The sequence below is a fragment of the Salmo salar genome, unplaced genomic scaffold (assembly GCF_965601325.2).
Source record: "Salmo salar unplaced genomic scaffold, fSalSal1 ptg000335l, whole genome shotgun sequence".
Classification (NCBI taxonomy): domain Eukaryota; kingdom Metazoa; phylum Chordata; class Actinopteri; order Salmoniformes; family Salmonidae; genus Salmo; species Salmo salar.
This window is the reverse complement of record NW_027675353.1, coordinates 597919-670007: the sequence shown is the minus strand read 5'-3', so window position 1 is coordinate 670007 and position 72089 is coordinate 597919. Positions and strand designations below refer to the sequence as shown.

Here is a 72089-nt window from a genome sequence, read left to right as displayed (position 1 = left end):
CAAAGAATAGCAGTGTGATTTTAATATGATTTGACTCTTTGCAGGCTGTCAGGCTGTCTAGTCACAGAGGAAGGCTGTGCTTCTCTGGCCTCAGCTCTGAGGTCAAACCCCTCACACCTGAGAGAGCTGGATCTGAGTAACAATGACCTGAAGGATTCAGGAGTGAAGCTGCTCTCTGCTGGACTGGGGAATCCCCACTGTAAACTGGAGACTCTGAGGTCAGTATTATCAGATATGAAAGTACTTTATGCATGTAGTTCTCCCATTTGAAAAAGTCGTAATTATTCGGACATATTACTTAAAGTGAATTAAAGTAGTCATAAGTTTAGCATGTTGTCCCATATTCCATGCCTGCTGTCACGTTTCTCTAAGACAGAACGCAGAAGCAGACCAGGACAAGGTGAGTAAAATGAAGGTGAGTATTTATTGGTAGTCTTGATGTGTAATTTGAGTGATCCAGGAGACAGAGCGGCAGCGGAGGTGAGTTGATGAGAGTAGATGGGTGGATTCAATGACGTCACTGTATCCACCGACGGCCAGGCAAGGGAGTTGAATGTTCCGGGAGGATGACTGTAGACAGAGTAAACGGGGGGTGAGTAACCAGTAACAAGGACAAAACAACAAGACTAGCTCAGGAAACATGAGGCTGTTCGTTGCGAACGATCCAGCAGGGAATGGATGTCAGCTCAGGGCTTATGAAGAGGTGATGATCAGGACCAGGTGTGCAGAAGGTTGATGAGATGCAGGTGTAGGGTAATCACTAGATCTCCCGCCTAACTTCGTCGCCTGGCAACCAGATAGGTTTCTGAACGCACCCTTAGACTCCAAACAGAAAACAGTCAGCTCAGGCAGAAACAGACTCAGGAAGCGGGATTCCTGACACCTGCAGTGAGGCTTGTGATTCTACTAACAAAGATCAAACCCACTCTGTTATTGGTAATGGTGAGAGGTTAGCATGTTTTGTTGTAGTCTCTGTTATTGGTAATGGTGAGAGGTTAGCATGTTTTGTTGTAGTCTCTGTTATTGGTAATGGTGAGAGGTTAGCATGTGTTGTTGTATCCTCTGTTGTTGGTAATGGTGAGAGGTTAGCATGTTTTGTTGTATCCTCTGTTATTGGTAATGGTGAGAGGTTAGCATGTTTTGTTGTAACCTCTGTTATTGGTAATGGTGAGAGGTTAGCATGTTTTGTTGTATCCTCTGTTATTGGTAATGGTGAGAGGTTAGCATGTTTTGTTGTAACCTCTGTTATTGGTAATGGTGAGAGGTTAGCATGTTTTGTTGTAACCTCTGTTATTGGTAATGGTGAGAGGTTAGCATGTTTTGTTGTAGCCTCTGTTATTGGTAATGGTGAGAGGTTAGCATGTGTTGTTGTAGCCTCTGTTATTGGTAATGGTGAGAGGTTAGCATGTTTTGTTGTAGCCTCTGTTATTGGTAATGGTGGGAGGTTAGCATGTTTTGTTGTAGCCTCTGTAATTGGTAATGGTGAGAGGTTAGCATGTTTTGTTGTATCCTCTGTTATTGGTAATGGTGAGAGGTTAGCATGTTTTGTTGTAGCCTCTGTTATTGGTAATGGTGAGGTTAGCATGTTTTGTTGTAGTCTCTGTTATTGGTAATGGTGAGAGGTTAGCATGTTTTGTTGTAGCCTCTGTAACTCTCTCACTCATTATTATTCATGATCTTTCTCAATCATGGTAGTCACAGGCTTGATGTAGTCATTGCAGTCAAAGAATATGGGACCAAATAATAAACTTTTGACTAATTTAATACACTATGAGTGAATTGGTCAGAAAACATATGACTTTTTTAAATAGGGGGACTAGATACATGAAGTGCTTTCATTTTTCTAAATGGTGAAACAGATATGTATGAAAATATCCTCAAATAAAAGGTGACATTATATACTGTCACCTCATATGAAACATTTGATCTGAAATCCAAAATGTTGGAGTTTAGAGCCACATTTAAAATGTTATCTTCACTGTCGAAATAGATATGGTGTGGACTGTATACTCAATACAATCTAAATCTGATACCTCACTGTCTGTCTTTTGACTGATACTGCTTTTAAACTGGTCTGGTCAGTCTACTCAAATATTTGTACTATACATGTTTCTATCTGCAGGCAAAGCGTTGATAATTAGTCATTTATAATATGATACATTAATTTCTGAATAGATATGGCAGGTTTCATGACACTGATATATCTAAATATGTTGAAGAAATATACTGCCACTATTTTCACCACCAAAGAATAGCAGTGTGATTTTAATATGATTTGACTCTTTGCAGGCTGTCAGGCTGTCTAGTCACAGAGGAAGGCTGTGCTTCTCTGGTCTCAGCTCTGAGGTCAAACCCCTCACACCTGAGAGAGCTGGACCTGAGCTACAATCACCCAGGAGACTCAGGAGTCAGACTGCTCTCTGCTGGACTGGAGGATCCACACTGCAGACTGGAGAAACTCAAGTATGTAGAGGGTTTATGTCAATGTTCATATCAGACATGTTTGACTTCTCAGGCTGGTTAAGACAAACATTCTGACCAGCACTTGGACAAAGTTATATGCTGACTGTGTGTCATGTGTGTGTGTCGTGTGTGTGTGTATGTGTGTCGTGTGTGTGTGTGTGTGTGTGTGTGTGTGTGTGAGTTCAGGTGTATCACTCATTGACTGTCTGTTTTTCTGCTTACCGCTACAGTGTGGAACATGGTGGAGAGTTCAGAATGAAACCTGGAATTAGAAAATGTGAGTGTTGACTGCTGTGAAGAATATGACTAAGAATAAGTCTTAATTCAAGTTAAGTCAAAGACCACCATCATTACTGACTTGGTCATATTAAATATCATCTGACCTAAACACAGTAAACAGACTCCTCTCTCTGTCTGAGGAGAACAGAAAGGTGACTTGTAGGAGAGAGGAGCAGCCGTATCCTGATCACCCAGAGAGATTTAAGGACTGGAGACAGGTGCTGTGTAGAGAGGGTCTGACTGGGCGCTGTTACTGGGAGGTAGAGTGGAGTGGGGGGGCTGGTATAGGAGTGACATATAAAGGAATCAACAGGAGAGGAAGGGTTAAGGACTGTTGTCTTGGATACAATGACAAGTCCTGGAGTCTGTTCTGCTCTGACAACAATTACTCTGCCTGGTATAATAATAACTCCACTACCATAGACGTCCCCTCCTCCAGCTGGTATAATAATAACTCCACTACCATAGACGTCCCCTCCTCCAGCTCCCACAGAGTAGGAGTGTATCTGGACTGGTCAGCCGGCACTCTGTCCTTCTATAGAGCCTCCTCTGACACACTGACCCACCTGATCACATTCACCTCCACATTCACTGAGCCCCTCTATCCAGGATTTATGGTTCATTATGTTGACTCCTCAGTGTCCCTGAAATAATAACTGGACACACACACACACACACACACACACACACACACACACTGAACACACACACACACACTGAACACACACACACACACTGAACACACACTGAACACACACACACACACTGAACACACACACACACACACTGGACACACACACACACACACACACACTGAACACACACTGAACACACACACACACACTGAACACACACACACTGGACACACACACACACACTGAACACACACTGAACACACACTGAACACACACACACACACACACACACACTGAACACACACACACACACTGGACACACACACACACACACACACACACTGAACACACACTGAACACACACACACACTCAACACACACACACACTGAACACACACACACTGGGCACACACACACACACACTGGACACACACACACACACTGGACACACACACACACACACACACACACACTGGACTCACACACACACACACACACTGGACTCACACACACACACACTGGACTCACACACACACACTGGACTCACACACACACACTGGACTCACACACACACACTGGACTCACACACACACACACACTGGACTCACACACACACACACACTGGACACACACACACACACCTGACACACACACACACACACACTGGACACACACACACACTGGACACACACACACACACACACTGGACACACACACACACACACACTGGACACACACACACACACACACTGGACACACACACACACACACACTGGACACACACACACACACACACACACACACACACACTGGACAAACACACACACTGGACACACACAAACACACACACACACACACACACACACACACACACACACACTGGACACACACAAACACACACACACACACACACACACACACTGGACACACACAAACACACACACACACACACACACACACACACTGGACAAACACACACACACACACACACACACACTAGACAAACACACACACACACACACACACACACTGGACTCACACACACTGGACACACACACACACACTGGACACACACACTGGACACACACACACACACACACACACACATACACACACAGGACACACTCTCACACACACACACACATGCGCATCTTCCTATAATTGTGAGGACCTTGACCCACGACCTCTTACAATAACACCGTTAGTCTTTCCACAAGACTCCCATGACGTTATAGTGTGACGTTATGAGTCGACGTTAAAGTAACATTCTCACAACGTACTGCACTTGTTTTATCCTGTTTTAGATGTATCCTCTGTTTAAACATTTAAACTCTTACAATAACACTGTTAAAATACCAATGTGATCATTTCTTGTCTTTTATGTTGGAAAAACAAATTGTACAATTATATGTGGACATACGCTCCATAGTTGTACAAGTATACATGGATATATTGTACTTTTCATAATAAAACATACTTGAAACAAGAAAAAGCATGTTAATTGTGAAAACAATTTCGTTATTGATTTTTACATTGCTTCTCCCTGTCTCATGTTGACGTTTGTCATGAATCTTGACCTGGAGGCAGAACTGTGCGATTTCCTCTAGATATGTCAGCTGCAAAGTCAGAATTGGCTGTGGAAAATAATGTTGTTTTATGGTCTTAATTTAAGGGAAGGATTAGCAGTGTGGTTAGGGTTGAGGTAAGGATTAAAATCTGATTGTATTACTTTGTGCCTGTGCCAGCTAGTGAATACTTTGCTGAACTGCCTAGAGGGCAAGATTCATACCAATAAATGCCAACCTGCCTCCAGAACAAGATTCATGACAATAAATGCCAACCTGCCTCCAGAACAAGATTCATGACAATAAATGCCAACCTGCCTCCAGAACAAGATTCATAACAATAAATGCCAACCTGCCTCCAGGGCAAGATTCATGACAATAAATACCAACCTGCCTCCAGGGCAAGATTCATGACAATAAATGCCAACCTGCCTCCCAGTCATCCCCTCCTTATCTTTACAAGGCTGCAGAACCTGCAAGCTAGTGATGTGGGGGTTCTCTCATAACCCTCAGTCCCCAGGTGGGTAGATGGCAGGTTGAATAAAGAGAAGCTAGTGATGTGGGGGTTCTCTCATAACCCTCAGTCCCCAGGTGGGTAGATGGCAGGTTGAATAAAGAGAAGCTAGTGATGTGGGGGTTCTCTCATAACCCTCAGTCCCCAGGTGGGTAGATGGCAGGTTGAATAAATAGAAAACAATAGGCTACATAAAACAATCCATAAATGTATAATTATTATGTAATTTACACAAAACATTAAGGACACTTTTCTTTCCATGACAAACTGACCAGGCGTAACTCAATATTAGGAAGGTATCCTTAATATTTTGTCCACTCAGTGGCTCTGACCCTTTACATAACAGTCAATCCTAATTACCAGGAAACCTTCTTTAAATTTCCCCAAATGCTTCCACACTGCTGCTCTCTCACAGCTGCTCCAGGGCCTCTTGGGTTGAGGAGTCATTCTCTTCTAACCTGATCACAGCTGCTCCAGGGCCTCTTGGGTTGAGGAGTCATTCTCTTCTAACCTGATCACAGCTGCTACAGGGCCTCTTGGGTTGAGGAGTCATTCTCTTCTAACCTGATCACAGCTGCTCCGGGGCCTCTTGGGTTGAGGAGTCATTCTCTTCTAACCTGATCACAGCTGCTCCAGGGCCTCTTGGGTTGAGGAGTCATTCTCTTCTAACCTGATCACAGCTACTCCAGGGCCTCTTGGGTTGAGGAGTCATTCTCTTCTAACCTGATCACAGCTGCTCCAGGACCTCTTGGGTTGAGGAGTCATTCTCTTCTAACCTGATCACAAACAAAGACAAGATTCAAAAAAATAAACATGATGGTCCAACATAATGGGGGGGGGGGGGGGGTATAGGGAAGGTAGGGGACAGGAGGGGGGTATAGGGAAGGTAGGGGAGAGGAGGGGGTATAGGGAAGGTAGGGGAGAGGAGGGGTTATAGGGAAGGTAGGGGAGAGGAGGGGTTATAGGGAAGGTAGGGGAGAGGAGGGGGTATAGGGAAGGTAGGGGAGAGGAGGGGGTATAGGGAAGGTAGGGGAGAGGAGGGGGCATAGGGAAGGTGGGGGAGAGGAGGGGGTATAGGGAAGGTAGAGGAGAGGAGGGGGTATAGGGAAGGTAGGGGACAGGAGGGGGTATAGGGAAGGTAGGGGAGAGGAGGGGGGTATAGGGAAGGTAGGGGAGAGGAGGGGGGGTATAGGGAAGGTAGGGGAGAGGAGGGGGGGTATAGGGAAGGTAGGGGAGAGGAGGGGGTATAGGGAAGGTAGGGGAGAGGAGGGGGTATAGGGAAGGTAGGGGAGAGGAGGGGGTATAGGGAAGGTAGGGGAGAGGAGGGGAGGTATAGGGAAGGTAGGGGAGAGGAGGAGGGTATAGGGAAGGTAGGGGAGAGGAGGGGGTATAGGGAAGGTAAGGGAGAGGAGGGGGGGGTATAGGGAAGGTAGGGGAGAGGAGGGGGTATAGGGAAGGTAGGGGGGAGGAGGATTAGGGTATAGGGAAGGTAGGGGAGAGGAGGGGTATAGGGAAGGTAGGGGAGAGGAGGGGTTATAGGGAAGGTAGGGGAGAGGAGGGGTTATAGGGAAGGTAGGGGAGAGGAGGGGGTATAGGGAAGATAGGGGAGAGGAGGGGGTATAGGGAAGGTAGGGGAGAGGAGGGGTTATAGGGAAGGTAGGGGAGAGGAGGGGGGTATAGGGAAGGTAGGGGAGAGGAGGGGTTATAGGGAAGGTAGGGGAGAGGAGGGGGGTATAGGGAAGGTAGGGGAGAGGAGGGGTTATAGGGGAGAGGAGGGGGTATAAGGGAGAGGAGGGTGTATAGGGAAGGTAGGGGAGAGGAGGGGGTATAGGGAAGGTAGGGGAGAGGAGGGGGTATAAGGGAGAGGAGGGGGTATAGGGAAGGTAGGGGAGAGGAGGGGGTATAGGGAAGGTAGGGGAGAGGAGGGGGTATAGGGAAGGTAGGGGAGAGGAGGGGGGGTATAGGGAAGGTAGGGGAGAGGAGGGGGTATAGGGAAGGTAGAGGAGAGGAGGGGGTATAGGGAAGGTAGGGGAGAGGAGGGGGTATAGGGAAGGTAGGGGAGAGGAGGGGGTATAGGGAAGGTAGAGGAGAGGAGGGGGTATAGGGAATGTAGGGGAGAGGAGGGGGTATAGGGAATGTAGGGGAGAGGAGGGGGTATAGGGAAGGTAGGGGAGAGGAGGGGGGTGTAGGGAAGGTAGGGGAGAGGAGGGGGTTATAGGGAAGGTAGGGGAGAGGATATAGGGAAAGTAGGGGAGAGGAGGGGGGTATAGGGAAGGTAGGGGAGAGGAGGGGGGTATAGGGAAGGTAGGGGAGAGGAGGGGGGTATAGGGAAGGTAGGGGAGGGGGTATAGGGAAGGTAGGGGAGAGGAGGGGGTATAGGGAAGGTAGGGGAGAGGAGGGGGTATAGGGAAGGTAGGGGAGAGGGGGGGGTATAGGGAAGGTAGGGGAGAGGAGGGGGGTATAGGGAAGGTAGGGGAGAGGAGGGGGGTATAGGGAAGGTAGGGGAGAGGAGGGGGGTATAGGGAAGGTAGGGGAGAGGAGGGGGTATAGGGAAGGTAGGGGAGAGGAGGGGGTATAGGAAGGTAGAGGAGAGGGGGGGGGTATAGGGAAGGTAGGGGAGAGGAGGGGGTATAGGGAAGGTAGGGGAGAGGAGGGGGGTATAGGGAAGGTAGGGGAGAGGAGGGGGTATAGGGAAGGTAGGGGAGAGGAGGGGGGTATAGGGAAGGTAGGGGACAGGGGGGTATAGGGAAGGTAGGGGAGAGGAGGGGGGTATAGGGAAGGTAGGGGAGAGGAGGGGGGACTTCCTCCATGTCCTCCAGACTTCGTGTCAGGTAAGCAGCCTCCAAGTCTACCCTCACCAACTGACCAGACTGAGTGAGTTCTGAACATCCCTCTCTGTCCTCTGATGCTGCGTCCAAGTCTTCTTGGGTCTTTCTGGTGTCTCTGTCTTGACTCTTTAGTGAGTTTTTTCAGTTCTTTCCCAGGCTGCCTGAAAAACACAAAAAGATGGCAACTACATAAGAGTTATAAACTATCAAAATAAAGAGAATCCCACACTCCATATATAAACTCCCAGTAATTTATTGGATATTTACCAACGTTTCAGCATCACTGTGCCTTCTTCAGGGTGATGTCATCAATACTTGAACCAGGTTATGTTGACAAACAGTGCAATTAGTGCAACCAATGACAATAGAGAGGGGTGTGTCATAATGATTAAGTTAATTACAATGAATTAATGAAACTGTTAAAAAAACAATAGTTTATGGCATATTAAATATTTAAAAAATAGTAGCCTATATTATATATATCCGTCTCTCCATGTAATCTGATTCATTATGATCTAGGATCAGGTCCCCCCTCTCCATGTAATCTGATTCATTATGATCTAGGATCAGGTCCCCCTCTCTCCATGTAATCTGATTCATTATGATCTAGGATCAGGTCCCTCCTCTCCATGTAATCTGATTCATTATGATCTAGGATCAGGTCCCCCCCTCTCCATGTAATCTGACTCATTATAATCTAGGATCAGGTCCCCCCCTTTCCATGTAATCTGATTCATTATGATCTAGGATCAGGTCCCCCCTCTCCATGTAATCTGACTCATTATAATCTAGGATCAGGTCCCCCCCTCTCCATGTAATCTGATTATTTATGATCTAGGATCAGGTCCCCCCTCTCCATGTAATCTGACTCATTATGATCTAGGATCAGGTCCCTCCTCTCCATGTAATCTGACTCATTATAATCTAGGATCAGGTCCCCCCTCTCCATGTAATCTGATTCATTATGATCTAGGATCAGGTCCCCCCTCTCCATGTAATCTGATTCATTATGATCTAGGATCAGGTCCCCCCCTCTCCATGTAATCTGATTCATTATGATATAGGATCAGGTCCCCCCTCTCCATGTAATCTGATTCATTATGATCTAGGATCAGGTCCCCCCTCTCCATGTAATCTGACTCATTATGATATAGGATATTTTTATTTTTATTATTTCAACTTTATTTAACAAGGTTGCTAGTTGAGAAGTTCTCATTTACAACTGCGACCTGGCCAAGAATAAAGCAAAGCAGTGTGACAGAAACAACAACACAGAGTTACATAGAATAAACAAGTGTACAGTCAACACAAAATTTAAAAAAAGTCTATATACAGGTTGTGCAAATGGCGTGAGGACTTATGGCAATAAATAGGCCATAGTAGCAAAGTAATCACAATTTAGCAGATTAACACTGGAGTGATAGATGAGCAGATGATGATGTGCAAGTAGTGATACTGGTGTGCAAAAGAGCAGCAAAGTAAATAAAAACAATGATGAGGTAGGTAGATTGGTTGGGCTATTTACAGATGGACTATGTACAGCTGCAGCGATCGGTTAGCTGCTCAGATAGCTGATGTTTAAAGTTAGTGAGGGAGCAATAAGTCTCCGGCTTCAGCGATTTTTGCAATTCATTCCAGTCATTGGCAGCAGAGAACTGGAAGGAGAGGCGGCCAAAGGAGGTGTTGGCTTTGGGGATGACCAGTGAGATGTACCTGCTGGAGCGCTTGCTACGAGTGTGTGTTGTTATCGTGACCAGTGAGCTGAGATAAGGCAGAGCTTTACCTAGCATAGACTTGTAGATGACCTGGAGCCAGTGGGTCTGGCGACGAATATGTAGCGAGGTCCAGCCGACTAAAATGACCTGGGTTGCAATCATGAAAAAAAACTACCCGGCCTTCATTGTTTGACATTGAGAACATTGGGAGAGATGAGAGCTGACGTTTTAGTAAATGTGCAGATTACGTATCTCAGTCACAGACAAGAAGCTCAATTAAGACATTATCTTCACCACTGGGACTGGGGACAACAGGACCACAGGCCAAATAATACAGCTCAACACTTCCACACTACCACAGTGAGTAGAATCAGGCTTCTGAACACAGAAAACTTGCAGAATTATTAATGATGAATTGTATTACACGTTATTAGACATGTCTGTTGTTGAGGAGGATGGGAGACCCACAGTATAGGAGCAGAACGCACAGAGATGTCAAAAATGTGTTTCAAAAATCGTCAAAGAGTAATTATTTTAACCTAAAGCATTTAATAAAAACACTTATAGTACAATATTATGGGGAATAGGAATGAGAGGGCTACTTACACCATTTTGGGAAGGGATCACAGCAGTGATTGAATGAGGGTATGAGGCATGAGTTGAGGTGTTCAGAGGCTTGACCAGTGCAGGGCAGGGTTTGACTGGGAAGACAACACAAAAACACTACACAGTGAGACAAAAGAGCTAAGAATGAGTTAGTCCAAGCAAGGAGTCAAATCATAGATGTGTAATAATGTGATTGTGTTTGTGATTGACTCTACATAAAGTAATGAGAGAAAATTAACAGGGGTTCCCTCACCGTGCTTGGAGAGGAAACATTCAATGTGCCAGTGGTTGAGTGGGCCACATGAGACGTGGCTTCCAGTTCATGTGAGGAGTTAGTTGACAATGGAAGTAGAGTGGTCATCGCTTGTTAAACCATGGAACAGGAGGGGACTTAGCTGGAAATACAAATAGCAGATACGTTCCCTTGAAGGTGAGCCATCGTAGGTTTGAACAACAAGTTTGTCCATGAAATTAAACACGGAATTCACATCTCGCCCACTTGGCAAATCAAAGTAGCCCAAGAAACTTTTTCTGAATAAAGCCCTGATCATCCACATACAGTACCACATACAGTTTTAACAATTTTGGAAACGTCAGAGTGTTTTCTTTCCAAATCTACCAATTATATGCATAGCTTCTGGGCCTGAGTAACAGGCATTTTACTTTGGGCTCGCCAGACTCTCCGAACTTCCGAAAACTGCCCCCTAGCCCTAAGACGTTTTAACGGTCCTCACACTGTTCATGCTCTCATTACATAGACGCGTACTGCTCACCTGTTCATCTCGTAATGAATAATGTGGAAATTGAGCAAGTTGAGGTGACTAAACTGCTTGGAGTAACCCTGGATTGTAAACTGCCATGGTCAAAACATATTGATACGACAGTAGCTAAGAATGGGAGAAGTCTGTCCATAATAAAGCCCTGCTCTACCTTCTTAACCTCTTGGGGCTAGGTGGGACGCTAGCGTGCCACCCGTGGTGCACTCCATCAACAGCAGGTGCATTTCAAGAGCGGCAAATTTGAATCCAAATAAATGTCAAAATTCAAATTTTTCAAAAATACAACTATGTTACACCATTTGAAAGATAAACATCTCCTTAATCTAACCACGTTTTACGATTTCAAAAAGGTTTTACGGCGAAAGCATAAATTTAGAGTATGTTAGGACAGTACATTTACAAGAGTTGTGTGTAATGTTTTGTCAAGTCAAAGACAGGGTCACCAAAACCATAAAACCAGCTAAAATGATGCACTAACCTTTTACAATCTCCATCAGATGACACTCCGAGGACATTATGTTAGACAATGCATGCATTTTTAGTTCTATCAAGTTCATATTTATATCCAAAAACAGCGTTTTACTATGGCATTGATGTTGAGGAAATCGTTTCCCTCCAATAACCGGCAGTCAAGTCAGCGTCAGAAATTAAATAATTAAAATTAGAAAACATTGGTAAAATATTATATTGTCATTTAAAGAATTATAGATTTACATCTCTTGAACGCAATCAACTTGCCAGATTTAAAAATAACCTTACTGGGAAATCACACTTTGCAATAATCTGAGCACTGCGCCCAGAAAAATACGCGTTGCGATACAGACTAGACGTCATGTTGGGGAGATCTAAAATCGAAAATACTATGTAAATAATCCATTACCTTTGATTCTCTTCATCAGATGTCACTTCCAGGTATCACAGGTCCATAACGAATGTAGTTTTGTTCAAAAAAGCTCATCATTTATGTCCAAAAATCTCCGTCTCGTTAGCACATGATGTAAGCCAGCCGGACTTCTCGTCATGAACGAGGGGAAAAAATATATTTCCGTTCGTTCAAACATGTCAAACGTTGTATAGCATAAATCATTAGGGCCTTTTTTAACCAGAACATGAATAATATTCAAGGTGGACGAATGCATACTCTTTTATAACGTATTGGAACGAGGGTACCCAACATGAACTAGCGCGCCAGGTGTCTAATGGGACATCACCGTTCCATGGCTCTTGTTCGGTCAGATCTCCCTCCAGAAGACTCAAAACACTTTGTAAAGGCTGGTGACATCTAGTGGAAGCAATAGGAAGTGCCAAAATATTCCTAAACCCCTGTGTTTTTCAATGGGATAGGTTTAAAGTCAATACAACACATCAGGTATCCACTTCCTGTCAGAAAATGTCTCAGGGTTTTGCCTGCCAAATGAGTTCTGTTATACTCACAGACACCATTCAAACAGTTTTGGAAACTTTAGAGTGTTTTCTATCCATATATAATAAGTATATGCATATTCTAGTTACTGGGTAGGATTAGTAACCAGATTAAATCGGGTACATTTTTTTTATCCAGACGTGCAAATGCTGCCCCCTAGACCCAACAGGTTAAGATCTTTCGTCTGAACTATCCTCACCGGTCCTTGGCTCTGGATGACTACACGGGTAATGTCAGTTTTATCAGGGGTACTACTGGTATTCTGGCTGGCGGTAGAACTATCTCCTGTCCTAACCTCTACTACTTGGAATGGTACCGCAGTGTCAACAATAGTCTGGTCAAGGCCAACATACCATAACCCTAAATCCTCTTTCTTTATGCTTTTAATGGTCATTCCTATCTTCAAGCAATACTTCCCTTGCTCTGGATTGCAGTCAAAAACCCTGGCCTTCACTATATTCCATCTGTTTCTATATTGGGTGTGTGGATTGACATAGCCTTCTCTCTCTGTGTGAGCTATGATTCCATGAGTTACACCGGGATCTACACAGATATCTTCCCCATGAAGTCCGAGTCCTAGACTGCCAGGAGGTTAGGGACCCCATTTGGTCTGCATAGAACTCTATTGAGACATCCTTCCCTAACTCTAATCTCACTTCCTTTTTATCCAGATCGAGTGACCTTTTGTACCTAGGCCATATAAACTCCTCATCTTCTACACTATGGGTCAAGTTACAACTTTCTGACTTCTCGAGTGGTTCATGGTGTATTAGGAATATGGCTCCCACAATCAGACAGCTCAGACTGACCAGTACCCCTGTAAAGCCCCACCCCCTCCCGGAGAATATATCACCGGCTAGAGGCCAACCCACACTTTCACTTCTATGAACGCACACAGTGAGGATCGGGCGGGTTTGGGAATCTTCATTAGAGAGGTAACCCCCGAACCTTATTGGTATTCGGTTCTTCTCCTAACTCTGTGATTGTTCGACAGTGTCAGTGTGTCTTACCCTCCCGCAATGTGTGATATGAACCCAGGTAGCTCTTTCAGCTATTCTCACCACGAAGGCTATTACCAGGAACACTTGGTATGGGCCCTCCCACCGTGGCTGCTTCCAGTTCTTTTCTCCTCAGGGACTGGATCCACACCCAGTCTCCTGGTTGGATTGAGTGAATCATCTTCTCCTGTAATTCACCTGTTGGACACAAAGTCTCGGACATACGGGTTTGGTTAACCATGTGTTCTGTTAGTGTATCTTCAACTTCTATGTCTACCTGTTCTGGCCTCCCTAACTCTGGCATTCTATATGGTTTACCTGATCAGCTAAAATGTAATCCATTATTTAAGAGAGAGATCCTACATTTTACATTTACATTTTTAGTCATTTAGCAGACGCTCTTATCCAGAGCGACTTACAGTAGTGAATGCATACATTTCATACAATTTCATACATTTTTTTCTGTGCTGGCCCCCCGTAGTAAACAGACTACCCTAATCGTGTCCACCCAGTAAGTTGTGACCACTTCTTCCCATTTAATATGCTTATCTATTATAAAAAATGTTTTTTTTAAGTAGTTCGTTATCCAATAGGCCACAAAGTGTTTCCGAACCTGCTCTACTATCCCCCTGTTGACACATGGCTCTGCCCATGTGTCAATCTTGCCGCATCTCTAAACAATGACTTAGGTAGTATTGGTAACTTATCATGATACCAAATACCGTCCTTATATAAATTGCTCCTAACTTCTCCCATTTCGAAATCCCTTTCACTGGTGCTCTACACTGACAATTTTAATACAGCGTTGTCTATGTTTACATCCAATTTTAAGAACTGCTGTGTCGACGGCTGCGGTTTATCCTCTCTAGGGTAGGTGGGACGAAATCGTCCCACCTACGTAACAGCCAGTGGAATCCTGTGGCGCGTTATTCAAATACCTTAGAAATGCTATTACTTCAATTTCTCAAACATATGACTATTTTACACCATTCTAAAGACAAGACTCTCGTTAATCTAACCACACTGTCCGATTTCAAAAAGGCTTTACAACGAAAGCAAAACATTAGATTATGTCAGCAGAGTACCCAGCCAGAAATAATCAGACACCCATTTTTCAAGCTAGCATATAATGTCACATATACCCAGAAGACAGCTAAATGCAGCACTAAGCTTTGATGATCTTCATCAGATGACAACCCTAGGACATTATGTTATTCAATACATGCATGTTTTCTTCAATCAAGTTCATATTTATATCAAAAACCAGCTTTTTACATTAGCATGTGACGTTCAGAACTAGCATATGCATATTCTAGTTACTGGGTAGGAGTGGTAACCAGATTAAATCGGGTATGTTTTTTATCCAGCCGTGTCAATACTGCCCCCTAGCCCTAACAGGTTAAGAAGACGGAGATTGATGCATCGGCGTGATGATTGTCCTCTTTGTACAGATGAAGAGTGTACTTCTGTAGAACTGTTTTCATTGTTTAATGATTCCCTGTTTTGCACCATGTGAAGGTAAAACACTCAGTGGCTCAACAGAAGCCATTTACACAGATAATGTACTAGTGTAAGAAAAATCCCCCCCAATGCTTTAACCTGTTGGGGCTAGGGGGCAGTATTTTCACTGCTGGATAAAAAAATGTACCCGATTTAATCTGGTTACTAATCCTACCCAGTAACTAGAATATGCATATACTTATTATATATGGATAGAAAACACCCTAAAGTTTCTAAAACTGTTTGAATGGTGTCTGTGAGTATAACAGAACTCATTTGGCAGGCAAAACCCTGAGACATTTTCTGACAGGAAGTGGATACCTGATGTGTTGAAATACCTTTAACCTGTTAAGGCTAGGGGGCAGTATTTGCACGGCTGGATAAAAAAAAATGTACCCGATTTAATCTGGTTACTAATCCTACCCAGTAACTAGAATATGCATATACTTATTATATATGGATAGAAAACACTCTAAAGTTTCCAAAACTGTTTGAATGGTGTCTGTGAGTATAACAGAACTCATTTGGCAGGCAAAACCCTGAGACATTTTCTGACAGGAAGTGGATACCTGATGTGTTGTATTACCTTTAAACCTATCCCATTGAAAAACACAGGGGCTGAGGAATATTTTGGCACTTCCTATTGCTTCCACTAGATGTCACCAGCCTTTACAAAGTGTTTTGAGTCTTCTGGAGGGAGATCTGACCGAACAAGAGCCATGGAACGATGATGGCCCATTAGACACCTGGCGCGCGAGTTCATGTTGGGTACCCTCGTTCCAATACGTTATAAAAGAGTATGCATTCGTCCACCTTGAATATTATTCATGTTCTGGTTAAAAAAGGCCCTAATTATTTATGCTATACAACGTTTGACATGTTTGAACGAACGGAAATATATTTTTTCCCCTCGTTCATGACGAGAAGTCCGGCTGGCTTACATCATGTGCTAACGAGACGGAGATTTTTGGACATAAATGATGAGCTTTTTTGAACAAAACTACATTCGTTATGGACCTGTGATACCTGGAAGTGACATCTGATGAAGAGAATCAAAGGTAATGGATTATTTACATAGTATTTTCGATTTTAGATCTCCCCAACATGACGTCTAGTCTGTATCGCAACGCGTATTTTTCTGGGCGCAGTGCTCAGATTATTGCAAAGTGTGATTTCCCAGTAAGGTTATTTTTAAATCTGGCAAGTTGATTGCGTTCAAGAGATGTAAATCTATAATTCTTTAAATGACAATATAATATTTTACCAATGTTTTCTAATTTTAATTATTTAATTTGTGGTGCTGACTTGACTGCCGGTTATTGGAAGGAAACGATTTCCTGAACATCAATGCCATAGTAAACCGCTGTTTTTGCATATAAATATGAACTTGATAGAACTAAAAATGCATGTATTGTCTAACATAATGTCCTAGGAGTGTCATCTGATGGAGATTGTCAAAGGTTAGTGCATCATTTTAGCTGGTTTTATGGTTTTGGTGACGCCTGTCTTTGAATTGACAAAACATTACACACAGCTATTGTCAATGTACTCTCCTAACATAATCTAACTTTATGCTTTCGCCGTAAAACCTTTTTGAAATCGGACAACGTGGTTAGATTAAGGAGATGTTTATCTTTCAAAGGGTGTAAGATAGTTGTATGTTTGAAAAATTTGAATTTTGACATTTATTTGGTTTCAAATTTGCCGCTCTTGAAATGCACCTGCTGTTGATAGGGTGCACCACGGGTGGCACGCTAGCGTCCCACATAGCCCCAAGAGGTTATTAAACAATGAAACAGTTCTACAGAAGTACACTCTTCATATGTACAAAGAGGACAATCATCAAGCCGCTGCATCCATCTCTGTCTTCTTAACCTGTTAGGGCTAGGGGGCAGTATTTGCACGGCTGGATAAAAAAAATGTACCCGATTTAATCTGGTTACTAATCCTACCCAGTAACTAGAATATGCATATACTTATTATATATGGATAGAAAACACTCTAAAGTTTCTAAAACTGTTTGAATGGTGTCTGTGAGTATAACAGAACTCATTTGGCAGGCAAAACCCTGAGACATTTTCTGACAGGAAATGGATACCTGATGTGTTGTATTACCTTTAAACCTATCCCATTGAAAAACACAGGGGCTGAGGAATATTTTGGCACTTCCTATTGCTTCCACTAGATGTCACCAGCGTTTACAAAGTGTTTTGAGTCTTCTGGAGGGAGATCTGACCGAACAAGAGCCATGGAACGATGATGGCCCATTAGACACCTGGCGCGCGAGTTCATGTTGGGTACCCTCGTTCCAATACGTTATAAAAGAGTATGCATTCGTCCACCTTGAATATTATTCATGTTCTGGTTAAAAAAGGCCCTAATGATTTATGCTATACAACGTTTGACATGTTTGAACGAACGTAAATATATTTTTTCCCCTCGTTCATGACGAGAAGTCCGGCTGGCTTAGATCATGTGCTAACAAGACGGAGATTTTTGGACATAAATGATGAGCTTTTTTGAACAAAACTACATTCGTTATGGACCTGTGATACCTGGAAGTGACATCTGATGAAGAGAATCAAAGGTAATGGATTATTTACATAGTATTTTCGATTTTAGATCTTCCCAACATGACGTCTAGTCTGTATCGCAACGCGTATTTTTCTGGGCGCAGTGCTCAGATTATTGCAAAGTGTGATTTCCCAGTAAGGTTATTTTTAAATCTGGCAAGTTGATTGCGTTCAAGAGATGTAAATCTATAATTCTTTAAATGACAATATAATATTTTACCAATGTTTTCTAATTTTAATTATTTAATTTGTGGTGCTGACTTGACTGCCGGTTATTGGAAGGAAACGATTTCCTGAACATCAATGCCATAGTAAACCGCTGTTTTTGCATATAAATATGAACTTGATAGAACTAAAAATGCATGTATTGTCTAACATAATGTCCTAGGAGTGTCATCTGATGGAGATTGTCAAAGGTTAGTGCATCATTTTAGCTGGTTTTATGGTTTTGGTGACGCCTGTCTTTGAATTGACAAAACATTACACACAGCTATTGTCAATGTACTCTCCTAACATAATCTAACTTTATGCTTTCGCCGTAAAACCTTTTTGAAATCGGACAACGTGGTTAGATTAAGGAGATGTTTATCTTTCAAAGGGTGTAAGATAGTTGTATGTTTGAAAAATTTGAATTTTGACATTTATTTGGTTTCAAATTTGCCGCTCTTGAAATGCACCTGCTGTTGATAGGGTGCACCACGGGTGGCACGCTAGCGTCCCACATAGCCCCAAGAGGTTATTAAACAATGAAACAGTTCTACAGAAGTACACTCTTCATATGTACAAAGAGGACAATCATCAAGCCGCTGCATCCATCTCTGTCTTCTTAACCTGTTAGGGCTAGGGGGCAGTATTTGCACGGCTGGATAAAAAAAATGTACCCGATTTAATCTGGTTACTAATCCTACCCAGTAACTAGAATATGCATATACTTATTATATATGGATAGAAAACACTCTAAAGTTTCTAAAACTGTTTGAATGGTGTCTGTGAGTATAACAGAACTCATTTGGCAGGCAAAACCCTGAGACATTTTCTGACAGGAAATGGATACCTGATGTGTTGTATTACCTTTAAACCTATCCCATTGAAAAACACAGGGGCTGAGGAATATTTTGGCACTTCCTATTGCTTCCACTAGATGTCACCAGCGTTTACAAAGTGTTTTGAGTCTTCTGGAGGGAGATCTGACCGAACAAGAGCCATGGAACGATGATGGCCCATTAGACACCTGGCGCGCGAGTTCATGTTGGGTACCCTCGTTCCAATACGTTATAAAAGAGTATGCATTCGTCCACCTTGAATATTATTCATGTTCTGGTTAAAAAAGGCCCTAATGATTTATGCTATACAACGTTTGACATGTTTGAACGAACGTAAATATATTTTTTCCCCTCGTTCATGACGAGAAGTCCGGCTGGCTTAGATCATGTGCTAACAAGACGGAGATTTTTGGACATAAATGATGAGCTTTTTTGAACAAAACTACATTCGTTATGGACCTGTGATACCTGGAAGTGACATCTGATGAAGAGAATCAAAGGTAATGGATTATTTACATAGTATTTTCGATTTTAGATCTTCCCAACATGACGTCTAGTCTGTATCGCAACGCGTATTTTTCTGGGCGCAGTGCTCAGATTATTGCAAAGTGTGATTTCCCAGTAAGGTTATTTTTAAATCTGGCAAGTTGATTGCGTTCAAGAGATGTAAATCTATAATTCTTTAAATGACAATATAATATTTTACCAATGTTTTCTAATTTTAATTATTTAATTTGTGGTGTTGACTTGACTGCCGGTTATTGGAGGGAAACGATTTCCTCAACATCAATGCCATAGTAAAACGCTGTTTTTGGATATAAATATGAACTTGATAGAACTAAAAATGCATGCATTGTTTAACATAATGTCCTAGGAGCGTCATCTGATGGAGATTGTAAAAGGTTAGTGCATCATTTTAGCTGGTTTTATGGTTTTGGTGACCCTGTCTTTGAATTGACAAAACATTACACACAACTCTTGTAAATGTACTGTCCTAACATACTCTAAATTTATGCTTTCGCCGTAAAACCTTTTTGAAATCGTAAAACGTGGTTAGATTCAGGAGATGTTTATCTTTCAAAGGGTGTAAAATAGTTGTATGTTTGAAAAATTTGAATTTGGACATTTATTTGGATTCAAATTTGCCGCTCTTGAAATGCACCTGCTGTTGATGGAGTGCACCACGGGGGGGACGCTAGCGTCCCACCTAGCCCATAGAGGTTAAACAACGGGGCAGCTATTATTAGCTGGACTCCCGTCCTGAGCCATTGGCTTGAGCTGGAGCGGCTGTTATTTAAGTCCCACCGTGGGACTATGCTGGTGTTGTATACTTCAGTTGTATTGTTGTCACTTGTCCAAGGGCCCAGACAACAGCTAACAATGAAAAGACTGACCACGAAAGCAAAAGAAATGATGCATAGAGTCCGGTCCTGGTCTTTCTATGGCCACTGGGGTCACATATGACGATTCATCGGCTGGTGCATCTTCGTCTGGGTTGTGGGGCACTTTCCTGCAGTGGCTTGCGTGAACCCACGTCAACCGCTCTGCAACCATCAGGAGCACCTGGAATGGACCAGTCCAGCGCTGTTGGTGCCAAGTCTTTCTGCGGAGGTCTTTGTTGATCACTCAATCTCCTGGCTGCAATTTGTGGAGCTGTCCTTTTGGTTCAGGCAAAGCCACTTTTATCCTGGGGAAAATAGACTTCAGAACATTGTTGAGTGCAGCACAGTAGCTTACCATTTGATCCTCGCAACCCGTCAGTGTCAAACTGTTCTGTGGGAACGGGGTGTTTAGGATTCCCATGGGTCTTTCTGTGAGTATTTCATGAGGTGCTAAACCAGGGGGTACGATGTGCACGTCCATGCATGTACATCCGAGCCAGAGGCATTACTGTTACCTATGACAATCCGGTCTCAACCTTCCTCTGCCTACATTGTTAGTCATACAAACCACAACTCCTCCCCTTTTACACATGGTCTTGGCCATTCTCATTCCCCCAGGCCATTGGCAGATCAGAAACATCCTGTAGAGAAAACAGGTTTTAAACATAGATGGGTATTGCAACAAAGTAGCCTCCAACAAGTTCTCAACCAATTTATCAAATCAAATCTATTTATATAGCCCTTCTTACATCAGCTGATATCTCAAAGTGCTGTACAGAATCCCAGCCTAAAACCCCAAACAGCAAGCAATGCAGGTGTAGAAGCACAGTGGCTAGGAAAAACTCCGTAGAAAGGCCAGAACCTAGGAAGAAACCTAGAGAGGAACCAGGCTATGAGGGGTGGTCAGTCCTCTGCTGGCTGTGCCGGGTGGAGATTATAACAGAACATGGCCAAGATGTTCAAATGTTCATAAATGACCAGCAGGGTCAAATAATAATAATCATAGTAGTTGTCGAGGGTGCAACAAGTCAGCACCTCAGGAGTAAATGTCAGTTGGCTTTTCATAGCCGATCATTCAGAGTATCTCTACCGCTTCTGCTATCTCTAGAGAGTTGAAATCAGCAGGTCTGGGACAGGTAGCACGTCCGGTGAACAGGTCAGAGTTCCATAGCCGCAGGCAGAACAGTTGAAACTGGAGCAGCAGCACGGCCAGGTGGACTGGGGACAGCAAGGAGTCATCATGCCAGGTAGTCCTGAGGCATGGTCCTAGGGCTCAGGTCCTCCGAGAGAGAAAGAGAGAATTAGAGAGAGCATACTTAAATTCACACAGGACACCAGATAAGACAGAAGAAATACTCCAGATATAACAGACTGACCCTAGCCCCTCGACACATAAACTACTGCAGCACAAATACTGGAGGCTGAGACAGGAGGGGTCAGGAGACACTGTGGCCCCATCCGATGATACCCCCGGACAGGGCCAAACAGGCAGTATATAACCCCACCCACTTTGCCAAAGCACAGCCCCCACACCACTAGAGGGATATCTTCACCCACCAACTTACCATCCTGAGACAAGGCCAAGTATAGCCCACAAAGATCTCCTCCACGGCACAACCCAAGGGGGGGGCGCCAACCCAGACAGGAAGACCACGTCAGTGACTCAACCCACTCAAGTGACGCACCCCTCCTAGGGACTGCATGGAAGAAAACCAGTAAGCCAGTGACTCAGCCCCTGTAATAGGGATAGAGGCAGAGAATCCCAGTGGAGAGAGGGGAACCGGCCAGGCAGAGACAGCAAGGGCGGTTCGTTGCTCCAGAGCCTTTCCGTTCACCTTCACACTCCTGGGCCAGACTACACTCAATCATAGGACCTACTGAAGAGATGAGTCTTCAGTAAAGACTTAAAGGTTGAGACCGAGTCTGCATCTCTCACATGGGTAGGCAGACCATTCCATAAAAATTGAGCTCTATAGGAGAAAGCCCTGCTTCCAGCTGTTTGCTTAGAAATTCTAGGGACAATTAGGAGGCCTGCGTCTTGTGACCATAGCGTACGTGTAGGTATGTAGGGAAGGACCAAATCGGAAAGATAGGTAGGAGCAAGCCATGTAATGCTTTGTAGGTTAGCAGTAAAACATTGAAATCAGCACTTGCCTTAACAGGAAGCCAGTGTAGGGAGGCTAGCACTGGAGTAATATGATAAAAATGTTGGGTTTAGTCAGGATTCTAGCAGCCGTATTCAGCACTAACTGAAGTTTATTTAGTGCTTTATCCGGGTAGCCGGAAAGTAGAGCATTGCAGTAGTCCAACCTAGAAGTAACAAAAGCATGGATTAACTTTTCTGCATCATTTTTGGACAGAACATTTCTGATTTTTGCAATGTTACATAAATGGAAAGAAGCTGTCCTTGAAACAGTCTTGATATGTTCGTCAAAAGAGAGATCAGGGTCCAGAGTAACGCCGAGGTCCTTCACAGTTTTATTTGAGACAACTGTACAACCATCAAGATTAATTGTCAGATTCAACAGAAGATCTCTTTGTTTCTTGGGACCTAGAACAAGCATCTCTGTTTTGTCCGAGTTTAAAAGTAGAAAGTTTGCAGCCATCCACTTCTTTATGTCTGAAACGCAGGCTTCCAGCGAGGACAATTTTGGGGCTTCACCATGTTTCATTGAAATGTACAGCTGTGTGTCGTCCGCATAGCAGTGAAATTTAACATTATGTTTTCGAATGACATCCCCAAGAGGTAAAATATATAGTGAAAACAATAGTGGTCCTAAAACGGAACCTTGAGGAACACCGAAATTTACAATTGATTTGTCAGAGGACAAACCATTCACAGAGACAAACTGATATCTTTCCGACAGATAAGATCTAAACCAGGCCAGAACTTGTCCATGTAGACCAATTTGGGTTTCCAATCTCTCCAAAAGAATGTGGTGATCGATGGTATCAAAAGCAGCACTAAGATCTAGGAGCACGAGGACAGATGCAGAGCCTCGGTCTGACGTCATTAAAAGGTCATTTACCACCTTCACAAGTGCAGTCTCAGTGCTATGATGGGGTCTAAAACCAGACTGAAGCGTTTCGTATACATTGTTTGTCTTCAGGAAGGCAGTGAGTTGCTGCGCAACAGCTTTTTCTAACATTTTTGAGAGGAATGGAAGATTCGATATAGGCCGATTTAGTTTTTTATAATTTCTGGGTCAAGATTCAGCTTTTTCAAGAGAGGCTTTATTACTGCCGCTTTTAGTGAGCTTGGTACACATCCGGTGGATAGAGAGCCGTTTATTATGTTCAACATAGGAGGGCCAAGCACAGGAAGCAGCTCTTTCAGTAGTTTAGTTGGAATAGGGTCCAGTATGCAGCTTGAGGGTTTAGAGGCCATGATTATTTTCATCATTGTGTCAAGAGATATAGTACTAAAACACTTTAGTGTCTCCCTTGATCCTAGGTCCTGACAGAGTTGTGCAGACAAAGGACAACTGAGCTTTGGAGGAATAAGCAGATTTAAAGAGGAGTCCGTAATTTGCTTTCTAATGATCATGATCTTTTCCTCAAAGAAGTTCATAAATTTATTACTGCTGAAGTGAAAGCCATCCTCCATTTGCGAATGCTGCTTTTTAGTTAGCTTTGCGACAGTATCAAAAAGAAATTTCGGATTGTTCTTATTTTCCTCAATTAAGTTGGAAAAATAGGATGATCGAGCAGCAGTGAGGGCTCTTCGATACTGCACGGTACTGTCTTTCCAAGCTAGTCGGAAGACTTCCAGTTTGGTGTGGCGCCATTTCCGTTCCAATTTTCTGGAAGCTTGCTTCAGAGCTCGTGTATTTTCTGTATATCAGGGAGCTAGTTTCTTATGACAGATGTTTTTAGGGGTGCAACTGTATCTAGGGTATTGCGCAAGGTTAAATTGAGTTCCTCGGTTAGGTGGTTAACTGATTTTTGTCCTCTGACGTCCTTGGGTAGGCAGAGGGAGTCTGGAAGGGCATCAAGGAATCTTTGGGTTGTCTGAGAATTTATAGCACGACTTTTAATGCTCCTTGGTTGGGGTCTGAGCAGATTATTTGTTGCAATTGCAAACGCAATAAAATGGTGGTCCGATAATCCAGGATTATGAGGAAAAACATTAAGATCCACAACATTTATTCCATGGGACAAAACTAGGTCCAGAGTATGACTGTGGCAGTGAGTAGGTCCAGAGACATGTTGGACAAAACCCACTGAGTCGATGATGGCTCCGAAAGCCTTTTGGAGTGGGTCTGTGGACTTTTCCATGTGAATGTTAAAGTCACCAAAAATGTGAATATTATCTGCTATGACTACAAGATCCGATAGGAATTCAGGGAACTCAGTGAGGAACACTGCATATGGCCCAGGAGGCCTGTAAACAGTAGCTGTAAAAAGTGATTGAGTATTCTGCATAGATTTCATGACTAGAAGCTCAAAAGACGAAAACGTCATTGTTTATGTTAGCAACACCTCCGCCTTTGCCGGATGCACGGGGGGTATGGTCACTGGTGTAACCAGGGGGTGAGGCCTCATTTAACACAGTAAATTCATCAGGCTTAAGCCATGTTTCAGTCAGGCCAATCACATCAAGATTATGATCAGTGATTAGTTCATTGACTATAACTGCCTTGGAAGTGAGGGATCTAACATTAAGTAACCCAATTTTGAGATGTGAGGTATCACAATCTCTTTCAATAATGGCAGGAATGGAGGAGGTCTTTATTCCAGTGAGATTGCTAAGGCGAACACCGCCATGTTTAGTTTTGCCCAACCTAGATCGAGGCACAGACACGGTCTCAATGGGGAAAGCTGAGCTGACTACACTGACTGTGCTAGTGGCAGACTCCACTAAACTAGCAGGCTGGCTAACAGCCTGCTGCCTGGCTTGCACCCTATTTCATTATGGAGCTAGAGGAGTTAGAGCCCTGTCTATGTTCGTAGATAAGATGAGAGCACCCCTCCACCTAGGATGGAGACCGTCACTCCTCAACAGGCCAGGCTTGGTCCTGTTTGTGGGTGAGTCCCAGAAAGAGGGCCAATTATCTACAAATTCTATCTTTTGGGAGGGGCAGAACACAGTTTTTTTACTGAGGAGTGGCTTCTGTCTGGCCCACTCTACCATAAAGGTCTGATTGGTGGAGTGCTGCAGAGATGGTTGTCCTTCTGCAAGGTTCTCCCATCTCCTCAGAGGAACAAAGCCTCCTTCACTCACACCGCCAAACATACCCTCCTTAAACTGACTATCCTACCGATCCTCGACTTCGGCGATGTCATTTACAAAATAGCTTCCAACACTACTCAGCAAACTGGATACAGTCTATCACAGTGCCATCCGTTTTGTCACCAAAACCCCATATACCACCCACCACTGCGACCTGTATGCTCTCGTCGGCTGACCCTCGCTACATATTCGTCGCCAGACCCATTTGCTCCAGGTCATCTATAGGTCTTTGCTAGTAAAAGCTCCACCTTATCTCAGCTCACTGGTCACCATAGAAACCCCCACCCATAGCACGCGCTCCAGCAGGTATATCTCACTGGTCATCCCCAAAGCCAACACCTCCTTTGGCCGCCTTTCCTTCCAGTTCTCTGCTGCCAGTGACTGGAACGAATTGCAAAAATTGCTGAAGCTGGAGACTTATATTTCCCTCACTAACTTTAAACATCAGCTATCTGAGCAGCTTACCGATCACTGCAGCTGTACATAGCCCATCTGTAAATAGCCCATCCAACTACCTACCATATCCCCATATTGTTTTTATTTATATTTTTTTCTCCCTTTTGCACACCAGTATTTCTTCTTACACATCATCATCTGCACATCTATCACTCCAGTGTTCATTTGTAAATTGTAATTACTTCACTACTATGGCCTATTTATTGCCTTACCTCCTTACTCCATTTGCACACACTGTATATAGATTTTTCTATTGTTATTGACTACTTTTGTTTATCCCACGTGTTGTTGTGTTTTTGTCGCACTGCCTTGCTTTATCTTGGCCAGGTCGCAGTTGTAAATGAGAACTTGTTCTCAACTAGCCTACCTGGTTAAATAAAGGTGAAATAAAAAAATTAACCAAAGTGCTTCTTCATTCATTACCCTGGTAAAGACAGTTATGCCGTGCTCCATGTTGGATCCAACATCCCTAACAAATTGATGTTTATAATGTGTTATTGTTTACTTGATTTACAGTAGGGTCTCGTTAGTCCGTTTGGAAACAGAGATACTTAGCTCATAATGTGTAGAGAACTGTTCCTTGGTGGATAGGCTATTGTACAACACACAGAGCTATTTTCCTTTATTCAGGACATTTAGAATGACAACACATTACAGAGTAGCCTAGTGGGATTATTCACAAAATTATCTGGTGATCAGGTTATGAATTGTCATGACAAAGACATTTTAGTTTCCATGTTTCACCTGAAATATTAAATGATTTATAGTTCTAGGTCTATGTTGTTGTTGTTAGGTGAAGTTATGGGTCCTACAGCAGGTCTATGTTGTTGCTAGGTGAAGTTATGGGCCAATTTGTTAAACACTTAATGTACAAACCCTCAGTTTCAGGCTGATGAGTGAAAGTTTCTCTAGGCTGAGGAGGTATATCCAAGCGAGCCAGAAGTGTGGAGCAAGAAGAAGAAATAGTGTGTGTGTGTGTGTGTGCGCTATTTCGGGACATAGGAGGAACTGTGAGGCGCTGTGACAGCCGCTTGATATATGATATAGGAGGGAGAGTGGGGTTAAACTCTCGTTGGGGAAAAGGCGACAAAACCAATAGATAACGGATAAGGAAAGCTATATGTAAAAATAGAACATTGATATAATAAAGTATGTTGAACTGATAAAACTGGGAAATACATAGGATACAATAAAAAGCAGTAAACGCATACACATAGTGTGTAGGCAGGATAGGAAAAACATAAGAATAAAATATAAACTACAGAGTTAAATAAAGCCAAGTTATTTTATTCTAAGATAAAACACCCAACCGCGATATAAAGTTATAGCATAGCGCAGTAGAAACACTAGTAAAGAATAAAATATAAACTACAGAGACTAGTTAAATAAAGCCAAGTTATTTTATTCTAAGATAAAACACCCAACCGCGATATAAAGTTATAGCATAGCGCAGTAGAAACACTAGTAAAGAATAAAATACCATAGAGCTGCTGGTTCCCTAGGGGGCCGCAGGATCAGATTACGATAACTAGGAGAGACAGAGAGGGGCTGGAAAAACCCTGAAAAATAGGAACCAGGACTAAGATAGACAGAATAAAATAAACAGACAGAATAATAAAATAGAATAATAAGATAGAGACAGAATAAAATAGGAACGAAGCAATAAGAAGCAATAAATATAAAAAGAAAAGAATAGAATAGACATAAGAAAAAAAAAAAGGATTGAATAAAGTAAAGCTGAGGTATAGATAACCCTCAAAATGAGTAGGACGCCAGTAGAAACCTTGGGGGCCAGACACCCCTTAAGTAAAGATGAAATAAAGAAAACGTCTGAAAAATGGGAAAAAAACGCACCAGAAAATTGAAGACTAAGTGGCCTGCAGTGGGGACATTGGATGTCTCTGTGTGTGAGGAAATGGAGATTTTAATAAAGAACTATAAACCAAACGACAAAAGACAGAAAAGAAAGGACAAACGGGAAAGAGAAAATGAAATATTAAAAATGTTTAAAGAAGAAGGAATGGGCCTATTACGAAGCATGAAAAGGGAGAACGAACCCCCACCTCACTCCCATGGACAGATTCCCCCACCTCACTCCCATGGACAGATTCCCCCACCTTACTCCCATGGACAGATTCCCCACCTTACTCCCATGGACAGATTCCCCCACCTTACTCCCATGGACAGATTCCCCCACCTCACTCCCATGGACAGATTCCCCACCTTACTCCCATGGACACATTCCCCCACCTCACTCCCATGGACACATTCCCCCACCTCACTCCCATGGACACATTCCCCCACCTTACTCCCATGGACACACTCCCCCACCTCACTCCCATGGACACATTCCCCCACCTCACTCCCATGGACACATTCCCCACCTCACTCCCATGGACAGATTCCCCCACCTTACTCCCATGGACACATTCCCCCACCTCACTCCCATGGACAGATTCCCCCACCTCACTCCCATGGACAGATTCCCCCACCTCACTCCCATGGACAGATTCCCCCACCTTACTCCCATGGGCAGATTCCCCCACCTCACTCCCATGGACAGATTCCCCCACCTCACTCCCATGGACAGACTCCCCCACCTTACTCCCATGGACAGATTCCCCCACCTTACTCCCATGGACAGATTCCCCCACCTTACTCCCATGGACAGATTCCCCCACCTTACTCCCATGGACAGATTCCCCCACCTTACTCCAATGGACAGATTCCCCCACCTCACTCCCATGGACACATTCCCCCACCTCACTCCCATGGACAGATTCCCCACCTCACTCCCATGGACACATTCCCCCACCTTACTCCCATGGACACATTCCCCACCTTACTCCCATGGACAGATTCCCCCACCTTACTCCCATGGACACATTCCCCCGCCTCACTCCCATGGACACATTCCCCCGCCTCACTCCCATGGACACATTCCCCCATAGATACTCCCATGGGCAGATTCCCCCACCTTACTCCCATGGACACATCCCCCACCTTACTCCCATGGACAGATTCCCCCACCTTACTCCCATGGACAGATTCCCCACCTTACTCCCATGGACAGATTCCCCAACCTCACTCCCATGGACAGATTCCCCCACCTTACTCCCATGGACAGATTCCCCCACCTTACTCCCATGGACAGATTCCCCACCTCACTCCCATGGACACATTCCCCCACCTCACTCCCATGGACACATTCCCCCACCTCACTCCCATGGACACATTCCCCCACCTTACTCCCATGGACAGATTCCCCCACCTTACTCCCATGGACACATTCCCCCACCTTACTCCCATGGACACATTCCCCACCTTACTCCCATTGACACATTCCCCCACCTCACTCCCATGGACAGATTCCCCCACCTTAATCCCATGGACAGATTCCCCCACCTTACTCCCATGGACACATTCCCCCACCTCACTCCCATGGACACATTCCCCACCTCACTCCCATGGACAGATTCCCATGAGGAATAGGGAGAACAAACCCCCACCTTACTCCCATGGACACATTCCCCACCTTACTCCCATGGACAGATTCCCCCACCTCACTCCCATGGACAGATTCCCCCACCTTACTCCCATGGACACATTCCCCACCTTACTCCCATGGACAGATTCCCCCACCTTACTCCCATGGACAGATTCCCCCACCTTACTCCCATGGACAGATACCCCCACCTCACTCCCATGGAGAGATTCCCCCACTTTACTCCCATGGACAGATTCCCCCACTTTACTCCCATGGACACATTCCCCCACCTCACTCCCATGGACAGATTCCCCCACCTCACTCCCATGGACAGATTCCCCCACCTCACTCCCATGGACAGATTCCCATGAGGAAGAGGGAGAACGAACCCCCACCTCACTCCCATGGACAGATTCCCATGAGGAAGAGGGAGAACGAACCCCCACCTCACTCCCATGGACAGATTCCCATGAGGAAGAGGGAGAACGAACCCCCACCTCACTCCCATGGACAGATTCCCATGAGGAACAGGGAGAACGAACCCCCACCTCACTCCCATGGACAGATTCCCATGAGGAAGAGGGAGAACGAAGCCCCACCTCACTCCCATGGACAGATTCCCATGAGGAAGAGGGAGAACGAACCCCCACCTCACTCCCATGGACAGATTCCCATGAGGAAGAGGGAGAACGAACCCCCACCTCACTCCCATGGACAGATTCCCATGAGGAAGAGGGAGAACGAACCCCCACCTCACTCCCATGGACAGATTCCCATGAGGAAGAGGGAGAACGAACCCCCACCTCACTCCCATGGACAGATTCCCATGAGGAAGAGGGAGAACGAACCCCCACCTCACTCCCATGGACAGATTCCCATGAGGAAGAGGGAGAACGAACCCCCACCTCACTCCCATGGACAGATTCCCATGAGGAAGAGGGAGAACGAACCCCCACCTCACTCCCATGGACAGATTCCCATGAGGAAGAGGGAGAACGAACCCCCACCTCACTCCCATGGACAGATTCCCATGAGGAAGAGGGAGAACGAACCCCCACCTCACTCCCATGGACAGATTCCCATGAGGAAGAGGGAGAACGAACCCCCACCTCACTCCCATGGACAGATTCCCATGAGGAAGAGGGAGAACGAACCCCCACCTCACTCCCATGGACAGATTCCCATGAGGAAGAGGGAGAACGAACCCCCACCTCACTCCCATGGACAGATTCCCATGAGGAAGAGGGAGAACGAACCCCCACCTTACTCCCATGGACAGATTCCCATGAGGAAAAGGGAGAACGAACCCCCACCTTACTCCCATGGACAGATTCCCATGAGGAAAAGGGAGAACGAACCCCCAACTTACTCCCATGGACAGATTCCCATGAGGAAAAGGGAGAACGAACCCCCACCTTACTCCCATGGACAGATTCCCATGAGGAAGAGGGAGAACGAACCCCCACCTTACTCCCATGGACAGATTCCCATGAGGAAAAGGGAGAACGAACCCCCACCTTACTCCCATGGACAGATTCCCATGAGGAAAAGGGAGAACGAACCCCCACCTTACTCCCATGGACAGATTCCCATGAGGAAAAGGGAGAACGAACCCCCACCTTACTCCCATGGACAGATTCCCATGAGGAAAAGGGAGAACGAACCCCCACCTTACTCCCATGGACAGATTCCCATGAGGAAGAGGGAGAACGAACCCCCACCTTACTCCCATGGACAGATTCCCATGAGGAATAGGGAGAACAAACCCCCACCTTACTCCCATGGACAGATTCCCCCACCTCACTCCCATGGACAGATTCCCCCACCTCACTCCCATGGACAGATTCCCCCACCTCACTCCCATGGACAGATTCCCCCACCTCACTCCCATGGACAGATTCCCCGACCTCACTCCCATGGACAGATTCCCCCACCTCACTCCCATGGACAGATTTCCCCACCTTACTCCCATGGACAGATTCCCCCACCTCACTCCCATGGACAGATTCCCCCACCTCACTCCCATGGACAGATTCCCCCACCTCACTCCCATGGACAGATTCCCCCACCTCACTCCCATGGACAGATTCCCCCACCTTACTCCCATGGACAGATTCCCCCACCTTACTCCCATGGACAGATTCCCCCACCTCACTCCCATGGACAGATTCCCCGACCTCACTCCCATGGACAGATTCCCCCACCTCACTCCCATGGACAGATTTCCCCACCTTACTCCCATGGACAGATTCCCCCACCTCACTCCCATGGACAGATTCCCCCACCTCACTCCCATGGACAGATTCCCCACCTTACTCCCATGGACAGATTCCCCCACCTTACTCCCATGGACAGATTCCCCCACCTCACTCCCATGGACAGATTCCCCCACTTTAATCCCATGGACAGATTCCCCCACTTTACTCCCATGGACAGATTCCCCCACCTCACTCCCATGGACAGATTCCCCCACCTCACTCCCATGGACAGATTCCCCCACCTCACTCCCATGGACAGATTCCCCCACCTCACTCCCATGGACAGATTCCCCCACCTTACTCCCATGGACAGATTCCCCCACCTCACTCCCATGGACAGATTCCCCCACCTTACTCAAATGGACAGATTCCCATGAGGAAAAGGGAGAACGAACCCCCACCTTACTCCCATGGACAGATTCCCATGAGGAAGAGGGAGAACGAACCCCCACCTTACTCCCATGGACAGATACCCATGAGGAAGAGGGAGAACGAACCCCCACCTTACTCCCATGGACAGATTCCCATGAGGAAGAGGGAGAACGAACCCCCACCTTACTCCCATGGACAGATTCCCATGAGGAAAAGGGAGAACGAACCCCCACCTTACTCCCATGGACAGATTCCCATGAGGAAAAGGGAGAACGAACCCCCACCTTACTCCCATGGACAGATTCCCATGTGGAAAAGGGAGAACGAACCCCCACCTTACTCCCATGGACAGTTTCCCATGAGGAAAAGGGAGAACCAACCCCCACCTTACTCCCATGGACAGATTCCCATGAGGAAAAGGGAGAACGAACCCCCACCTTACTCCCATGGACAGATTCCCATGAGGAAAAGGGAGAACGAACCCCCACCTTACTCCCATGGACAGATTCCCATGAGGAAGAGGGAGAACGATGCCCCACCTTACTCCCATGGACAGATTCCCATGAGGAAGAGGGAGAACGAACCCCCACCTTACTCCCATGGACAGATTCCCATGAGGAAAAGGGAGAACGAACCCCCACCTTACTCCCATGGACAGATTCCCATGAGGAAGAGGGAGAACGAACCCCCACCTTACTCCCATGGACAGATTCCCATGAGGAAGAGGGAGAACGAACCCCCACCTTACTCCCATGGACAGATTCCCATGAGGAAAAGGGAGAACGAACCCCCACCTTACTCCCATGGACAGATTCCCATGAGGAAAAGGGAGAACGAACCCCCACCTTACTCCCATGGACAGATTCCCATGAGGAAAAGGGAGAACGAACCCCCACCTTACTCCCATGGACAGATTCCCATGAGGAAAAGGGAGAACGAACCCCCACCTTACTCCCATGGACAGATTCCCATGAGGAAGAGGGAGAACGAACCCCCACCTTACTCCCATGGACAGATTCCCATAATAACCGGACACATGGAAATAAGAGGAACGGTAGAAGTAACGGAGGAAGAGGGGGCCTGCACACCTGGAGCAGAATGCGCACCCTCTCACTCAACAGGAAGAGGCCCAACAAAAACAAAGAGACACACAAGAATTGAAGAAGAAGGTTTCAATTGCTATGGTGGATTGATGAAAGCCCTGAAAGCAATGGAAACAGAAATAGGGAAAAAGGAAACATTGAAACACAAAAGAAGGAAGAAAAGGACCAGAAGAAAGAGCAACCAAGGAAGCCCTTTTAAACACCAGAGGAATCCCAAATAGGGGACAGTCTTGGTGAAGAATCTGAAGAAGAGGAAGAAAGTGGTAGACTTGGTATAAATCAACTAGAAAGAAGAAGTAAACTATTAACAAAACAGATACAAGAGGAGTATGAACGAGCACAGGAAGAATATGTACAAGAGCAAGAAAGACAAGATGAGGCGATAGCTCGCAACCTACAGGAGAGCCTGAGATATGAGCCCACAGAAACAGATCGCAGAGTACTCAGAGAAGGGGCAAAGAAGAAAGCAGGACACTATAGTCCCGAATAAACAATGTCCAATCCTGATTAAAGGAAATCAAGGACACTACATACCATGGGCTACGCAGGACCTGGAAGGGTTGGTTGCCCGGTTGCCGGACCTCCATTAGGGAGCTGGAAAGTGGATCAGGACCTTTGAAGAATTTACAATGGGGAAATTGCTGGCGGTAGGCGACATAAGGGCATTGTTGGCAAGGGTAACGAACGTGCAGAGAATGGGAGAAATCATGCAGGAGGGAGGAATCAACGGCACAGAGTGGGAAGTGTCAAGGGATGGACTGATGTTTGACAGGTATAGGCCTGCCGTCTGGAGGGCCCTAAGGGCAGCATACCCAACAAAAGTGGACCCCAAGGCACTAAGGGGAGAGGCCATTGGAGCTGCAGAAAACCCGGCTGCATACCTGCATGGACAATTGAAAAGATGGAGAATGGAAACAGAGCAGGACCCGGAGGAAAATGAACTGATGACAACAATGTTCCGGACCTCAGTGGTGGAAGCCATGCCCCAGCCAGTAAGGAACCAACTGGAGGACGTAGTGGGACTTACTTCAAAACCTTACAAAGAATTTCTGAGACTATGTAATTCACGCTGTGGAGAAACATAGAAAGGAAGAGCAGAAACAAGCTGAACAAGGAAAGGAAATCCAGAGAAGGTTGGCCCAGTTGCAGCTGGAAGAACTGACCAAGGGAAAGAAGAAAGATCCAGGCCTCAGTAACCACTCCTGTGCCCGAGATAGGAACAATGGCTGCTGTTTCCCCAGGAGGGCCGCAACCGTTGACCCCCGGCCGGACCCAAGTGCCTGCCTCACTGCCAGTAGTAAATGTGTACACACAGCCCCGGAGTTGGAATAGTGGGAATAGACAACAGAAAAACATACAGGTGGATCAAGGGAGAGGGCCCAGGACCCCGCGGGGGCCGCCTGGTGTGTGTTGGGGTTGCTACCAACCAGGACACACCAGACGTGAATGTCCCACAAACCCGTGGCAGGATCGGACTGGGGATAACACCTACAATAGGCGTCCACCAACAAACAACAGATCCGGTGGCTGGCGGCCACCTGCTGGTGGAAACCAGAATGGCTGGGGCCCTACTGGGGGATGGCAGGGCAGCCAAAACCCACCCCCGGGCCCTGTGAACCCATGGCCAGGACCCAATCAGACGTACTAGGGGTGCCCAGAGAATCCTAAAGGGGAGGGTCAGTTCCCAATTCTAACCACAAGAGCTGACCAAGAACCTGTGTTGCAGGTTCAAATAGAGAATAAAGACATACCCATGATGATATATACTGGAGCCACTTACACATGTGTGAGTTCAAATTATGCCTCTCATCTCCCCATGTCTGGTAAATATGCCAAAACAATAGGATTCTCGGGAAATACGCAGCTAATTCCAATGACCGCTCCAGTTCATCTTACTGCCAATGGTAAATCAGCCACAATCCCAATACTGGTATCAGATCAAACACTGGTTAATCTTTTAGGAAGAGATGCCCTATGCAAAATGGGTATACAAATTAAATGTTCCCCCCCGACGGGGTGATAATAGAAAAAATAGGACTACAATTACCAGTGGTAAGCAAAGGAGTCATGGCCAACGTATATTGGTTAGGAGGAATTGAGACAGATGTAGACAGAACAGCGAGGAGATGGGGTAAATTTATTCAGGCCCAAATACCTAAAGCCGTTAGAGCAAAATCTGAATATCACTGCACAATGCAATTTGACCCTCATCAGGACCCATTATTAGAACAGCTCTGGGTTATGGGGGCAAATGGTAGGAAAGCACCAATTATGTCCCAATATATAATCATTGGAGAACAGGGAGCAGCCATGGATGTGATGGACGAAGATGGATCTGAATTTGTACAAAAATGGTTCAATGTTTCTGACTCTATCCCTCACATCACATTGCTGGTGAATCAAGGTTTCACATCAAAAGATCTAGGACCCATGATGAGGAAAGCTAAAAAGACAATATGGGACAAAACAGACAATCCATTGATCTTCCATTCCGAAGATAAAGCATTTATCAAGATAGTAACCACTACAATGATGACTGGCGATCCTAGGGAAATAGAGGTCAGTGCAGGCCAACAAGTAGTGTTAGGTGAAGGGATAGGGCTACTTAGTGAGCTTAGAGAAGAAATGGAAAAAACCATACCATCAGAAGTATGGTCACAACATGACACCGACGTGGGGCTTGTCAAATCAGCAAGTCCGATCAACATAAAAGTAAAACCAGACGCCAAACTCCCCTGGAAAGCCCAGTATCCTATGAAGCCTGAAGCTGAAGAAGGAATAAATTCAACAATTGAAGGATTGATCAAGACAGGAGTATTGATTGAGATGCCAAGTGTTTGCAATACACCTTTGCTACCTGTGCTTAAAGCCGATGGTAAAAAATTGAGATTGGTACATGACTTAAGGGCTATTAATGATATAGCACAAGATTGTCCAGCGGAAGTTCCCAATCCTCACACGCTGTTGACTAACGTTCCCCCAGATGCCAAATACTTCACCGTGATTGATCTATGTGGAGCATTTTTTAGTGTCCCCCTGGCGGAGGAATGTAGGTACTTGTTTGCATTTAGGTACAGAGGAAAAAGTCTGTCTTACTCTCGTCTCCCCCAAGGATTTAAAAATAGCCCGCACTTGTTCAATCAAATATTGAGAGCAGATCTAGAAGAATTAATGCTTGACGGCACTCTGATCCAATATGTAGATGACCTGTTAACCTCTATGTGACCGGCGGGACGAATTCGTCCCACCTACGTAACATCCACTGCCAGCCTGTGGCGCGATTTTCAAAATCTTCAAAATCCTATTACTTCAATTTCTCAAACATATGACTATTTTACAGCCATTTAAAGATAAGACTCTCGTTAATCTAACCACACTGTCCGATTTCAAAAAGGCTTTACAACGAAAGCAAAACATTAGATTATGTCAGCAGAGTACCAAGACAGAAATAATCAGACACCCATTTTTCAAGCCAGCATATAATGTCACCAAAACCCAGAAGACAGCTAAATGCAGCACTCACCTTTGATGATCTTCATCAGATGACAACCCTAGGACATTATGTTATACAATACATGCATGTTTTGTTCAATCAAGTTCATATTTATATCAAAAACCAGCTTTTTACATTAGCATGTGACGTTCAGAACTAGCATACCCCCCGCAAACTTACGGGGAATTCGCTAACATTTTACTAAATTACTCACGATAAACGTTCACAAAAAGCATAACAATTATTTTAAGAATTATAGATACAGACCTCCTCTATGCACTCGATATGTCCGATTTTAAAATAGCTTTTTGGTGAAAGCACATTTTGCAATATTCTAAGTATATAGCCCAGGCATCACGGGCTCGCTATTTAGACACCCGGCAAGTTTAGCACTCACCATAATCATATTTACTATTATAAAAATGTCATTACCTTTTGTTGTCTTCGTCAGAATGCACACCCAGGACGTCTACTTCAATAACAAATGTTGGTTTGGTCCAAAATAATCCATCGTTATATCCGAATAGCGGCGTTTTGTTCGTGCGTTCCAGACACTATCCGAAATAGTAAAGAAGTGTCGCGCGCTTGGCGCAATTCCTGACAATAAAATTCAAAGTATTCAATTGCCGTACGTCGAAGCATGTCAACCGCTGTTTAAAATCAATTTTTACGTCATTTTTCTCGTAGAAAAGCGGTAAAATTCCGACAGGGAATCTCCTTTTCGGCAAACAGAGGAAAAAATCCCAAAGGCGGGGGCGGTCGGGGTCACGCGCATAAGCTAGTGTCTCTTGATGGGCCACTTGAGAAAGGCGATAATGTGTTTCAGCCTGGGGCTGGAATGACGACATTCTGTTTTTTCCCGGGCTATGAGAGCCTATGGACGACGTGGGAAGTGTCACGTTAGAGCAGAGATACTTAGTAAATGATAGAGATGGCAAAGAAGTTCCAGAAATGGTCAGACAGGCCACTTCCTGTAAAGGAATCTCTCAGGTTTTGACCTGCCATTTGAGTTCTGTTATACTCACAGACACCATTCAAACAGTTTTAGAAAATTTAGGGTGTTTTCTATCCATATGTAATAAGTATATGCATATTCTAGTTACTGAGTAGGAGTGGTAACCAGATTAAATCGGGTATGTTTTTTATCCAGCCGTGTCAATGCTGCCCCCTAGCCCTAACAGGTTAATCTGTGCCTCCACAGTAGAACAGTGCCACTCAGACTCACTAAAAGTACTGCAGCGGTTAGCAGACGGAGGACACAAGGTCTCTAAAACAAAATGACAGTACTGTCAACCCCAGGTTGAGTACTTAGGCAGAACAATAGCCCATGGAACCAAAGCCATAGCTCCAGGACAGCTAGAGGGAATTAGCAAAGCACCATTACCACAAACGGTAGCGCAAATGATGACCTTTTTAGGAATGACAGGACTTAACCTGACTGGACAAAGGAGTATGTAGTCAAGACAGCTCCTCTGAGAGAAATAATGAAGGAAGCAGGACAGCTTAATCTAAGAGCACCGCTGGAGTGGAACGCGGATGCTGTAGTTGCGTTTGAAACACTTAAAAAAGAGATGCAGACAGCACCGGCCCTAGCGGCCCCCGACTACACTAATCCATTTTTGTTATACGTAGCAAATATGTGTGACAACTATGCGGCTGCTATTCTCATGCAGGAAACATGTAGTGGTAGGAAGAAACAGCCTATTGCGTGCTACAGTACTAAATTAGATCCAGTAGCCCAAGGCTACCCACCCTGTTATCAGGGATTGGCAGCCTTGCATTAAAGATTTGCCTATTCACAGGGCTTAACCTGTTAGGGCTAGGGGGCAGTATTTTCACGGCTGGATAAAAAACGTACCCGATTTAATCTGGTTACTACTCCTGCCCAGTAACTAGAATATGCATATAATTATTGGCTTTGGATAGAAAACACTCCAAAGTTTCTAAAACTGTTTGAATGATGTCTATGAGTATAACAGAACTCAAATGGCAGGTCAAAACCTGAGAGATTCCTTTACAGGAAGTGGCCTGTCTGACCATTTCTTGAACTTCTTTGCCATCTCTATCTTTTACAAAGGATCTCTGCTCTAACGTGACACTTCCTACGTCGTCCATGGGCGCTCAGAGCCCGGGAAAAACAGAATGTCGTCATCCCAGCCCCAGGCTGAAACACATTATCGCCTTTCTCAAGTGGCCGATCAAGGGACTGTGGGCTTAGGCGCGTGCCCTGGCCGCCCCCGTCTTTGTGATTTTTCCTCTGTTTGCCGAAAAGGAGATTCCCGGTCGGAATATTATCGCTTTTTTTACGAGATAAATTGCATAAAAATTTATTTTAAACAGCGGTTGACATGCTTCGAAGTACGGTAATGGAATATTTAGACATTTTCTGTCACGAATTGCGCCATGCGCACGACCCTGATTTACCATTTCGGATAGTGTCTGGGACGCACGAACAAAACGCCGCTATTCGGATATAACGATGGATTATTTTGGACCAAACCAACATTTGTTATTGAAGTAGCAGTCCTGGGAGTGCATTCTGACGAAGACAACAAAAGGTAATCAAACTTTTATAATAGTAAATCTGATTTTGGTGAAGGCTAAACTTGCCGGGTGTCTAAATAGCTAGCCCGTGATGGCTGGGCTATGTACTTAGAATATTGCAAAATGTGCTTTCACCAAAAAGCTATTTTAAAATCGGACATATCGAGTGCATAGAGTTCTGTATCTATAATTCTTTAAATAATTGTTATGCTTTTTGTGAACGTTTATCGTGAGTAATTTAGTAAATTGTTAGCAAATTCCCCAGAAGTTTGCGGGGGGTATGCTAGTTCTGAACATCACATGCTAATGTAAAAAGCTGTTTTTTGATATAAATATGAACTTGATTGAACAAAACATGCATGTATTGTATAACATAATGTCCTAGGTGTGTCATCTGATGAAGATCATCAAAGGTTAGTGCTGCATTTAGCTGTGGTTTTGTTTTTTGTGACATTATATGCTAGCTTGAAAAATGGGTGTCTGATTATTTCTGGCTTGGTACTCTGCTGACATAATCTAATGTTTTGCTTTCGCTGTAAAGCCTTTTTGAAATCGGACAGTGTGGTTAGATAAAGGAGATTCTTGTCTTTAAAATGCTGTGAAATAGTCATATGTTTGAAAAATTGAAGTTTTTGTATTTTTGAGGAATTTGTAATTCGCGCCATGCTTATCATTGGATATTGGAGCAGGTGTTCCGCTAGCAGAACGTCTAGATGTAAGAGGATAACTGGGTAGATGCTTTGCCGCTTGCACTAATGAGCAGTCGCATGGAAACTAACAGAAACACGCACTTGTCACCGCATGAAATGCTTACGGGTCAACCCATGCCTGTGCCATCACTCGGGGGACTGTACAAAGGTCCCTCTTTAGACATACTAGAAACAGAACTAAAATCATATGTAAAGCACCTAACCAAGATACATGAAGTTATATATTCACAGGAGAAAAAGAAGGAACCGGAGTAGAGACCAGAGGGGCCACGCCAGGTAATACCAGGGGACCTGGTCTACATTCGGGTGTTCCGGAGAAAGTGGGATCAACCAAGGAGAGAAGGAGGTGGCCGAAGCAACATCAACAGCCGTCCAGGTGAAAGGAAGCAAGACGTGGTATCATCTCAACCACTGCACCAGAGTCCCAACAGAAAGGAAGAAACAACCGGATAGAAAAGAGGATGCTGATACACCAAACGGGGGCGCGACAGGAGAAGAAGCAGCGGAAGAAATTGTGGCTCCAAAAGGAAGCCAGGAAGCTAACAGGCCAAGTGGAAGCCAAGAAACAACTGATACACCACCAACTGCTCTCAGAAGAAGTAAACGAAGAAACAGGGCGGGAGAAGAAACCTGCCAACCAACAATATTCAAACCTGTGGGACCAGAGACTCCAAGGGGGGGGGGGGGGACGATATGCCTGATACTCCTGGTGATATGCCTGCTGTGGCAGATATCTATGGCGAAAGCCCAATACAATGGGACCCAGAAGTACACCCCAGAGAATGGGAACAATTCTTCCCTGGAATTAATGACTACCCAGATGGGGAGCCAGGTGGGTCAGAGGAGGGAGATCCACAAGCTAAAGAAGGAAATACCCCTACAGGAGCCACTGAAGAAGGAAATATCCCAACAGAAGCTACTGAAGGAGAGACGAGCCCAACAGGAGCTGCCGAAGGAGAAACTACTCAAACAGCAGGAGGAGAAACTTCCCAATGGAGAAAAGAGGGAGACGTTCCAAGGGCCGAAGGGCAAGGGACTTTTCCCACAATTGACTTCTCGACACTCACCCGGTCCCCTTGATGAACAATTGAATAGGAAAAAAAGAGAGGAACCTGCCGAACAACCGGGTAGGACAAACAAGGTTAGCATTCCAGTCCCACCTCAGATCATAACGGAAACAGGAGAACAAAGATCGGTCACGATATACAGGGTAAAACCCCTACCTGATGTCGCGTACTGTGGATGGACTCATCATCAGACGAAGGGAGAAGTGATTTGGGATCCAAAAGGATGTGACTTAACAATAATCAAAGAAGAAAATGAATGGGTGCTCAGCATAAAAAACATTGAACCCGTTGAAGGAGAATAATTTATAGTTGAACTGGCACGTACAGGACTGACTGAAGGGAGCAGTTCAACCACCATGAAAATCGAATTCACACCGGCACCCAATCTAGAGGTGCTTACAACGACTAGAACCACGACGACTGTGGCAGCTGCTGTACACACCACAGTGGTCACCACCAGAGTACCAACTACTACTCTGGGTGAAAAATCCACTATACCTACAACAAAACCAAAAGCATCAGAAACAGCAGGGTTCTTTACTGACATTTGGAACTTGTTGACAAAACCCAACAGTCCACCTCAAGAGGACGACGCGGATGAAACAGCAAATATGTTAGAACCAGAACCGCTCAAGGACAAAACATTGGAAGAAGCGGTAAAGAATGATTGGTATAAATGGGCTAGGTATACGGCGGACAGACATAGAATGGACGATTGTATCTTGTGCAGCAAATCACCCTTGTCTGAAGTGTTAATAGTACCTGAACCTGCATCATTTGACAGTTGTGCTAATTGGAAAAATGCTAATTGTAAACCGGGAAAGTACCATATTCCTTTGTGACATTGAATGCAGAATGGCCTTGGGTAGTACTAGGGGTAAAACTATGTTAAATGAGACTGTACTGGCTAATAAGGAATGTGCTGCATACAACATTAAAACTGATTTAACTAGACCTCAGATAGAAAAAAGTACTGTGGTTAAGGGAAAATATGAATGTTTCTATAACTATGGTATTGGTCGGATTAACGTAGGAAACACAACTGTTAAATGTGACACTATCTGGGTGTTAGAGATTGCGGGGATTAGCAAATTTGATGAGAAAGGATTAATTACCAATAGGAGGGGTTCATGTGGCCACATCACTCAGGTTGCACCATCTCTTACTATGTTAAAGAACCAAGATAGAGGTATTGCTGATAGCTTTTGGATGTGTGGGAAAAACAAACTTCTGAATGTTCTTCCTGAAGAATGGACTGGATTATGTGCTTTAGTCAGAGCAGTCCAACAGGTTACCGTCATCAAAACACCACAGGAGGAGCATGTTAACACTAGAACTAGGAGGGAGTATGAACCAGATCCTAGAGTGTACCTTGATTCAATTGGACAACCCAGAGGTGTGCCCAACGAGTTTAAGGCCAGAGATGAGATTAAATCTGGATTTGAATCTATATTTTTGTGGGTAACACCCAATAAGAACTTAGAGTGGATTAATTATATATACTATAACCAACAAAGATGTATTAATTATACTGACTCTGCCTTGACAGCCTTAGGAGAACAGGTAAAGGCCACAAGCCAGATGACATGGCAGAATAGGGAAGCTCTCAACTGGCTTTTGGCAGAGAAAGGGGGAGTTTGTGTAATGTATGGAGATGCTTGTTGTACTTTTATTCCCAACAACACTGCACCTAATGGAACATTTTCCCTAGCTATGAATAAACTTAAAGGGTTAAGAGCAGAAGTAAAGGCGAATGCGGGGTTTGATTCTCATGTCTGGGATTGGTTGGACCTGGCTTTGGGAAAATGGGGTGCTATGTTTACTAGGCTGGCCATTATGATGGGTGGAGGTCTAGTAGCATTGGGCATTGTATTTTGCTGTGTGGTGCCTTTGGTTAAATCACTTGTGGTCAAAACCACTGTTAAAAACAGATGGCAGTACATGGAGCAGACCCTAGACATAAGAGGGGGGTCAAGAAAGAAGTTTAAGGAACATATACTGGATCCACCTCTCATAATCAATCCTGTCCCTGGTAACCCTGGACATTATACGGACAAGTATGGAAAACCTTGCAATGCTGTTGGAGGACCCCTTGATTGACCTTTTGGTAATCCTAACTGTCGTCATGGGGTAATTCTTGGGGGAGGTTATGAGTGCCATGATTGGCGTCCTGGTGGGTTTCCTGTGTATGCCAAAGACCCTGATTCGGATTAGATAGTGCTTGTCCATGTACACAAAAAATGTCTGCAACCCAGGCGTTGCAAGTGGTGCTCCCAAGAGGACAATGATGGACATTACCATCATCCTGAACCCTTATTATGTGCAATGTGTCAAAGAGAGGATTGCCCTATATGTGGAAATAAGGAATGTGCCCCTATGATGTAAATTCTGGTATGACTTTGAACAAACCTTAAGTGTATGTCGTATTTTATGTTTGTTTTATGGTTTTCATACATATATAAATGTATGCATTTTCTTTTAAATTTAAGCCAGTTTTGCCTTCCTAAAATGAGGATCATTTATTACACGCTAGGTAACAGAAGGTATTCCGGTTACAAGTGTCTACGGACCATGCCCTTAATCTTCTAGCAGTAATGAGTGATGTATGCTTAATTTCTGTTAGAAAGGGGTCCGCGAGGAAGAATCGTGTTAGAGTGTTTCAATTTGGAATGTTGTCTGTAACTTTTATTTTTGCTCACTCAGGCCTTGTTCAGATTCATAGTAAGAATATTAACTTTAATTAGGTCTATTATGTTTATTATTCTTTTAAATTCTTGTTATATTCTATACTCTACATAACTGAGATAACCTCAGGCAAGGCTATGTACTACATGCTCATGCTTCTTCATAGTATACTAATTTGTTATGTGTATCCTCATTTACTATTTTAAGCCTGACTGGATCTTTTACTCCTACCCATGTTATTGGATTGGAGATGTTTGGTCCAGTATATGATTATGTTTTATCTGTTCACATTTCGTTCAACACACTTACTATTCTATGTATCTATTATTTTGCTTCCATCCTTATTGTCTCTAGTTTAATCAGGTTTGATGTGGGACTAATTAGTCCCAGAGGAGGGATTTATGTGGGAGACTGCTGAGGGAAAGAAATATAAATACATTAGCTAGCGAAAGAGGAGACTGGCAGCTGGCCCTGAGTGGAGATAACAGGTGGCCATACATCCCCAAGTAGGAACCACGCAACGGCCAGGCAAGCTGAATGTATGGCCATGACTAAATATATGCCAAGCGTAAGCATGCAAAGCATGCCTTATTTTCATATCCATATGAGGAGAATCTAGCCACCAAAATGTTAGAGCTAAAAGCAGATGAGGGCGTTATCCAGCCACTACTATGTTAGAGCTAAAAGCAGATGAGGGCGTTATCCATTGGGTTGAAAGAAAATGGTGGCAGAACGCATGGTTTTACTTCATTTACATAAAGGGTGGACCTATGTATTGTATGTGCATAAAAGCAGAGCCGGGGCCTAAGGAAGGGAGTCGTTGTTCCGCGGACCGGCTCGGCTTTACTACTCTGTATTAAAGTCTATATTAAATTTACAAGTTCTTGTAAGAAGTGTTATTCTTAAGACAATTTTCCACCACACTAGCAGGCTGGTTAAGTTAGCATTAGCCTAGCTAACTTCTCCGACCATGCGTTCACTGAGCTACTCTCCTGCTAAAGAAGAGGACATCACAGTAAAACAAGAAGTAGAGGGTGAGGCCGTTACTGTGAAAGAAGAAAAAGACGCGTTCAGAGTGAAAGAGGAGGAGGATGTTACAGTAAAAGAAGAGGAGGATGCAGTTTATGGAGTGAAAGAGGAAGAGGGGGAGATGACTGTTACATCGATAGAGGAGGAAACTGGACATCTGGGCCCGGTTTCCCAAACGCATCTTAAGGCGTCCAATGGTTCTAACGGTGAACTTAGCCATAAGATGTTTTTGAGAAACCGTTCCCCGATTAACACTAGTAAGTACTGTCTTAACAGAGGCACAAACTCTGCAGTTGTTGAACTGATGTTTGGTGTTAAAGGGGAAATATAAAATTTCTACATCCATATTTGGACTTTTAAAATATTTATATATAGCCATTGATTCTTGAAGAATATAACACATGCCTCATGAGCTTAGTTTACCCCATCAGATCCCCAAATAAGCTTTTTTTTACTCCAACATCTAGAAACAATGTAAATCAACACTGTACAGCCTCAACATGGTTAAAACTGTAATGTTGATATCATGGATGGTCAGTCATTGCATCCATAGGTCTGTCTATGCATTTGAAAGTAGTTACATTTCTCCAAACCCATCATCTTATTACCAAAACAGTGTTTGAACCGCAGATTGGTTGAGTGATTGCTGTGTGAGTTTTTTTAAACAGCAACAAAATGGCTGCCTAGAGACTTGGTTTGGTAAACAGCTGAGGGATGGGGGAAGGAGAAATGTAATCACTCTCAAATTGAAAGAGAAAGCTATTGTAGCAACCTTCAGGCTATCCCCTGAATTCACTACACTATGAATACAAAGACTGGCTGTTCATGATGTCATAATGATAGTTTAACCAGGTTTCTAGGCTAAATAGTATATTCTAGAATTCATCCATGATGTCATAATGATAGTTTAACCAGGTTTCTAGGCTTTATAGTATATTCTAGAATTCATCCATGATGTCATAATGATAGTTTAACCAGGTTTCTAGACTATATAGTATATTCTAGAATTACCAGTGTAGATTTCCTGTGGGGGTCAAATTATTACAGCTGTTGATAAGTCATTGTATAATATTCAGACAATTTTTTCATGCCATTACATAAAAGGCGAAACATTCCTAGATTCAATAACATTCATGAATTGGTTTGAAACCTTTGTTTTAAACCCTTCTCAAAGTTGGTGCCTTGACGGATTTGTGAAAGACGGTTTGTCAAAAAACACTTATTTAAATGTTACCTTTATTTAACCTGTCTGGGCAACGTGGGACATTTGCGTCCCACCCTAGTCAACAGCCAGTGGAATCATGTCGCGCAAAATACAAATACCTCATAAATGCTATCACTTAAATTTCTCAAATATATGACTATTTTACACCATTTTATAGATACACCTCTCCTGAATCGAACCACGTTGTCCGATTTCAAAAAGGCTTTACAGCAAAAGCAAAACAGATTATGTTAGGAGAGTACCCTGCCAAAAATAATCACACTGCCATTTTCAAAGCAACTAGCATGCATCACAAATACCCCAAAACACAGCTAAATGCAGCGCTAACCTTTGACAATCTTCATCAGATGACACTCCTAGGACATCATGTTACACAATATATGCATTTTTTGTTCGATAAAGTTCATATTTATATATAAAAACAGCATTTTACATCGGCGCGTGACGTTCAGAAAATATTTTCCCTCAAATGCTTCCGGTGAATCAAATATAATATTGTCATTCAAAGAATTATAGATTAACATCTCGTGAATGCAACCGCATTGCCAGATTTAAAAATAACTTTACTGGGAAATCACACTTTGCAATAAACGAGGTGCTATGCTCAGAAAAATAGGCTAGGCGATACAGGTTAGCGCCATCTTGGACTCATCTAAAATCAAATATACTATTGTAAATATTCACTTACCTTTGATTATCTTCATCAGAAGGCACTTCCAGGAATCCCAGGTCCACAACAAATGTAGTTTTGTTCGAAAAAGTTGTTAATTTATGTCCCAATAGCTCCTTCTTGTTAGCGCGTTCCGAAGGCTACTCATAATTTACGAAGCGCGCGGGACTTGTCCTCACGAATGTGCAAAAAAAAATGTATTTACGTTCGTTCAAACATGTCAAACGTTGTATAACATAAATCTTTAGGGCCTTTTTCAATCAGAACTTCAAAAATATTCAAGGCGGACGATTGCATTGTCTTACTAAACGTTTCGGAGCGAGAGAGTACCCACGGGCACGCGCATCATAGTAGTAATGGCCCTCCCTCTATGACAAACTTTCCAGGCCTCTCGTTCGGTCAGTTTTTACCGGAGAAGACTCAAACCACTTTGTAAAGACTGTTGACATCTAGTGGAAGCCTTAGGAAGTGCTAAATGAATCCTAACTCACGGTGTGTTTCATAGGCAAAGGGTTGAAAGTGATTCCACAAATCAGATTTCCACTTCCTGTTAGGGTTTGTCTCAGGGTTTTGACTGCCATATGAGTTCTGTTATACTCACAGACACCATTCAAAAAGTTTTAGAAACTTCAGTGTTTTCTATCCAAATCTACTAATTATCTGCATATTCTTGTTTGTGGGTAAGAGTAGTAACCAGTTTAAATCGGGTACGTTTTTTATCCGGCCGTGAAAATACTGCCCCCTATCCCCAACAAGTTAACTGGGCAAGTCAGTTAAGAACAAATTCTTATTTCCAATGATGGCCTACCCCGGACAACGCTGGGCCAATTGTGCACCACCCTATGGGACTCCCAATCACGGCCGGTTGTGATACAGCCTGTAGTGACGCCTCAAGCACTGAGATGCAGTGTCTTAGACCGCTGTGCCACTCGGGAGCCCCAAAATCATGTTCTAGTGCTGTCCCCAACTAAAATACATCTTGGTCAACCAAGAGTCATCTGTTCTTTCTACAAATCGCCCCATGTGTTTTTATAAAATCAACTATATGTACGTAACTTGTCTGATGCTGTAAGCATGCTGTTTGATTAAATAATTACAGATACACAAGTTACTCGAGGGAGCCAGTCACCAATTTAACCAAGAAAAACTCTTCCCTCCTCCTCCCCCCGCTGCTGCTGGACTTCGTAAATTCTGCCGTTTTGCTCCTGAAGTTTTTTTCAGTAATTGACTACACCAGAGGTCGTAAAACTTTTCCATTTAGAGTGACAATGTATCTTACCATTTCTACCGATCTGCGTGCCAGTTATGATTTTCATATGCATATTTTACTGGAACAGTTTAATTTAATTCATAATAGTATCTCAAAATCATTGTCTGTGATTAATCTACATTCTATCTAAATCTAAATGAAAATTATACAAATCTAAAAGTAACTTTTATTGCCATTGCCAACTATGTAAAAATAAACTTGAAACATTGTATCAACTATCAATTGGGTCCCCCGAAACTTGTGATAGCAAGCTTGCAACATTGTATAAAATATTCTCGGCCCTCAGTTTCCCGGCGCCAGTGAGTTCAGGACAGACACAGCTGTCGGCTATTTGTGCAAAGGAAAAGAAGTAATCAGGTATTTTATGACATTTCCACTGGATCAGAGCATAACATTTTTCCCTTTCATGCCGAGTGGAAATATTTTACGAAAATACTTAGAGGAACTATTGTCGTACGCAATTGATTTTGATTAGACTTTGTTTACTTGCTGTTTGAGGTGAAGGAAAAATTACTTTGAGAAGCTCCACAACTCATTAGTGGTGGTGCATTAAGACAATCAGAAATACTATCAGACATCCCCAAATGGGCACATTTATAGGCCTACATTTGCGTGCAGGCCAGGTAGACTAGTCCTACTTCTATATGCGTAATTAGGTGTGCGTCCTTACTCAACATTGACAGGAGTGTTTCAAACAAAAGACAATTAATAAATTGCGAGGTCGGATCTGGGTGGTCTGCCAGGGGCCGTTTCATTTAGTGTCCGTTTGGGTCGGCATGGGAATTGATTGTCTATAGTATGTTGTACCGAAGTTGACCGAATGAAAGGGAACAGTAGTTATAGTCATAACGTTACGCTTGTCATATGATGAACTTCAACTTAAATACTGGATCTTGCTGTCGGACAGTTTTTTTTAAATTCTGAAATGCACTCGAATTACGTATCATTTAGTGGCTCCTTATGTTATGCTGGGAAAACAGTTTTCGTGGGCACAGAAATACTGAATAATTTCAGAGATTGCTAAATCCAATGGTTTTTAACTGAGATTCATCTTGTAATCCAATGGCGTGTTGTAAATGTTATGTTTTTTTCGTCTTTTTTAAAATATATTGCAATATATTTCAATCTTTTTTTTCCATTTTTAAATTAAATACACCTTCCGGCAACCCGCCTCACCCATTATAATACGGATCTGCTATTTTTTAGGCCTTATAGCTAGAACCTCCATCAGCAGCTAACCAGCTAATTAGCTGGCAGCTATTTAGTCATTGTTAACCACTGCTAGATGTCTTTACCTTTTTAGCTCAGATACCAGCCGCTTTTAGCCTGGATAATACCTGCCAGTCTGCACAGCGCGATATCAACCCTGAGCATATCGAACTGTTTTTCTCCACTACATCACCGTATTCCTGCCGTAAGCTCTGGACCATTACACCGGATAATCGCAGCTAGCTAGCTGCTACCGAGTGACCTAGCCTCAAGCTAGCCTTGAGCCAGGCCCATCTCCCGGCCTGCTCAGTGGACCCTAGGATCACTCAGCTACACAGCTGACGCCTCCCGGACTCTTCACTAAGACGACTAGAAGCCACTACATCACCGGATTCCTGCTGTAAGCTCTGGACCTTTGCACCGGAGTGGCTATAGTGGCTAACGCCCTTGTCCCGAAGCTAGCACCAGTTAGCCTCGAGCCGGGTGTATCTCCCGGCTAGCAAACAAAATTACTCCAGCTACAATACCTCTTTTGCCAATTGGCCTGGACCCTTTGTCGACACAGAGCCCCGCCGATCCATCACGACTGGTCTGTCGACGCAATTCCGTCTGATGTGCCTTCAACTGGCCTTTGCCAGATGTCGGTGATGCCCTTGTCCCGAAGCTAGCACCAGTTAGCCTCGAGCCAGGTGCATCTCCAGGCTAGCGTAGTAATGACTACCTAACGGCTTCCCTGGTTCATATATTCCTGTTCACTGGACCCTATGATCACTTGGCTACATAGCTGATGCCTGCTGGACTGTTCATTAATCACGGTACTCTGTTTTGTTTATCTGTTGGCCCCAGCCTCGAACTCAGGCCCTGTGTGTAGTTAACTGACCCTCTGCCCATTCATCACCACTTTACCTGTTGTTGTTGTCTTACCCGTTGTTGTCTTAGCTAGCTCTCCCAATCAACACCTGTGATTGCTTTTTGCCTCGCTTTATGTCTCTCTAATGTCAATATGCCTTGTATACTGTTGTTTAGGGTAGTTATCATTGTTTTATTTTACTGCGGAGCCCCTAGTCTCACTGAACATGCCTCAGAGAACTCTTTTGTCCCACCTCCCACACATGCGGTGACCTCACCTAGCATAACTGGTGCCTCCAGAGATGCAACCTCTCTTATCGTCACTCAACGCCTAGGTTTACCTCCACTGTACCCGCACCCTACCATACCCCTGTCTGTACATTAGGCCTTGAATCTATACTACCCAGCATTCTGCTCCTTTTATTTTCTGTTCACAACGCACTAGATGAGCAGTTCTGATAGCCTTTAGCCGTACCCTCATCCTACTCCTCTGTTCCTCGGGTGATGTAGAGGTTAACCCAGGCCCTGTGTGTCCCCAGGCGCTCTCATTTGTTGACTTCTGTAACCGTAAAAGCCTTGGTTTCATGCATGTTAACATCAGAAGCCTCCTCCCTAAGTTTGTTTGACTCACTGCTTTAGCACACTCCGCCAACCTTGATGTCCTTGCCGTGTCTGAATCCTGCCTTTGGAAGGCCACCAAAATTCTGAAATTTCCATCCCCAACTACAACATTTTCCGTCAAGATAGAACTGCCAAAGGGGGAGGAGTTGCAATCTACTGCAGAGATGGCTTGCAAAGTTCTGTCATACTTTCCAGGTCTATGCCCAAACAGTTCGAGCTTCTAATTTTAAAAATGAATCTCTCCAGAAACAAGTCTCTCACTGTTGCCAGCTGTTATAGACCCACCTCAGCTCCCAGCTGTGCCCTGGACACCATATGTGAATCGATTGCCCCCCATCTATCTTCAGAGTTTGTTCTGTTAGGTGACCTAAACTGGGATATGCTTAACACCCCGGCCGTCCTACAATCCAAGCTAGATGGGCACCCTCATAGATATTATCCTGACCAACTTGCCCTCCAAATACACCTCTGCTGTTTTCAATCAGGATCTCAGCGATCACTGCCTCATTGCCTGCATCTGTTATGTGTTCGTGGTCAAACGACTACCCCTCATCACTGTTAAACACTCCTGCGAGCAGGCCTTTCTAATCGACCTTGCCCGGGTATCCTGGAAGGACATTGACCTCATCCCATCAGTATAGGATGCCTGGTTGTTCTTTAAAAGAAATTTCCTAAATAAGGATTTTCTTAAATTAGCATGCCCCTTTAAAAAATGTATAACTAAGAACAGATATAGCCCTTGGTTCACTCCAGACCTGACTGCCCTCGACCATTACAAAAACATCCTCTGGCGTACTGCACTAGCATCGAATAGTCTCCGCGATATGCAACTTTTCAGAGAAGTCCGGAACCAATACACACAGTCAGTTAGGAAAGCAAAGGCTTTTTCAAACAGAAATGTGCATCCCGTAGCTCTAACTCCAAAAAATTTTGGGACACTGTAAAGTCCATGGAGACTAAGAGCACCTCCTCCCAGCTGCCAATCTGCACTGAGGCTAGGAAACACTGTCACCACCGATAAATCCACAATAATGGAGAATTTCAATAAGCTTTTCTCTACGGCTGGAGATGCTTTCCTCCTGGCTACCCCAACCCCGGTCAACAGCTCCGCACCCCCCGAAGCTACTTGCCCAAGCCTCCTCAGCTTCTCCTTCATCAAAATCCAGATAGGTGATGTTCTGAAAGAGCTGTAAAACCTGGACCCGTACAAATCAGCTGGGCTAGACAAGCTGGACCCTCTTTCTAAAATTATCTGCCGCCATTGTTGCAACCCCTATTACTAGACTGTTCAACCTTTCTTTCGTATAGTTCGAGATTCCTAAAAATCAGAAAGCTTCCGTGGTCAACCCCCTCTTCAAAGGGGGTGACACTCTAGACCCAAACTGTTACAGACCTATATCCATCCTGTCCTGCCTTTCTAAAGTCTTCGAAAGCCAAGTTAATAAACAGATCACTGATTATTTCGAATCCCACCGTACCTTCTCCGCTGTGCAATCCGGTTTCCGAACTGATCATTGTTGCACCTCATCCACGCTCAAGGTACTAAATGATATCATAACCGCAATCGTTAAAAGACAGTACTGTGCAGCCGTCTTCATTGACCTGGCCTGTTGTCCGAACCTCTGGCAGTCTCTATGGGGGTACCACAGGATTCAAATCTCGGGCCGACTCTTTTCTCTGCATATATCAGCGATGTCGCTCTTGCTGCGGGTGATTCCTTGATTCACCTCTCCGCAGACGACACCATTCTGTATACATCTGGCCCTTCTTTGGAGACTGTGTTAACCTCTTGCTTCGAGATAGGATCCCGTTAACGGGATTGTTTGACAAAATAGCATGGCATGAAATTTTAAAACAACAAAATTCTAATAATTTCAATTTTTTAAAACATACAACTATTTTACACCATTTTAAACATACACTTCTCGTTAATGCAACCACATTGTTCGATTTCAAAAAGGCTTTACAGCGAAAGCAATACATTACATTATGATAGGACACCACCAAAACAAGAAAAGCCACACAGCCATTTTCCTAGCAAGGAGATGCGTCACAAAAACCCGAAATACAGCTAAAATTAAGCACTAACCTTTGACGATCTTCATCAGATGACACTCATAGGACATCATGTTACAAAATACATGTATGTTTTGTTCGATCAAGTTCAGATTTATATCCAAAAACAGCATTTTACATTGGCCCGTGATGTTCAGAAAATGTTCACACACAATGTGCACACATATTACAGAAATACTCGTCATAAACGTTGACAAATTACATAACAATTATTTAAAGAATTATAGATATACTACTTTTAATGCAACCGCTGTGTCAGATTTCAAAACAACTTTACGGGGAAAGCACATTGTTCAATATTCTGAGTACAGAGCTCAGCCATCAAAGCAAGCTATACAGTTACCCGCCAAGTCATGGCATCTGCAAAACTCCAAAATAGTGTTATAAATCTTTCCTTAGAAAATAAAGGAAAGCCGCACACTCTAAGAGCTCAGATGCAAAAATGTAATAACCAACGTTTCGACAGCGAAGCTGTCTTCATCAGGGTATCATCAAACACTGCGAGATGAGTCATTTATATAGTGTCAAGAGACACACAGGTGTTTGTAATCATGGCCAAGTATGGCCTAATATCATTGGTTAACTCAAATATTTAAAAAATGGCATACAAAGAACATACAAAAAGACAAACAAATGGATAGCATACGATCATAGCATTTGTAGTCTAAAATGTATCTAACAAACAATTACAATGGCAAAATCACAATTATCACAAGAATGGCTTCAGATCAAAGTCTATGTTGAGACCGAAGGGAGCAAGGGTCTTTAAATTAAATCTTTCCTTACCTTTGCTGATCTTTGGCAGAATGCACTCGAAGGATTCCCACTTCCACAAGAAATGTTCATTTGTTCGATAAAGTCCATAATTTATGTCCAAATACCTCCGTTTTGTTGGCGCGTCCAGAACACTATTCCAAAGGCACGAGACGGGGGCGCAAATAAATAGACGAAAAGCTCAAAAGTTCCATTACAGTTTGTAGAAACATGTCAAACGATGTTTACAATCAATCTTTGGGGTATTTTTAATGTAAAAATGCGATAATTTTCCAACCGGACAATAGCGTATTCATTCCAGAAGGAAAAGAAGGAAAGGCGCGCCTCACCAAGTCCCATGTCCTCAGACAGGCCACTCATTGACTGAGCTCCTGTTTTCTGCCTAGTAACAGGAGAAGGATGAAACCCCCCTGCAGGCCCCCCTGTGGCTCAGTTGGTAGAGCATGGTGTTTGCAATGCCAGCATGGTGTGTGCAACGCCAGGGTTGTGGGTTCGATTCCCACGGGGGGCCAGTACAAAAAAAATGTATGTATTCACTACTGTAAGTCGCTCTGGATAAGAGCGTCTGCTAAATGACTAAAATGTAAATGTAAATGTAAACCAGTTTCTAAAGACTGTTGACAGCCAATGGAAGCCTTAGGAAGTGCAACATGACCCCTTAGACACTGTAGTTTTGATAGGAATTCAAAAGAAAAACTACAATTCTCAGATTTCCCACCTCCTGTTTGAATTTTTCTCAGGATTTAGTAGATACAGTATGTAGATACAGTACGAGTTCTGTTATACTCACAGACATCATTCAAACAGTTTTAGAAACTTCAGAGTGTTTTCTATCCAAATCTACTAATAGTATGCATATCCTACCTTCTGAGTCTGAGTAGGAGGCAGTTTAATTTGGGTACGTTTTTCATCCGAACGTGAAAATACTGCCCCCTATCCCTAAGAGGTTTTAACAAACCTCCAAACGAGCTTCAATGCAATACAGCACTCTTTCGGTGGCCTCCAACTGCTATTAAATGCTAGTAAAACAAAATGCATGCTCTTCAACCGATCGCTGCCCGTACCAACCCGCCCGACTAGCATCACTACTCTGGACGGTTCTGACCTAGAATATGTGGACAACTACAAATACCTAGGTGTCTGGTTAGACTGTAAACTCTCCTTCCAGACTCATATTAAGCATCTCCAATCCAAAATTAAATCTAGAATCGGCTTCCTATTTCACAACAAACCCTCCTTCACTCACACTGCCAAACATACCCTCGTAAAACTGACTATCCTACCCATCCTTGACTTCGGTGATGTCAGTTTCAAAATAGCCTCCAACACTCCAATCAGCAAACTGGATGCAGTCTATCACAGTGCCAACCGTTTTGTCACCAAAGCCCCATATAGCACCCACCACTGCGACCTGTATGCTCTCGTCGGCTGGCCCTCGCTACATATTCGTCGCCAAACCCACTGGCTCCAGGTCATCTACAAGTCTTTGCTAAGGTCGCCTTAACTCAGCTCACTGGTCACCATAGCAACACCCATCCATAGCACGCACTCCAGGAGGTATATCTCACTGGTCATCCCCAAAGCCAACACCTATTTTGGCTGACTTTCCTTCCAGTTCTCTGCTGCCAATCACTGGAACGAATTGCAAAAATTGCTGACTTTGGAGACTTATATCTCCCTCACTAACTTTAAGCATCAGCTATCTGAGCAGCTTACCGATCGCTGCAGCTGTACACAGCCCATCTGTAAATAGCCCATCCAACTGCCTACCTCATCCCCATGTTTTTATATACTTCTTTTGCTCTTTTCCACCCCAGTATCTCTACTTGCACATCATCATCTGCACATCCATCACTCCAGTGTTAATTTGCTACATTGTAATTACTCTGCTACTATGGCCTATTTATTGCCTTACCTCCTTACTCCATTTGCACACACTGTATATAGATTTTTCTGTTGTGTTATTGACTGTACATTTGTTTATCCCACGTGTAACTCTGTGTTTGTGTCGAACTGCTTTGCTTTATCTTGGCCAGGTCACAGTTGTAAATGAGAACTTGTTCTCAATTGGCCTACCTGGTTAAGTAAATAACTAAAATCTTAACTTTATTGACAACACCCAAATGGATACTGTCATTAACGCGGTTCTTCAATAATTACACATAATTCTTAATGCTTTAGCAAACATATTAAACAGGACATTCAAATATCCTTACAATTATAATCCAAGGTAGTGTGAAATGTACTCATAAGCAACCTGGAAATGGATGTTACTCCCCTGAATTTTCCCCATTCACATTCAGAATACATTGTGAAAAACTAAAATCTTTGCTCACCATTTTTGCTCCAGGCAGATATAGTACATCCATAACTATCGCTTTCCTCATTAGCAGGGAGGAGTTTCTGCAATCAAATTGCCCTCGTGCTGCAATTTTAGCAAATACAGAAAGGGGCCTATATTGGAGACCAAAAGTTGTCTGGCACACTGCTTAGAGTTTCAACAACATTAATATCTTATTTCTAGCCTACAATCATCGATGTTACTACTAATGTGAAAACAAGACAAAATATGACTATTCTTGCTCATTTTAAGGCAAATGTCAAATTTTTACATTCATTACAGATGTCAGTTGTTGTACAACATCATGGCTACGCTGTTGGCATCACCTTTTACAGTGGATTACCGCTGTTGTGGGCCTTTAACCATCTGTATGACTTTGTTGTTCACACAGGAGTGAGACGGACCTACCGTGGATCCTCTGGGGAGCCTCAACAACCTCATGATGCTGACAAGGCAGAGAAGAGTCTCTCCACATTAGAACACCTCAAGAAACACCCACAGAGATCCACAGGGAAGAGAACTCACTGCTGCTCTGACTGTGGGAAGAGGTTTGTTTCTCCAGGACATTTAAAATCACACGAGAGAATACACACGGGGGAGAAACCTTATAGCTGTGCTCAATGTGGGAAGAGATGCACCCAGTCAACAGACCTTAAAAAACATGAGAGAATACATACAGGAGAGAAACCTTATAGGTGTGATCATTGTGGGAAGAGTTTTGTTCATTCTGGGAAGCTGACTGTACACAGGAGAATACACACAGAGAAGCCTTATACCTGTGATCAGTGTGGGAAGACATTTGTTCAATCTCACCAGCTGACATTACACCAGAGAATACACACAGGAGAGAAACCCTATTGCTGTGATCAATGTGGGAAGAGTTTTACAAGATCTTGCGAACTGACATTACACCAGAGAATACACACAGGAGAGAAATCGTATAGCTGTGATCAATGTGGGAAGAGTTTTGCTGCATCTAGCAATCTGACTGTACACCAGAGAACACACACAGGAGAGAAACCTTATAGCTGTGGTCAATGTAGGAAGACATTTGTTCAATCTCACCAGCTGACATTACACCAGAGAACACACACAGGAGAGAAACCTTTTAGCTGTGATCAATGTGGGAAACGTTTTGCTTCATCTAGCAATCTGACTCTACACCAGAGAATACACACAGGGGAGAAACCCTTTAGCTGTGATCAATGTGGAAAGCGTTTTGCTGCATCTAGCAATCTGACTCTACACCAGAGAATACACACAGGAGAGAAACCCTATTGCTGTGATCAATGTGGGAAGAGTTTTACAAGATCTAGCAAACTGACATTACACCAGAGAATACACACAGGAGAGAAACCTTTTAGCTGTGATCAATGTGGGAAGAGTTTTGCTGCATCTAGCAATCTGACTCTTCACCAGATAATACACACAGGAGAGAAATCTTATAGCTGTGATCAATGTGGGAAGAGTTTTGGTCGATTTGGGCAGCTGACTGTACACCAGCGAACACACACAGGAGAGAAACCTTATAGCTGTGATCAATGTGGGAAGACATTTGTTCAATCTCGCCAGCTGACATTACACCAGAGAACACACACAGGAGAGAAACCTTTTATCTGTGATCAATGTGGGAAGAGTTTTGCTGCATCTAGCAATCTGACTCTACACCAGAGAATACACACAGGAGAGAAACCCTATAGCTGTGATCAATGTGGGAAGAGTTTTGGTCAATTTGGGCAGCTGACTGTACACCAGAGAATACACACAGGAGAGAAGCCTTATAGCTGTGATCAATGTGGGAAGAGTTTTTCTGCATCTAGCAATCTGACTCAACACCAGAGAATACACACAGGAGAGAAACCCTATTGCTGTGATCAATGTGGGAAGAGTTTTATAAGATCTAGCAAACTGACATTACACCAGAGACTACACACAGGAGAGAAACCTTTTAGCTGTGATCAATGTGGGAAGAGTTTTGTTCATTCTGGGAGTCTGACTGTACACAGGAGAGAAACCCTATTGCTGTGATCAATGTGGGAAGAGTTTTATAAGATCTAGCAAACTGACATTACACCAGAGAACACACACAGGAGATAATTCTTATAGCTGTGATCAATGTGGGAAGAGTTTTGTTCATTCTGGGAATCTGACTGTACACAAGAGAACACATAGAGGAGAGAAACCTCTTTGCTCTGCCCAGAGATAATCTGATAAAAGATCTCTGATCAAATATCAGAAAATACATGGAGTTGTTTCATGATATCAATAAATAAACTTCACAATGTAGAATGTTAACACATTGTAGTAGGACAATGTAGACACCTAAACGTTTGCCCCTTCATCAATTGATTTCAACATGATATGGATATTAGCCTTGGGGAAAATCCAGGCTCTGAAAGGGTTGTTACACTTACCACGTTGGTGACCCACTTGAATCAAAATGCAACACTTCAAAATGTATCTGGCTGTTTTCTACCAGTTGTCCTCTAACCAGGGATGTACACATTATTCCCAGATTCCGTGTGGTTTTTGAGCTGTTAGTTTTAACAGGACGTGCAACTTCATCTCCCTCCTGTCACACAAATGATTTTAGCATGATATCGATGAATAAGTGTTGTGTTCCTTTGTTTAGCGACCCCTACATTTAAATGCGTCACTCCAAAATGTAGCTGACTGTCTTCTGCAGGTTGTCCTCTAATCAGTGAGGTAAAATATATCTCCCATTTCCATGTGTTTTTTAGTTGTGTTAGTTTCAACAGCACCTACAACCTGATTTCCCCCCTGACTATATCAGTGATTTATTGCTACTTGTCAAAACAAGTGTTTTTGGTGCTTGTGCAGTTTATAAGAAGCTTGTTTAATAAAAATACAAGTAATATGATTATTGTGGCAGATGTTTGTGTATATAGCACATGTTATGTTTAGGTTTTCAATACATCACAAACTGTTTCTGCATTTTGGTTTTTGATTTGGACAGCCCACCAGACATTATTTCCTAAAGGACTTAATGATGAAATGCCTATGTATTTTATGTTGTGATTCTAAACTTGAATTGTTTTCCTATTTAAGATAATTCTGATGCTTTTCGTACGATATACCCAATGAAAACTTGTCCTCATTGTGGTTTTATTTAATGCGTCTTATTTATACACTGTAGTGTTTGTGAAATGCTTGTTATGTTTGGTAGCACTTATTTATTTGTCCTTTGCCTCCAACCCCTTTCCATGCATGGAAAATATCCCACCTAGCAAAATGTAATTGAAAAGATATTGAAAATAAGACTATGCCCAACATCCAATACACATTCAGTTTTAGTTGAAAGTGAAAGTTGAGAAGATGTCGTTTTTTCATTGACTTGAAAACAACTTAAATTCAACGTACTTGCAGCCTATACACATGGACGCAGTATAATAAATTGGTCTATAATCAATTGTATTAACAATCCTACATCACTCCAGCATTTATTGACAACATTCAAATTCTAATTGTCTTTATTCCACTACTGAAGAAGCATGACTCAAATCACCTCATATTTCAAACATTCAGCCTGACAAAAGATACGTGTTTTATTATTCCATGCCTCACCATTAAGTTAATTATTGCCAATACATATTAACAAAGGGGTGTACATTTGGTTTGATATTTCATATTTACAATTAATGTAACATTTAGTAATCAATGATTTATGCAACCAACTGACAATTTTTGGGTACAATTATATTGACGTAATATCAGGGATAATTTTATAATATCAGGGATCATTCTCAGATGTGCCAACCCAAATGTACTAGAGCATGACATTGGGGACTGGGCCCCGATCCAACAACATGCCTATCTAGTGAACCCTGAAAAGAGAGAGAAGCTCTGCAGTGAGGTGGAAAGTTACTATGGATATTGCAGGAGTTTCCTCTTGAAATCAGACATGTCTGTGGTGAGGACAACTTGGTTGCTGATTGTCTCAAGGGTGGGCAGTCAAAAATGTTTTGTGTTTAGCCATTGCGTTGCCATGGATCCCAATTTATTTTGACTGCACGTTTTTCCGTATTGGAGATGAGTTTTGTTTGGGCTCGTTCCAAGGGGACGAGAGTTCTAGAAGCTAGTGGGATTTAGGAAGACGAGAGTTCTAGAAGCTAGTGGGATTTAGGAAGACGAGAGTTCTAGAAGCTAGTGAGTTTTAGGAAGACGAGAGTTCTAGAAGCTAGTGAGTTTTAGGAAGACGAGAGTTCTAGAAGCTAGTTAGTTTTAGGAAGACGAGAGTTCTAGAAGCTAGTTAGTTTTAGGAAGACGAGAGTTCTAGAAGCTAGTGAGTTTTAGGAAGACGAGAGTTCTAGAAGCTAGAATTTTAGGATTCTATAGAAAGAAAAAGGATAAAAAAATTATACGTGTAATAAATAATTATTTTGTTTTCTTGTTTTTATTTGTTGATTGTATATTATTATTTAGAAATACGTGTTTTTTCTTGTTGACAGCCAGTAGACACCATGTTTATATTGTAGAAGGTGAAGCATTGTAGATGATTAAGTGAAATGGAAGTTGTAGAGATACTCTGAATGATCGGCTATGAAAAGCCAACTGACATTTACTCCTGAGGTGCTGACCTGTTGCACCCTCGACAACCACTGTGATTATTATAATTTGACCCTGCTGATCACCTATGAACATTTGAACATCTTGGCCATGTTGTGTTATAATCTCCACCCGGCACAGCCAGAAGAGGACTGGCCACCCCTCATAGCCTGGTTCCTCTCTAGGTTTCTTCCTAGGTTCTGGCCTTTCTAGGGAGTTTTTCCTAGCCACCCCTCATAGCCTGGTTCCTCTCTAGGTTTCTTCCTAGGTTCTGGCCTTTCTAGGGAGTTTTTCCTAGCCACCCCTCACAGCCTGGTTCCTCTCTAGGTTTCTTCCTAGGTTCTGGTCTTTCTAGGGAGTTTTTCCTAGCCACCGTGCTTCTACACCTGCATTGCTTGCTGTTTGGGGTTTTAGGCTGGGTTTCTGTACAGCACTTTGAGATATCAGCTGATGTAAGAAGGGCTTTATAAATACATTTGATTTGATTGATTGATTGATTGTACAACTGAATGCATTCAACTGAAATGTGTCTTGGGTACATATTGGTGTCGCCTGGTTAGTCAGTATGTGTTACACCTGTGCTGGCTTGTCCATCTCGTTAGTGGGAAGGTGTTTCACCTGAGCTGGTCCAGGTTCTATTTAAGAGTGTCTGGCCCAGTGCTCCAGTTGTCTTGATACATGTGGAGAGTCAACACCTTTAGTTGCTCCACCTTTTTGGTTTGCTTCCTGTCTTTAAGTTTGGTGTGGGTTTTTCTTTTGTTTGCCTCTTGGGCAGATTTAGTGGGTCTCATGGTGGGTGTCTTTTAGGTCCCAGTTCTTGTTACTAGTCAACTTTCAGTGGACACTGTGAGAGCAAAATTGCAAGATTATGTTATAATACTTTTTTTTGCAACAAATGGTTGTTTTATGCAACAGAATAGAGGGTTCTTAGAACTATTGTGTCTGTGTTCTACTGAGGATGGGCCTCTGGGAGAAAACACTGACAGGAGATTTACAATGTCTTTTGGGTGATAAAACCTAAAGAGACCGCATTCCAGAACATTAGTTAATGTTTCTGTTCTATATGGTACCAGGGAGAGATGACCCCAGGGCCAGACCCTGGTCTCTACACAAAGAGTACTGTTTTTACAGCAGATAGTCTCTGCTGAGAATTATAAGTATCTTTCATACAAATCTTAACCTTGTGACCCGTTCTATACATCTGTTGTTCGTCATGTAGGTTGAAAGGGCTATAAAAGACCTTTGTACTTTTGTCCCGTGGGTCCACCAGCCATCATCAACACTCAATTGATTCACTTTATATGTGTGTGTTGTTTTGACCTGCTTCCGTATTAGTAAGTGAATAAAGATTTAGTTTTAGAATAACTCTGACTTGTGTGATAAGTTTGTCTCAATTGATATTAAAGAAATTAACCACCACGTATGGGGATGTGAATCTTGACTTGGTGAGCGCTCCTGGTGACCTGGGTAAATGGTGCACCAGGGATCCCTCTAACTTGGGATCTCAGGGAGACCACACTACAGGAACAGAACAAATGGACCCACCTTTGTTCTGAGAGGCAGTGAGCTGAGTGGATACCACATCTCAAACGTAGTTTAAAAAAAGAAAGAGGTGAGCGAAACACAAAGTGGAGTTTTTAGAAAATCCTCGTAGGCTCTGAGTGTGTATTCCTGTGTGGAGGTGTAAACAGGGCCCAGTCAGTAGGCTCTAAGTGTGTATTCCTGTGTGGAGGTGTAAACAGGGCCCAGTCAGTAGGCTCTTGAGTGTGTATTCCTGTGTGGAGGTGTAAACAGGGCCCAGTCAGTAGGCTCTGAGTGTGTATTCCTGTGTGGAGGTGTAAACAGGGCCCAGTCAGGAGGCTCTGAGTGTGTATTCCTGTGTGGAGGTGTAAACAGGGCCCAGTCAGTAGGCTCTGAGTGTGTATTCCTGTGTGGAGGTGTAAACAGGGCCCAGTCAGGAGGCTCTGAGTGTGTATTCCTGTGTGGAGGTGTTAACAGGGCCCAGTCAGGAGGCTCTGAGTGTGTATTCCTGTGTGGAGGTGTAAACAGGGCCCAGTCAGGAGGCTCTGAGTGTGTATTCCTGTGTGGAGGTGTAAACAGGGCCCAGTCAGGAGGCTCTGAGTGTCTATTCCTGTGTGGAGGTGTAAACAGGGCCCAGTCAGGAGGCTCTGAGTGTGTATTCCTGTGTGGAGGTGTAAACAGGGCCCAGTCAGGAGGCTCTGAGTGTGTATTCCTGTGTGGAGGTGTAAACAGGGCCCAGTCAGGAGGCTCTGAGGCTGAGTCAGCTATCTCTGTAAACTGGATGAAAACTAGAATCTGTGTTTACTAGTTAAGACCATTTATGATATAGTACAAGATAGTAAGGTGCACCTGTAATTGTTTTAAACCTGTACCCCATTTTAGACGTATTGAAAGATATAAATGTATGAGTTGCATTATCCTAGGAACTAACCATTAGATAGAAATGTGGAAATATTCCTGCAGGTTAAAATATTGTTGAAAAACAACTAATTGATTAGGTATGTTTGGGAATAGCATTGTGTGACTGTGATATGAGAGTTGTGTGACTGTGATATGAGAGTTGTGTGACTGTGATATGAGAGTTGTGACTGTGATATGAGAGTTGTGTGACTGATATGAGAGTTGTGTGACTGTGATATGCGAGTTGTGTGACTGTGATATGAGAGTTGTGTGACTGTGATATGAGTCTTAATCTGTCGTCTGGATAGTAACATATAGAAATATGCTTAATCAGATGATTGAAATGTGGATAATAAGCGGGATGATATTTTAGAAAGCAGCAGAAGGTCTATAGTTCCTGGGAGGCTTGATTTTGCCGTGGTCTCTGGGAGGTTAGAGAACCGTTGAGGATCCCATGGTCATTGTCTGGGAAACTAAAGTTTATTTTTGGTTCTGCTGGGAGGATGTTTGGAGAGATGCTTCGTTGCTATGGAGAGTCCCTGAAAAAGCAAATGGAATGGTTGTCGTGACTACCTGAGAATTTCTTACGTTTTATATGGATTCTGTGAATATATGAAAATATGACGAATTGTATGTGTGTATAATGATTACTAGAGATTTGATGAAGTAATACTGGGAATATAATTAGATACAATTTAAACAACCCATATGTAGACGAACGTAGGTTTTGAGTTGGTATCTTTAATGGATCATTTGATAAAGATGAGGTTTAAGCATTATTAAACTGTCTACAAAGTCTGGCCAGTTGTCTCAGAAACTGATGGGAGTGTGTCCACTTTAGGGTAAATTACCCTAACGATGTAACTATAAAACGCTTATTGGATTTTCTCCGTCCGGGTACTACATTTCAAATACATGTAAATCTACATTTCAAATGGGGGGGGGGGGGGGTTCTTCCTGGTATGAGAGGAGTTGGGGGGGAGTTTAGTTAGTTAGTTAATTAACGAAGCTAACATTAGCTAGTTCATTATCACAAAAGTGAGAACTGCTCTAGATTGGAAACTTACGTTAATGAGTGTAAAGCCATGTTGGCTTTATGGAAACGATATACAATATATGGGAATGAATATAGTTGAGGGAATAATCCAAACCTAGTTGTGCCTAGTTAGGACATAACGTTAGCTAGCTAGCTAGCTAACGGTACTGTACTGTAGCTCATACAACGCCGACGGTCAAACCCGGCTTTCTAATATTAACGTTAATTAACTATAGTAACGTTATGGAAGATATTCACAGAAAACTATCATTGTCTTCGTTATTCATTATTAGTATGTTATATTATTATAATACATTATTTCGAGACATATTCAGAGCCAAACATCAACACAACTTAACCTTTTTAATTTTTGTCGCATCCAAACTTGTCACCATCGTTTTCAGTTGTAATTGCGAAGTTCCCGGAAGAAGTCCAGCAACAACGGAGGTTCCTCGATGAACCCACCTTCTAACAAGTTCTTTGAAGAACCTTTTGGGGCTGTTTTTCATTGACCAAGAACCCTACGGTTCTTAGGGGATCTGAGAACAACTCCAGTTGAACCCTTCATTTTTAGAGTGTAGTCGGCTCTATTTACTCTCAGATTCAAACATGATGATTAGTATCAACGATCAAGTCAGCTGCTGCTGCTCCAATACAGTATGAGGTGAGACGGTGAACTGATGTTGAACTGGGCAGTCAGCTGCTGCTGCTCCAATACAGTATGAGGTGAGACGGTGAACTGATGTTGAACTGGGCAGTCAGCTGCTGCTGCTCCAATACAGTATGAGGTGAGACGGTGAACTGATGTTGAACTGGGCAGTCAGCTGCTGCTGCTCCAATACAGTATGAGGTGAGACGGTGAACTGATGTTGAACTGGGCAGTCAGCTGCTGCTGCTCCAATACAATATGAGGTGAGACGGTGAACTGATGTTGAACTGGGCAGTCAGTCATTCATTCTGTACTATGAGTCTATCAAATCAAATTGAATTTGACCTTACAGTGAAATGCTTACTTACAAGCCCCTAACCAACAATGCAGTTTAAAAAAGTACAAATAAGAATAAGAAATAAAAGGAACAAGTAATTAAAGAGCAGAAGTTAAATAACAATAGTGAGACTATATACAGGGGGTACCGGTACAGAGTCAATGTGCGGGGGCACCGGTTAGTCGAGGTAATATGTACATGTAGGTAGAGTTATTAAAGTGACTATGCATAGATGATAACAGAGTGTGTGTGTGGGGGGGCTTCCTCTGACACCGCCTGGTATAGAGGTCCTGGATGGCAGGGAGCTTTGCCCCAGTGATGTACTGGGCTGTACGCACTACCCTCTGTAGTGCCTTGCGGTCAGAGGCAGAGCAGTTGCCATACCAGGCAGGGATGCAACCAGTCATGATGCTCTCGATGGTGCAGCTGTAGAAGCTTTTGAGGATCTGAGGACCCATGCTAAATCTTTTCAGTCTCCTGAGGAGGAATAGGTTTTGTCGTGCCCTCTTCACGATTATCGTGGTGTGCTTGGACCATGATAGTTTGTTAGTGATGTGGACACCAGGGAACCTGAAGCTCTCAACCTGCTCCACTACAGCCCCGTCGATGAGAATGGGGGCGTGCTGTCTTCCTTTTCCTGTAGTCCACAATCATCTCCTTAGTCTTGATCACGTTGAGGGAGAGGTTGTTTTCCTGGTACCACACGGCCAGGTCTCTGACCTCCCTATAGGCTGTCTCATCGTTGTTGGTGATCAGGCCTACCACTGTTGTGGCATCGGCAAACTTAATAATGGTGTTGGAGTCGTGCCTGGCTGTGCAGTCATGAGTGAACAGGGAGTACAGGAGGGGGCTGAGCACGCACCCCTGAGGGGCCCCTGTGTTGAGGGTCAGCGTGGCGGATGTGTTGTTACCTACCCTTAAAAAACATGAGCTGGCGCACACCCAGAAGAATAGTTTGTGTGGAGGTGCTGACTAACGGCGAATAAACTATAAACTATCAAAATAAAGTTGCACACTCCATGTTTAAACTCCCTGCAATTTATTGGGTATTTACCAACGTTTCAGCATCACTGTGCCTTCTTCAGGGTGATGTCATCAATACTTGAACCAGGTTCTGTAGACAAACAGTGCAATTAGTGCAACCAATGACAATAGAGAGGGCTGTGTCATAATGATTAAGTTAATTACAATGAATTAGTGAAACTGTTAAAAAATAGTATATGACATATTAAATATATTACTCTATTGTTATCATATAGAAACATCATGGAATATTGTACATCATATTAGCATCAACATACATTATTGTCTCATTCAATTTCACATAATAAGGATATTTAATATTTTCAAGTTCAGAAGTCAGAACCCATCACCTGCTATGTAAAAGAGACAGAAGAATGCACAATGGTCAATGCTATCTGGGATCCTTGGGACATCCCTACCCTAAACCCTAACCTTAACCCCTACCTTAACCATTTTAAATGTTGGTTAAGGCTGCTGTTAAGGCTGCATGTGTTCAAATCTGATATAGGAACAAAGAGTCAATTAATCTTCATATTATGTTAATATTTATTCAGCAGTAAATGCAAATTCCGTATATACGGGTTCACTGTAACACCTCGCAGGGCAAACAGAGAACTGCAAATTACATCATAAGTTCTTCATTAAATACTCTGACAGAGATAGTTCCAGCTCACTGCTGGCCTGTCAGAGGGAGGATGAGCGTGGTTTAAACTTACTCATCCTATCGTTGACGTGCAGGCTGGTCCCAGCCTCTAGACGCATCTTTGTTGCCAACCATAGTTGTCTTCTAGCTTATCTTCATGTGTGTACCCGAGAGTCATACACCCAAGGACAGTGCCTGTTTTTATGCTACAGTTAGGACAGTTTCTGCTTCCATTCTACCAGCCCCTCCCGTACACCTGTCCTTGAGCGGCCCCACAACCAGGCATTGTGTGTGTGTGTGTGTCACGAGTCTACTCAGCCTACACTACTAGTCAGCAACCCTCCAGTTAGTCATGTCTGTTATATGTCGCTCAATCTATGTTAATACAATATAAACCTCTTATGTTTAGCATTAGTATTCATAAGTTATGCACCACAACTAATTGTATTATATAGGTTTAAATAGATGTATTATATTGGTTATGCAAACAAATAGTTGGTTAAAACCTAACAATCCCCCTTTTCACACCTGATAGGTGTGATTACATAAGTTCTTAAAATTTCAGGGCAATTTTGAGATTCCCCCTTTTGACACCCCCTAGGGTGTCACTCAACACAATAGTAAATTTTCGATTTAATGATTAGATGATTAGTTATAAACCCTCAAGTCCTTCCGGCTACACCTAACTTGTACTAGGTTGACTACCAGTCACCCAGGAACTTCAAACCTTCACATAAGGAAAGACAAATAGTACACAGGATAAATTCAGAACATATTATTTAAAAAACGTATAAAAAGAAGACCTTTTTGCGACAGTGGCTACACCTAACATGTATGGGACAGACTCTTTGTCCCAGTACTTAAAACCTTCACATCCACCTGCCACTACATTCAATAGATATGAGAACATTTTGGATAAGCTTTATTCAACCACTTTCCCAACAGCAAACCAAGGATTGTCCTCAGACAGACCCGTCTTTTGCCCAGAGGTTGATTCAGTATCCACTGGGGTCACTACCATCAAAGACATCATTCCCGTTGCTCTGACAACTTCTGTAAGATATTTTCTCAAGCAAGGGATTATACAGGCAACACAACACAACAATAATAGGAACACAAGCACTAGGGTCAGAAATCCAGTAACCACCATAGATGTGTACTTACCAAAAAAGGTATTCAGCCAATTCCCCTCGTATACCCCCGCTACACCCTTCATTTCAGCAGATAGCTTGTCAAGTCCCAGTAGGGCTTTGGTAATGCTACCATCAGGGCTGGTGTTATTAGGGATAAAAGTACAGCATTGTTCACCAAACGTTTTATACACCCCCCATTATTAGCCAATATCATATCCAACTCCAATCTATTTCGTCTAGCGGTTCTAGCGGTAGCCTCTAGTTGCTCAGCCATACCTGTCAGTGCAGTGCGAGTATAGTTAACAAATCTCTGTTACACACACATCAGTAAAGAACTCAACCCAGCTTTAGGCGGCTGTATTTTTCCCACAGTACACATACATTCCTTATCAACCTTGCCACCTGTCTTCTAATCTCCTGCCCACTAGCCGTTCCCAGGTCGTTGTTTCTCTCCCTAACTTAGGGAGGCTTCTTCTCCTGTTCCTTTCCCAAGGTCGTCTTATCAACTCTGCCCTGCTCATTCTGGTAACAGTGTCTTACTCACACAGTATTGGAATATAGTTTTTAACCCATTATTATAGCTGTATTTCCAATACATTTCAACAGGTTATAAGGTTTCTGAGTGAAATCTTTTAGTCAAACCTTTCATTACATCCACCCGATTGGCTAAGTATTTCACATACATTATAACACATCTATTTTTATTGGATTCAGAAATTTCACACAAAATCAAACTAATTCAGGAAACTCTAAAGATGGTCGCATCTTATCATGGGCTCCTCATAATTGAATGAATCCTCCACCAGGCTCGGCGTTAGGTATTTGTCATCCCACTGGTCTGAACTTGGAATCGGTCCGTATCTCACCATCTGCTCCGTCATCGATCTCTCCAGAGCCCTGGAAATGAGACCTCTCGCACAAGGGACCAAACAACAACCACATAATATCAACACAGTCATACAGGTGAAAGCAGCCCACAACACAGTGATTACAACCTTTTTCCATTTCCCAAACATGAGCTATATTATCAGAAATGTACGTACAGCAATGAACCTAATCATTCTACCTACACCATCCTCTTTTGCCAGTAACATATCGAGAGTCAGTCTATTTTACCAGGTCATGGTCATGAGGGAGGTGGCGGATAATTGGTCAGAGAACCTCTTTACTGCATCCCCGTTTTCATTCATGAATCTCTGTTGATTATAAAAGATGTCATTAATCTCATCCACATTTTAATTTATTGTTAACCACCAAAATAATGTAGTGTTAAAGCCTTCACATATTTGATTCATAGCTTTGTATTCATCTGGAACTTCCCTGAGGATGCCAATAGCATCCATCTAGACAGGGCTACTCCCATCCTGGTCAAAACTCCTCCTGTGCCTACTTTAGCCTCCTATAACTGGCCTCTGATGACTAACTCGAACTGGTTGGACCTATAACCCCAGGTCGCAAGCTAACCACCCTTTGTGGTCATTTCTGTCGTATGCGTCCTTTGCTGGTACTAGCCCACCCTTCATCAGTTATAGGTGCTGTGAGGTTAAGAATTTTCTATTCATCTTTCAAACCTAATTCAGTTACATTAACGATTACTTTCAGCCATTAAAATCATATGAGTTCTCGGTGCCATTCTTGTATCTATAACACTGGTACTCATCAGGAGTTAAGGTGAACCTAGGTGGGTTGGCTGAGTACTTCAATCTGGCCAACCCCAATTCCTGTACAGTTGTCTGCTTCCCCAGGAAATTGTTTAATGTTTACCTTAAATTCTACATCTTGATTTTCTTTGATTCCTTATTCTGTACGTCACTCATCAGTGTATTATATAGTTTATCTTTTACTTCTTCTCAGTGACAACGGTATCCTATGATTAGTACCAGTAGGTGGTGGATCTGAATATATCAGAAAGATTAGACTATGATGCAGCTCAGAGTCTCTACTCTTCCCAAAAACCGCCAACCCTCTCCTGCCCTTAGTCTCTCTGCTAGGTACCACCCCATACTCACACCTCTAGGAGCACACACAGTGATGAACGGTCGGGATAGGAAATCTTCGTTAAGGAGGTAACCCCCGGACCTTATTGGTTCTCGGTTCTTCTCCTAACTCTGTGTGTGATCAGCAGTGGTCATATGTGTACATACCTTCTTGCAGTGGGTAACGTGGAACCAAGTGACTCTCTCAGCTTTTCTAATGGCAAAGGCAATGGTTTAACAGCACCTGGTATGGGCCTTCCCAACGGGGCTGCTTCCCGTCTTTTCTCCTCAGGGACTGGATCCACACCCAGTCTCCTGGTTGGATTGAGTGAATCACCTTCTCCTGTAATTCACCTGTTGGACACAAAATCTTGGACATACGGGTTTGGTTAACAAACAGTCTTCTCATGTGTCTGTTAGTATTACTTCAACTTCTATGTCTACCTGTTCTGGTATCTCTAACTCTGGCATTCTATAGGCTCTACCTGATTAGCTAAACTGTCATCCATCATTTAAAGAGATCCCAGTAAACCAACTCTAGGGATAATATCTTGACCTCATTTTTTAGTTACCATAATCATGTCCACCAAGTAAGTTGGGAACGCTTCTACCCATTTGCTATATTTATCTATTATTGTTAAACACCCCTTCTTCCCCTCAAATCGGAATAGTTCACTAAGTCCATTTCCAAATGTTGGAATGGACATTCTACAAAAAATGTTTTTGTTTAAGTAATTATCCTTGTTTATCCTAACCTGTTCTATCACCTGCTCTACCATACTCCCCCTATTTATACATGGCTCAAGCCATGTATCAATATTGCTGCCTATCTAAACAAATTATCCTTATGTCAGCCCTTCTCTTGTAGGATTGCCCCCTTTCATTTTCCACATGTCCAATTCTCCCTGGGGCATTCATCCTTAGCTACCCTGTAACAATTCTCTGTCAAGTGTCTTATTTAAGATTTATCTGTGCTGCTTTGTATAATTTTAAATGCCTATGTGCTTGTCTGTGTAAACAGTCATATCTCTTCTTAGCGAATTTACCAAACATAAACTTAAAACTAAAATACATGCCAAATGGAGCCGATAGTCTCTCCATGAATTAATATCCTAACTAAGCAACCCAAATTAAATTCTCTTCCTATCTTCTATTCTTATTATGTATTTTCTGTCTGTCCCAGTATTATTTCTGTCCTCACCTGTTTATAATTTAACTTTGCTGGTCCGTTGGCTTAGAATATATCCTAATACTTGACATAAGTCTACCATTATTAAACTTATTCAACAACAAAATATAATAATACTATTATATTAATTCCACAGCCTTGTTGTGTTAAATCTCTTCCACTGAATACAACCACAGCTGACTTCCTAAGGGAAAATAAACGTATCTAGATAATGTAAAAAGTACCCCTAATTATCAAACGATATTCACATAACATAATCAGATCAAAACTATTAATCTAAACTACTCCACAAAGAAAAATTATTGTACCCTTATCGTCATTCTGTCTTCTCATTGGTTCAAATTGTCAATTGTGTCTAAGAACTTTAACTCCATCATAATTATCAGTTCTACAAATTTCCTTAAAGTCAGTATCACAAATGACCTTAAATTCACCCTCCAAATGGCTTTTCAATGTGGCTGATCAGACCACACAGGGAAGCCACTAGAGGGGTCAAAAGTCATACCACCCTTTCAGAACCGTGTTTCTTACTACATTAGACAAATGAAAGCTAAGAACTTTATCTACATTTTGTATCCCAGGTTCCCAGGACATTCCCTATCAAAAGAATTTCACGTGTTTAATTAAAACTCAGAAAATAAAACTTAAACGATTCCATGGGTGAATAACTTCTAAGATTCCATGTGTGTATACCCATTTAAGATATCCTGTCCCTAGGAATTTGAAACGCTCCTTTTTCCAGAAAATACAACCACTTGGTCAGCATTTCATCCTACTACACCGATTCAAAAACCCAAACGTTGACTACAATAAAACCTAATGATACTTATAATTCCATTGTACTCCCCCCAATCATTAGTTTTAAACTTAATTGAACATGCGCTACCCTTGGATACAATATTTTACTTCAATCTATGAAACCCCATATTTTAACGTACTACTTGACTAATTTAACCCAAGATTGCTTAAAACCTTAAAGCCCCTTCAGTTTGTCTGCAAACCGCCCATTCTGTTTGCTAGGAATACCCTGCCATTATACACAACTGTGTTTAATGTGCACCGTCCCTGTAAAAATAAAATTAACTCCACCTTTAATTCACTTTAATGACTTGATATTTTTCCATGCAATGTTCAATTCACCGGTGTTACTAAACAATCAATACCACGACTCAATAACCAGAATTTATCACAAAACTTTTACGATTCCATTATTCAGACCAGAATCGCTTCCAGCCACATACTCATAGGAATAAAATATTACCTCTTTTCAAACAGCGTTCTGCCTTTCCTCTATCGCAAGATTAATACCAATGTTACAACTGTATCTCTCGTTCGGCTTCA

At 43.3% G+C, this 72089-nt stretch overlaps 1 protein-coding gene and 2 long non-coding RNA genes across 3 annotated transcripts; 2 read left to right on the top strand and 1 right to left on the bottom strand.

Moving 5' to 3' along the window:
- The first annotated feature begins 1267 nt into the window (after nucleotides 1-1267).
- Nucleotides 1268-4441, top strand: LOC145875761 (uncharacterized). The gene is made up of 2 exons (XR_014391326.1): nucleotides 1268-2463; nucleotides 2694-4441. It is a non-coding gene; the product is annotated as an uncharacterized LOC145875761 (long non-coding RNA).
- A 4961-nt stretch (nucleotides 4442-9402) lies between these two features.
- Nucleotides 9403-11551, bottom strand: LOC145875760 (uncharacterized). Its single transcript, XR_014391325.1, has 3 exons — nucleotides 10859-11551; nucleotides 10606-10700; nucleotides 9403-10377 (listed from the first exon to the last, which is right to left on the bottom strand). It is a non-coding gene; the product is annotated as an uncharacterized LOC145875760 (long non-coding RNA).
- A 22356-nt stretch (nucleotides 11552-33907) lies between these two features.
- LOC145875775 (uncharacterized) lies at nucleotides 33908-57846 on the top strand. Its single transcript, XM_082971589.1, has 4 exons — nucleotides 33908-34204; nucleotides 34290-34517; nucleotides 40690-40987; nucleotides 56167-57846. Exons 1-4 carry the CDS (start codon nucleotides 33908-33910, stop codon nucleotides 57801-57803), a joined length of 2460 nt encoding a protein of 819 aa, XP_082827715.1. The 3' UTR covers nucleotides 57804-57846.
- The last annotated feature ends 14243 nt before the right edge of the window (nucleotides 57847-72089 follow it).

What these genes read in the sequence shown, in the direction of transcription:
- LOC145875775 (XM_082971589.1), top strand. Translation starts at nt 33,908, where the DNA reads ATGGGAGAAATCATGCAGGAGGGAGGAATCAACGGCACAGAGTGGGAA. An exon ending in TCACTGCCAGTAGTAAATGT is followed by an intron (nt 34,518 to 40,689) that starts GTACACACAGCC and finishes CTGCTGTGGCAG; the next exon opens with ATATCTATGGCGAAAGCCCA. An exon ending in GACGTTCCAAGGGCCGAAGG is followed by an intron (nt 40,988 to 56,166) that starts GCAAGGGACTTT and finishes TTGTTCACACAG; the next exon opens with GAGTGAGACGGACCTACCGT.